Here is a 68,288-nt window from a genome sequence, read left to right as displayed (position 1 = left end):
GCAATTTCTAGCCTAGACGATATGCACGCTCATAACAGCAAACCATTTTATATACTACTACATGAAGTTGCTTTAACTTAGCATTCTAAAGCATCACCTGAGGCAAGGTGAAAAAAAATGGGATACGATTGATTGAGAGCAATGAGATAGGGCAGCAGAGTTTCAACTAATTTATTTTCTAAACTACTACTAAATTTATATATTTATAGATATGCCCACAAAAAGAGGGTGCAGTGCAAGTACACTATCACAGAGCACAAATAGCTATCACACAGCACCATATAATTGTAGCCATTCATTTTAAAACAAAGAGATTGGAGGGATACTGATGCATCATCCCCCTTCTTCTGTAAGTGAAACGTCTAGTCCTCCACATGCATGCTAAGGTTTCCCTACTTCTTTCTACCACACAAACTTCTCCGAACAGTGGCATGCAGCCACACAAAGCACAATGGAATGGCAGGTGTGAACCTACGCCATTCTTGGTCTATATAATTATGCTCTTTTAGGTGATCATAAACGCAGGGTCCGGTTCGACTTACGTATGCCTTGCCACAGCTCAACGAAATTTCATGAACAATGCCCACCAAGCAACGCAGCTGGGCATGCTTCATTTCTCATGAAAGCTTGGCTTTTTGAGAAGAAACGTGGGCACGAAGTTTCGAGAGCCTGTTGGGTGCCGAGAAAACGACTGGAACGTCATGCCTTTTTGTAACCTTTTCCAAATTGTGGGCAATCTTGTGTGTGTAAGGCAGAACCAATGGCCTCTTTTTATGTACACTCATACTGCCTCCTGCATCCTTAAAGTTCTTGGAGGAGAAATTGAGACACACTGGTTAAAACCACTGAAGAGAGGCCTGCTGCAACCAGCCTTGTAATCTGTACACGAAAACTGTCGTCTATGATGTGCTCAGACAACTTGAACAATGCAAATCAGAGACATATTGTCGCTATGGGTCTTTTCACGGTTTTTTTTATGCGTAGGTTCATAAGACAGGTGGACAGGCTTAGCTGTTAAAAGAACAGTACATTTTTCAATAGCATTAGAGGTATTGTTCCAGGAAAGGTCATCAGGTATAACAACAAAGCCACCTATTCCCATAATGAAGAAATGTACAAGCACAATAAACACTTTTACATAAACACCATTATGTATTACATTAATTATTAATCACCAAGCAAATGTACAAAATGCACATCAAAGGGCCCTTAACCGCACAGAGGTTGAAATTCAGTTGTGAGGAAGTTGTGCACGAGTGTTCAACAAGCCGTGAGAATTTTCTGAAATGGTGCCATAATAACGGAGTTAGACGTGTTTAATTAATGAAGTATGGCGATCGCTCCTCTCACTTTTCTCTTCACTACCCGAATAGGTATCCTCTCCAAAAGCTGCTTTGCTTTCCCTCTCTTCGAGTGACCCTCCTGATCTCGCATGGCATGCTGGTGCACATGAGGTCTGTGTGTGGCTGGTACAGACGCGGAGAACGGGTACTGCTGGGATGGCTGGGAAGTGGCTTTCACGGGCAACACAACGAACAACAAGCAGCACAGACAGCTGCTTGCAGACTAATCGGAAGTACGCAGTGGGTTTTTGTTTGACTAATCGCTGTATGATTTGTGTTGCAGCAATATATTCAATTTCCTGACATCACATGGGAACCAGAAAGGCCTAAAAAGGAGTGATTGTTTCTTGAAATTTGTGGCACGCCGGCAGCTTGTAGCACTGCCATGTGTGGCATCGTTGAACGTGACGGCATTCTGCAGACGGTGCGCATGTTTACTTGAAAAGTTTGAAAAAATATTGAGGTGGTTTAGGGGCCCTTAAACGCATAATTCACGCCAGAGTAAAGTCATTGTGCCTGACAAGTCTTGGGTGTTTTCTGGATTTCTTTGCTGTTTTCCATTTGAAATTTTTATATTAAAGGGAGCGACAGCCTATTTTCTAGGTGCCTGTTTTCATTAGCGCTACGGAAAGCTTGCCAGCCGTTGAGTCTAATCATGTAATGGTAAAGAAGAAAGCACCGCGAAACATTCATAATTCAGAATTGTTCTATCTGTAATGAATATGAAGTCGTGTACCTATATGCTGCAAACAGTGAGCGCAAGAACAGTTCATGTTAGAGCGCAGTGGTTAAATGAGCATGTGTGCGGTTGACGCACATGCACACGACTCGACTTAGTCCACTGGCAGCCACGATGGCAGTGCCGCTTCTCACTCACCATGCAACTTCTTTCATGTCGCAGCGCAGAATTCATATTGCTTTAGCGCAGCTCAGTTTGAGCGTGAAGATGCTATGCAGTCAAGAAGGGGAAAAAAACAGATACAGACGACAGTGTCAGCGCAATATTAATTTATCATGCATCAACTCGCCCATTCAGCAGTACTAGTCTATTTCAGCGCAGAATTGAGCAGGGCTAGATATTAATACACGTATTTTAATTTTGCTAACTGGCATACATGATGGTGTCAAGACTATGTACAGCAAAATGATTGACTTCGTAGTCCATATTCCAGCTTCAAGGTTATTCTGCTAGGCTGCACAAAAAGATGGTGTTTCTTACATTTAAGCACGATTTAAAATATAAATCCTAGTCACAACATGAAAAGAATGCTGGAATCGGTCAGTATATTTCACGGCCTTTTCATTTTTCCTATGATCTAAACGCACATTCTGGCCTGTTGTCGGTCCCTTTAAGGTGAATTACAGCACAACTTTTATGTCGCAAAGGTGCACTTCACAACATAAACAGGAAAGTTCACTGATTCACTCAGCAACCATGCAGTCTGGCATTAATGCATTGTTCAAGTGGTTATATGTTGCCCATTTCTTGTGACAAGATGTATTTGGGGTGAGGCCCACCACTGGAGGCGCGAGCCCTGCAATCGCGGTAGCATGCAGAGTTGGATCACGTGATCTCGCCTCGCTCTGGCGAAGGAAAGCTGGTGGTTGGATGCGTTGTTTTCACTTTTGAACAGCGTTGTTTTGCTCTCACTTGATGTATGCGAACTTCTACAGACTACACAATCTGGAAAGTTTGAAGCAAAAGTTATCGGCGGTGTGCTGCAGCGTGCTACGTACACGATGACACCGTCGCGGCCGCTGACAATAACACTGTCACCTCTCTCTTTCTATTTGTTGTGGTTGTTAATTCAAGCCTATGGGGTTAAAATAAGCACCGACCACGATTGTTCACATGAAAGCAGAACGTTTCAATTACCACACGGGAGCCTCGTTCAATAAAAAAATGAATGTGCAAACAGACCGATTATGCATATTTTAAAATATGACGTCGTAAAGGCCGCGTCGCGATGAAAGCTCGTCCTCCCTGTGTGGAGGGAGCCTAGGCGTTTTAAATAAGGTTGTTCTCTTTCTCACGACGCACGTACGTAGATGTGGCAGAAGTCTTTGTCATTACATTTAAGAATGTGCGCCGTCGTCTGAATTGTCAGAGAGTGAAGATAAAGCCCGGAAGTTCAGTTCTTTCCCTTAATTTTTGCTAATTTAACCTATTCCGGTCTATTTCGTGGCCAGTTGCTTCTGCGTGTTCGGCCAGCACGTTCGACGAAACCTTCGTTCTTGCATCATACATGTGCCGCTCCAGTCTGCTAAAGCTGCTTTTCTCGCCAAGGTAACTTCTACCACAGTCTGCGCCACCCCCACTCCCCTCTCCTCCCCGGGTGTCTGCCCCATGTGTGTACTCAAGCACACAGGTTTCTGTCTGCCAGTGGTGTAGCCATGGAGTGGCACACCAAGTCTGTGCCCCCCCCCCCCCCACCTCTTCCCCTGAAATTTTTCCATGGCAAAAAGCGCACGAAATAACAGACAACCACATCTGCCTCCCCCCCCCCACCTCCCAACTCTATCAAGGTGGTGCCCCCTCCAGAAAAAGTTTCTGTCTATGCCCCTGCCGTCCGCGACTTCAGCTCACATGGTTCTTTGAGTCTGCAAAATGGGCTCACGGCCACTTCTCAATGTTGTTTTGATCTACAGGCGGAAACGTGGCCAGCTTCGAAAACTGATTCATCTTCTAATAGCTACCGTGAAATGTCACACAGCTTATGAATGAAGTTGGAAAGAAACTGGACACTGGCATTTTTACCGAAACATGAAATTGCCATTTAGATCACGGTACAAAAGATGTACCTCGCAGAATGTCCTTTCAAGGGCACAAAATAATACAACTGGCGCGCAGTCTGTTCGCTGCGCTTATCAAACCCGGTCGGGATTGCTTTTTCTTTTTTTATCACGATTTACCTCTTCGTAGAAGCTGTGGAACTGGCAATCATTCATTGTTTTCACTCATGTGTGGCTCAATGGGGATCAAATGCGCACCGTCTAACAACCGTACAAAATTTTCACAATAAATATTAGGATCGTGCCGCAGAGAAACTTCTCCTCGTGTGAAATTTTACCTGCATATTTACAACTCTGAATGAGGCATGCATGTGCATGTGACTCGCACGTTTGCCCGATATCATAACAGAAAGGTTGCGGCTGTAATAATCCTGTGCTGCTTCCCACAAAGCGGGGAATCCATTTGCGCTGAGCTTCGTAAGGATATGTGTGCTAAGCAAAAATGAAAATTTGCGCATGCTTGTCGTGTCAACCGCGGTACGTCTTTAGATGCAAACCTACAACGAATGAAAAAGTGTAATTGCGCACACTTCTTTCAGCAAAAATAACTCTTTGTCACAAGCACGCGTGAATACCCATTTGATGCTTCAATTCGACATGGAATGAGTCTCTACCTTTTACAAAAACAGAGAGCTCGGCCAGACGACGCCGGCAGTGAGGCATTATGAGAAGTGTAAAACTTTTCCAGAGCAGTTATTTAGCACTTTGCACAGTCAGTAAAGAAGCTACGGCAGCATTTCTATGATTTCGTTGAGTGAAGTACGACAAGAATAACAAAAAAAAAGAGACGCAAAAGGGGCTACGGGCTGCGCGCGAGAAGGCTGGCGGAGCAATCCAACCACGTACATCATAGGAATGCATCTGCATGGTGGCGCCATGGTATATCCTTGCTCCCAATACTGTACAACAAAAATGATTTCTTCCCGATATTCGTCTTTAAACATAGGACTCTATTTTCATACATTCCCTTATGAGTTTAAGAAAAAAAATCTAGAAATGAATCACTCCACTGAATAGTTCATACAATACTGTCAAACAATGCACAAGTTGTCTACCAAGTTTCCCACTTGGGGACCAGTTCACCTGTCCCATAGAGGTCCAGCAGGTATGGCTCATATCTCTCACTAGCTTCTTGAAGTTCCTGCTCATCTGCTCTTCGAACGCAATAGCAAAACCTGTGCCTGTCGAAGCACTCAACCACCAGTGTTCTCGTGAGTGTGTAGAGCACTCCTCTCGCCACAAGTAGTCGCTCAATCTCATAGAACTGTGGTCCCTCCTCTGTTCTCCGAACTAAAACACTCCCAGCATGGTACGTGCGTCGGTCGACCATTGCATTTTGTACTTCATGCACTGTCTTCGACAAAACTTCTTTGGCACATGTTGGCAGTGTGCTCCATTTAACAGGCCTGCTTCCTGAGGCTTCTAGTTCCTGGTATAGCTCAAAGTTTTTCAGATGACAGCTCTGTTTCATCTGGTGCCTTTCGGCCAGAGTATGTGTCAAGTTTCTGTAGTTCTTGATAGTTGCAGCCATTTTTTTGAAGCTTTGGTGTTTAGCCTCAAATCTCATCGACCAAAAGTTCTTGAGTGGGCCAAGCTCACGCACAAATCGAGCATAGTGAACCATATAATGCAGCTTGGGGATGAGTGCTCCAGGGCCATACCTGGCTGAAAAATCAACCAAGAAGCTTTGCACAAGCACGTCCAAGTATGCAAGGCGGGCCGATGAGATTTCAGCTGCAAAAATTATATCAATGATCTCGCGAAACTTCAACAGGAGCTCCCAATCTTCATTGCCTTCTGGGATCCTCGTTCCAAGGATGAGTGGTAAAAATCTCATCAAACACCATTTGCTGGATGCCGTTCCTGCCAATACAGCATTACTGTTCAGAAACGACATATTGATTGCAGGAGGCTTGTTTTTTGTGTCGTTCTTCCCGTACTTGAATGCCCACACCAAATCCAGATCCTGCTTGGATAGCAACCTACTAGATAAGAGCGATCTTAAAACTTGCCGAAGCACGGATTCTGCACCACCTTCCAATATGTCATGCATTAGGTCTGGAGGCAACTGCCGAGTCACATCAAAATAGGGAAGCTGGAGCAGGGGAGAGGCCTCATTGACACCATACAGACGTCTGTTGGCTGTGTTCACAGCTACAGCTGCAAGGTGCAATTCATGCCTACCTAATGTGCGTGCTTGACACATGTCTTCATGCGTTTTTTGTGCTAGCTGCTTTGAGGATATCATGCAGAATCGACAAACTCGCCCATTGCTGAAACAGCAGGAAAACCCGCCAAGGCGGTTCAGGGACAGATTGTCACCACAAAATGCAAGCACAATAACTCTGGCATTAACTTCACGCCCTTGCACACTTAATACGAGGCCCTCCTTGTGCATTGCCTTCAGGTCATCCAGCAGTGGCTGTAGTATAGGGCCTAGACCATGAGTCTTCACATATGCGTAGCGCACAAGCATGACCAGATAAATATTGTCAATCTGTGACCTATACCTGGCATGAATGTTCACCAAACTACAGTACACTGCCAGGATCTTGTGCTTTCCTCGTTTAGCTCCGAGGGGATTTACAACTTCTATTTCATCTGTGTAAAATAGAAGAATAATTGTGTGTGTGCTGCCCTCGGGAATGATAGATTGCATGTGTTCCTTGAACACCAGGCCATCTGTGTGATCTCTGTACACAGAGGTTTCATGCCTCTCAATATTTACAGGTGATTTTAAATGGGCTGCAATGTCCGGGAGCTGGCAAAGTACAGTGAGAAGCTTTGGCAATGGGACGTAATGATAGTTTGCATCCTCACCGACATAATGCTCTTCAGCTGGTACAAAAGGGAAATTTTCCTTCACATAATTGTCTCGTTTCCATTTACTCTCAATCCCATTGAACAGGTCAGGCAGAAATGAACAGCCAAGAAGATTTTGCAATTCAGGACCCATCACTGATGTCTCCATTGCATTCATAAATTCATTACCATAAGCCTTAAGCACAAGCTCGAACACCTCCTTCAGTTGGGCAAATATCTTCACAGCTGCAGCATGTGGCAAGCTGTGTTTTGTAGTGATGGAAAAAAAGAAATCCCATATGGTGGATTTAACTTTTTCCAGAAAGCGCTGAAAGTGGTCACGTGGAGCTGCAGTCTGCTGTGATTGCAAATTCCTCACAGGAGTTTTCCTATGCGAATAACCGCCGCGAAAGATTGGCAGTTCGGCGCCGTTCATTTCAGCACTGTGCATATCCGCACTGTCCATTTCGTGCCGAAGCTGTTCGCTTGACGGCAGTTCAGTGCTCCGTCGATCCCTTGGGCGCTCGAGCGACCGCTGATGGCAATTGCTGCCATTTTCTTCAAGCACGGCTGAGTGGTGACGATACAGGTGTGATCTGTAGGAGGAGAAGTTCGTGTACGTGTTGGCGCAGCCTTCGATGCCGCATATCACGCTGAAGTTCGGCTCTCCGCTGTGCTCTAACCCTATGTGCGTTATCACTCTTACCAGCTGGTAAGAGAAAAACGGGCATCTCGGACAGTACTTTGCATTCATAGTTCTAACCACAAATCACCAGAACATTGCTCGCTGGAAAGCCACACGTCCTAGGTGTTCGTAAGATTAGCAGGCGAGAACGTGAATAAGTTCATCATAGTAGACATCCGGCACATGGAAAATACGAGTCAGGAGAAACACGCCACTGAAAGCAGAATAAAGAAGCTGTCTTTTTGCTGCAGCACGGATGAAGGAACCAAACGAACGCTGTAGTCGTCGTGAACAACGCCTGGACACACGCGGGCAGTGAACACGGGTAAGGATGGGTAAGGTGGCTCAGTGTTGCCACGACACATTTAAAAAAAAAAAAAAAGTGGCTAGAACACAGAACACCTATACACTGCTAGAATATGTCTTCGAAAAATGAGTAGATCTCTTTATTCCGCTATTTGCTCTCGCTTTAGGAATGCCAAATTCAGCGCCTATAAAGGTCATTTTTATAAAACTGCACTTTTTAACAAATAGTAAAGGAAATGTCCCCGACATGAGCCGTACGTGAGCAGGATATATAAACAAGGGATACCTACAGCCTTGTACTCGCATGCAGCCGGCCAGCAACTGTTTTGGGGTTGGGAGGGGGGTGAGGCAAGCGTTACGAGTAGCTGTGGACACATATCGTAGGCAGACCAGGAATGTCCATTACACTGGCGTCTACTTCTCATTACACTGAGTAATTTATGTTATTACATTCCGAGAGTACGTCAGCACTTATAGATCGCAGACGTCAGCATTATTGAAACGAAGTGCACCTCACGGTGCGATGATGCGGATATCATACGTACGTAACGCTAATGTAATGTTTCTTGCATTGCTATAAAAACAGAGTGAACACTGGAACCACAATTGACGTTAACGCGACATGGCGCCTGTAACATAGACGTACCCTAGGAGTACACAAATAATGTTTATTGAATTTTTATGAAATTAGATAACTAGCACTACAACCACACAGAACTGATGTTGCCCCAGCACTACACCTGCATCGTGTCTTTTTCCAGAGCATTTTCAAGACATGGCGTACGTGGCTCTGTGACAGGGTGCAATTCCTGCTGGGACCCTGACATTTACTTTTTATATTCATCGGGTAAACGCTGTCGATGTCAGTTTACGATGTCTGTCCTTGCCGTATCCGGGGTAGATATAAACTATCACCTGTGGCGCGCACAAGTTTGACCACGTACGTACGGGACAGCATTTTCACGCTCTCATGTTCTCTCTTATCCTTTCATACCAATTTTGCTCCATACCAAGTTAAACAGGCGTTACTACGTTATTGTGCACCGCGTAAAATACCGTGTTATTGCGCTTGTGTCCGTCTAGTCATTGACTCCAAGTGTTCGTCATAAGCGGTGCGCAATAACGTAACAACTAGTAAATAGCTACCAACTCGCCCAAGCAAGTACATCCTTAAACAGCTTGGGGCCGCGAGAACATTCAGACGTACGATCGATCGATAGATAGAAACGTTTTGAAGTGCCTGCAGTTGGCAAAGAAATGTTTCGCATTTAGGAAGATGAGCTCCATTAAGCTTTCGTGAACGAAATTGGAAGACAGGTGTCGTGAAGAAGAATAGTGTGCCGAATAATGTGAAGAAGAATAATGCACCACATGCGCAGTTCAGTTTCAGATGCGGCTACACCAAACAACACACTAAAAGCACTTGTGTTGATCCTCGTGTTATGTTTATTCGGCTTAGCACTGACTGCTGCATGTTAAATCTGTGATGTGGTGGAAGTCATATATGTGTCATGTGCGCAAGGTCAAAATCACAGGCCATAGCAAATAGCGTCCATTGGATAATGTCGTCCTGTATCTTTGCAAATAACAGCTTTAATAACCAGTTAGAAAGCATATAGGTCTTCCTAGCTGAAGTTCCTGATCTCTCTGTGGACTCAGGTGCAATATTTTAGGCTTCAGAGCCAGCGGCTAGCTGAAGCTTTCAGAGAGGACAAGGAGCTAGGCAGCGATAAGATAAATATCTCGATCAGCAAGACCAGACTGCTCAAATCACTACAGTGATAGAGCGTGCCTTGCTTTGTCGCCGAGGAGAAATTGGCTCATACAACATGCTACTCGATGGGGTTAGTGGCACGCATTTCTTTTATTCCAGAGACGATACTTGCCCGAGAGCCAGATTTGTTGTTTGTGGTTCCGTGGATTTTGGGTGTGGTGTGCGTTCATATCGCTGTCTCATTACTTCCCGATATTTGCTCATAACGTAGAGCAGCTTCCTGTAATAATTACTGTATGAAGGTGTATGACTCGTCAATCAAAAGTAGCGCTTAGCTTGAGAATTTTACCATGAAAGAAATTTCTTGTTTGACTGGTAGTAACACATTAATGTCTTAATTAATACTTAGTAAAAAAAGTGGAAGTTCCTTTCATTTTTGTAAAAAAAAAAGACCGAACAGCAGTACACTGAATCGGCGGAAATTTCAAAAAATCAGTAGATCTATTAGTGAATTGTGGCCCCTAGAATATACTGCCAGGGACCATAATTCAATCAGCAGTCGTATTAGCACTACTGCTACGGCTTCTGATTTGTATTTAATACTGTGGTACAGCGTGCCCATGATCATGCCAAATTCAATGTGTGCAGGCGCCATAGCAAAACGCGTTACGAGAAGGTTGGTCAAATAGCACGGTTGTCAAATAGTAACACTTCAAGGCACCTTAGACAGCATTATGGTTGGAACGGTTGGAATAAGAAACTGTCTGTTTATTTTTAAACTAAAACATACTTTAAAAAAATTATGGCCGTGTGACGTCGCTGTCACTGTAAAGTACCAGACCTTAACTTCACTATTTAAAGGAAAAAAAAAAGATAACTCTAGTTTGTGGTTCACTAAGTATTCCGGCTAGGTGGCGTCAGCCACCGCCCGATCTAAAGGGTACAGCCATATCAATCCATCCATCCATCGGCCGCCGCTGCGCCATCAACATCAACTGCAACGAGGAGGCACGTGCGTAGCGGGGCCATGAATTTTTGAGCGAGTGCATGTGCCGCGGCTGGCTTAAAAACGATTCTTTGTCTTGCGCCGCTGTCGCCCCATGCAATCGAAGTGCCTCGTTACATACGGCGACAGAAATGTCGCCGTCGCTTTCGACGAGCCGTGGACGGGGCGGGATTTAATTGAACACTTGAAAGGGTTGGACATGTTCTCAGAAGTTGACGCCTCTGCCATAGGCTTGACGGTGAGTCCTTCCTTTCTATATATTTCTACAGTCGTCGTGCTGCAGTGGTTGCCACAGCGTTTGTCATCGATTACTGTAGCTTTGTGTTGCATCTTTTTGCTTCGTCCATTCTATAGAAAAACCCGACAGCGCTAAGTTACATGTTATTGCTAAATTTCGCCCAATTTAAGCCTCGATGACAATCATTGCTGCACCGAATTTACCCCTCACTTCTTTAATCGTAGAAAACGTGGAAGGTATTTTTGTTGAGTAGGGAATCCTACTTCGAGATCGCGCTAGGTGTCGATTCCAGTAGTGTTCGGCATCTAGCGAGGCTGCACGTGTATGTGTAGCCGACGCTGGCAGTAGTCAAATTTATTTAGTGTGTTTATTAAATACAGTTAAATGTTGCGCTTTTCACTTGCTGTGGCGGGAATTCGGGACATGTAAATAGCACGAATGCTTGTGGCAACAGCAGGTCTTTGTTGGCCAACATTGCAACCATGACACTTCCAAATTTTTTATCCGTGTGTTATGTAGTGCCCTTCTGAGTTCTGGCATTCTTATTTTTCCAGCGTTTCGACGAAGACTTCGACGTTTTTGTCGACATTACAGAAGTGGACGTGATCGAAAATAAATCGAGAATAAAAGTCCGACTGACCAGCCAAGTCCGGTGAGTAGTTTTGCATCTTTAGCAATACACTTACAAGCTGCTTGTTGCACACTGCTTTGAGAAAAACGGTGGCTAAAGTTTTCATTTAAAACAGACCTCTCAATTGGATAAGCCTCTTAGCTTGGTAGTTGTAACAAAAAAAGGGTGAGGTGGTTTTTCATAACAGCTTGACAAAATGCAGTTTCTGTGTTGCTATTACAGGATAGCAGATGTTCTGGAAGAGTCTGCACAGCCGTCACAGCCAGCACGGACCGGTGCATACTGCCTCCCAGATGTACCACCAGACATTGCCTGGATGGTAAAATGCCACCAGCCAGGGCAGTACTTCGTAGGTCGCTCTCGAGTACTACAGTGGCTTCACCATGACTTGTACTTATACGACATGTGAGTAATATTTACGTAGATACTGTGCAATATCCTGTTTGAAAGTGCTTTGAAACTTTTCTTCACATTCATCTTTTACCCGCTCTCGTGGGTTAAAAAAAAAGGGGGGGGGGACATCCATGGTGAATAAACAAAAAAAATTGCAGAAAAAGCACTCAAATGCTAGAAAAAATATCTGACATGTCATAGTGCCATCTGTGCAGCTGAAGGAAGCTTCAATGAAGCATGACCCCTTGGTGACAAACCATGGAGTAGTCACAATGCCCACTTGTTTCCTCCCGTGATTAAATATATATTGTTTTTGTTTACATCATTGTGGTCACTATCTTCAAGGTACCAGCTGGTTGGAATGCTGCATAAAGTCTCGCTCAAATGCAAGGAGTAGAAAACAGTGGCATCAAAGTAGTGCCAGTGCCCCCTCCATATCTGTACTGACATTCTTTAATGAGCTAAAAGATCATGGTTTCAGCCTGCTTGTGGTAGCCAGCACAGAAAACTGTGATGACTCTTGAAAACTTTGTATAAGACCCAACAACAGGTATACGAACAATATAGATGCTTCTATGATGCCTTTCAATGCCTGTTGCATTGTTGGTACAGTCGACTCTTGTTAATACGAAGTTCCCGAGAACCGCAAAAAACTTCGAATTAAACGAACTTCCAATTAGGCAGAAATCACAAAAACATGGCATCTTTATTAGGTTCAAAGCCGGCAGTTCTTTACGAAAAGTAGTCGGTCATCTTCGTCTGCTTCTGTTTGCCGAATCTAGCAGTGGAAAGCAGGTTTTGGAAGGCGTAGATGTGCCCAAGTGCTTCTTTAGCGTTGTTCTCCCAAGTGAAAAACCGCTGCGCGAGAGCGAGGCCCGCAGCTACATCGGCAGCCTTCGGTTGTGGCTTGCTTTCAATGTCATCTTCGTCGTCGCTTTGATGAACGCTTTCGTGGGGCCGAACAATCTGCACAATCTCGCTGTCCGTCAGTGCACCGCACGTTTTGACTGTGCTGTCCACGGCGACATAATCTTCAAAGCAGGGGTCACCGAGGACGACGTCAAAGCTGCTGTCACCGAGAGCGGCGTCAACAATGCTGTCGTCAAGCTCGCTTCGCATTTCCACCGGCGGACAAGAAGCCTCTCCCGAAGAATTTGCCACGAAACCACAGGCCCTGAAGCAGTTGGCGATGGTCTCATTCTTCACGCAGCCCCACGCTCGCGCTAGCATGTGGATGGCACTAATTAAACTCGCCTCGTATTGCGAGGACTTATCCATGCACAGAATCATGCGCTCGATGAGATGCTTCCTGTACAGGACATTCACATTTTTGATTATGCCCTGGTCCATGGGCTGCAACACAGATGTCATGTTTGCGGGCAAGTACGCAAGATGGATGGCACTCAAGGCTGGTACGTCCATGTGGGCACTGCATTGGTCGACAAGGAACAACACCTTGCAGTTCGATGATGCGAACTTCCGATCCAGTTTCCTTATCCAGTCCCTGAAAATGTCGGACGTCATCCACGTCTTTCTGTTAGAAGCATAGTCGACAGGAAGGGTCCTGACGCCTTTAAAGCACCTAGGCTTAGCGGCCTTCCCGATCACAAGAAGGCGACATCGTTCAGTGCCAGTCATGTTTGCGGCAATCATAACAGACACCCTTTCCTTACTACGTTTATCGCCAGCACAGTCGTCGTCTTTAAACGTCAGTCTTGTCTGGTAGCAACCGATAAAAAAGCACAGTCTCGTCTGCGATAAAGATGTCTTCCGGCTGATACTCCTCAAGGTACCCGCGAAGATTCTCTGCTTTCCATGCTGCAAATGTTTCCTGGTCGACTGACGCCTTCTCTCCACACACGCTCTTGAAAATCGGGTCATGGCGCTGTTTGAAGCGCGTCAGTCATCCGTCCGATGCAGCGAAGTCGTTGATGTCCAACATTAACGCAAGAGATGAGGCTTTCGCTGGAATGACCTCACCACTGAGAGGAAGTTTGTTGTTGCGTGCCTCTCTGATCCAAATCAGCAGCGCCTTCTCCAAATCCGGGTAGGCGCCGGTGCGCATTCGCTTCCGTGACATTTTAAACTTGTAATTTGCAAAAGCATCCATTATTGATTGCTTGTTTTTTATAAAATTCGAGAGCATGTTAGGCTTAATGCCGTACTTCCGTGCAATGTCTTGCTTGGCAAGGCCTCCCTGCTCTACTTCTTTCAGGACTTCTTTCATCGCCAGATCAAGTGTTCGGTACGAGCCGCGTTTTGCCATTATTCAACGTCGTGGCCAGCCGAACACGAGGAAATAACTTGCGACGCGCAGCTGACACAGTCAACGAAACACAAGCAGAGACGAGAGAACAAGACTGACAGTGAAAGGGATAGCTCGACGTTCGACACGCCGGTGCTGACTGAACAATCTTGCCGCTTCATGCACTGTGGCCCTGCGCACAACGACGATGTCCACAACAGTGCGCTGCGGACAGCTACGATGGTGACGACAGCAGTGCGGTAGTTGTTCTGGCACTTGAAAAATTGCGCATTTTATTGAAACTAACGGTTGCCTCGAGGCTCTAGATTAAAAAATAACTTCTATTTAACCAATCTTGTGGGCTTTCAACTTCGAATTATTGAGCATTTTTTTCTATGGTGTTGCATACAAAACTGACGGGAACACCTCTTGACTTCTAATTAACCGAAAATTCCAATTAAGCGACTTCGAATTATCGGGAGTCAACTGTACATACACTGGATTTCTACTTATCTGAAAATGCCCCGCCATGGTGGTCTAGTGGCTAAGGTACTCGGCTGCTGACCCGCAGGTCGCAGGATGGAATTCCGGCTGCGGCGGCTGCATTTTCGATGGAAGCGAAAATGCAGGAGGCTCGTGTACTCAGATTTCGGTGCACGTTAAGAACCCCAGGTGGTCGAAATTTCGGGAACCCTTTACTACAGCGTATCTCATAATCATATGGTGATTTTGGGACGTTAAACGTCAGATATCAATCAATTACTTATCCAAAAATGCCTTTCTGATGTTTTGTTCTAGCCATACTTTCTGCAGTTATTACCCACAAAGAAACTTGGCTAAAGGCAACCTATTTTCTAGAAATGCAATGCCATTGCAATTGTAACTGTTGCGATTTTTATTCTTTGCATATCAAAGGGGCTCTTGCCCTCATACTCTTCTTTATCGATCTCTCGATAAAGCTTTGGTCTGCTAGTGAGTAACTTACATTCTTGCTTTTGTAAATATTTTTTCCTGCTAGGTACCCTGGGAAATTGTACACAGAGGCAGCACGGGCTTTGATCACCAGATTTCCTAACTTGGCTGATGTAGCGGGGACTGGCTATGTGAGTTCACATATTATTGCAGAATTGATTGCACTGAAAAGCTTGTCTAATAAATGCCTGCTTTTAAGGACCAACAGTGAAGCGAAATCAGTCATTGACAATAAAAAGATAGCTTCTGCAAGAATTTCAGAATTGAACATGGCTCCTCCTGTTCTATAAGCCATTATTCTAAATTGGGACAGGCAGTTACACATGATTAGCCGATGCAACATTCAATAGTGAAATGCTGCTCGCCCTCAAGGTCCCTGTGTGATGATAAATCTGCAGGCTTAACTTTGCTTCTGATTGGAATCATTGCATTTTCATTAAAAAAGTAAAAATTAAAAAATAGCAACGGCACTTTATTACATGAATACGTATTCATGATGTGAGGAAAGGTAATGTTAGAAAGCTGCACTGCCTTCACACCATCAAGTGAGTCTACCAAGAAGTCAGAATCCACTACGTTTTCGGTCATTAAATACCTCCATGAAACTAAGGGAGAGCTTCATATGTGACGATGCATTATCACTAAGAGCATTGTTCGCAGTCCAAAAATGCTTGTGCGCTGCAAGACAGCATGTAAAGTGCATGTGCTGCACCATTCTTTTTTTCTAGTTAGCTGAGTCGTGGTGCAGCAGGTGATGTTGAACATGTGTTGTGAGCCTGCAGGTCATTCCGTTTACAAAGGGAACAACCAAGCAGTGTCATTCGGTTTAGTGAGTAATGAGGAGCAGTGTAAGGAACGCCAACATGCCAAACAACATGGCTGTGGTGATTTCGCTTAGGTGTTGTGAGCTTTGTCTTGTTTTTCTTCCATCTTAATCTTTAAAAGGTGGTGTCCCTTCAACAAAAAAGTTGAGGTGCATGGAACAGCTTAGTTTTCCTCTTTTGGTCGCTAAATGAAGGTGCTCTATAGCAGCTATCTTGCATCAGTGCTTCGTTTTTGATCTCCTGATATGGTGCCGTTCATGTCTTCACAGAAGAGAGAACACCTGCTATAGGGAAAAAAGTCCCGCAATATGCTAAAACAATAATTTGTGCTTGCTTATGGGTGATGGGGTGCAACAGCCCATATGTGTGCCTGTGGCACCACAAGGGCTTAGTGTGTATGCACTGTGTTTTTCAGTGAGCACTAAAAAGTAGAACATATTCAAACTGTGCTCACCGCACCACAGTGGCTGCTTTTCATTTAGTGGTGAAGTGCAGAAAGAAAAAAGGAACATCCCAGTACTAAGAACAACTTCTTGCTGGGCGAGTTGGTGCATGTCTGTGGTTTGTAATGTTGCACATACAATCGAACAAACACAGGAAGTAAAAAAGCGTAAACGGAAAGAGCGCAAACTATCAACTGGCTTTATTCCTTTGGTTGCTGTAAATATATGCACATTTAGCACATGTCCCAAAAAAATTTGAAAGAAGGTTTGTTTACATAGACGTATGTATATGTAAGGCATATCGACATGAGGCGTGTATTGGCCCATAATCGCAATGGCAACGTATTGCTGCGTCTCTTGCAGCACACATAGAGGAACTCTGAGTGCTGAAGAGAAAAAGGTAAGCCGTAAACTTTGCCCCTTGTTTTTTTTTTTTTTTTCCCCAAGCTGATGGTTTTTTTAGCATGAGCTCCGGCTACTGCTCTCGAAAATACGTGTTTGCATTCTCCTTTCTATGCAAGTAAGACGTGCAATAGCATTTGTATTCGTGTTCCCATAAATTGTTGCATGCCAAAGCAAGGCAGTTTTTGCAATGTTTCCGCTAGCAGCTGTTTACCAAGTTAAGGCGACTCATACACTTATGCAGAAGCCACCTTCATGCAACGAACTTTATCACAGCTAATTGTGTGTGCCTACGTTTCATTGCATGTGCTGAGCACATCGCATGCTTGAAAAATGTACGCAGTCATGCGCAAGTCATCCCACTAACCGATGGCATGCACTTGCTTCTAATTGAGCATGTGCCGTTACCCAAACATAATAAACAAAACACATCAACGAAATATAGGCACACGCAATTAGCTGTGATGAAGTTAATTGCATAAAGGTGACTTCAGCGTGTAACATAAGCTTCTCCGTCACTTGGTAAATGGTTGCTAGCGAGAACATTACAAAAACTGCCTTACCTTGGCACGCAACAATTTTCGGGAACACGAATGCAAATGCTATGGCTCGTCTTACTTGCATAGAAAGGAGAATGCAAACACGTATTTTCGAGAGCAGTAGCCGGAGCTCATGCTAAAAAAACCATCAGCTTGGGGAAAAAAAAAAAAAAAACAAGGGGCAAAGTTTACGGCTTACCTTTTTCTCTTCAGCACTCAGAGTTCCTCTATGTGTGCTGCAAGAGACGCAGCAATACGTTGCCATTGCGATTATGGGCCAATACACGCCTCTCGTCGATACGTCTACGTAAACACACGTGAGCCTGTGTGTACTGCGCCATGTGGAGCCTCTAACATAGCTGCTATGCACACAACGGCGGACAGATGGCAGCGATTTTGCATAAGGCCTATACTCGCACATAGTACTTCAAAGCACCAGCATTTGCACGCCAGCTCAATATTTATTGATCAGAGGTGTGAGCTATCGAAAAGTCAACAGGCAGTGGGGATTCCTAGAAATTTTCGATAAAAATATTTCACGTGAGTCATCTCTTTCAATAAAAATATTCTCACCGAGTTGCGATCGCTAATATTTCATATTTCAAGGAACGAGATCGAAAGGTGTCAAGTAAGGCACAGAGCACACGAGATATTAGTGGTAAACAGCATTGACACAAAGTTCAAGGAAGTCAATTGCATGCAAATGGACTCACTGGCTCACTGAGACTGATAAACAGCGCTAGTCTGAGTTTTGGTGTCTCTGAGTCCGAGCGAGTCCCAAGGGCAAAATATATTTCATGAGTGAGCGTATGTGAGCTCTTCATCTTTGCCGACCTATGTGTGTGCCATTTCACATGCTAGATGGTGTTAGTTGCATCCGGCGGCTTGTCGTTCTCTTAGCTCTTTCAAACTGAAGGTGCAACTAGCTGACAATAAGCACACTACTTATGTGTTGTGAACTGCAGCAATCAATGGACTGTGGTATGAATAATTGGCCACCAGAAAGCTATTGCAAAAAAAAAAATAACTGCACTTCAAAATTGTTGTCACAGCCCTTTTAAGGGACGTGGCAATGAAAATTATCTTTATTTATGAGGCCAAAGGGATGAAATTCGGCATGCAGATGTCATTTGTTGTGCTGATATCATAACTGGAATCGGTTTTGAGCTATCTAATGTACCTCTTGAGTTACAACACTTGATAGACTCTCATTGTCATCCCAATATTAATTAGCTAATTAGACATAAGCTTGTCAAAATTTTTGCATAAGGATATTCACAAGGCTTCATTTTGTGCCATAATGCTATTGGTTTATTTTTAATATTTAAATAAGCACACAAATTTTTTTAATGTCCCAGACATATTGTCTTACCAACAACTTTTATAAAAAGCCAATTAGAAAAGTCCGTATGATGTGTACACAAATATGGACAGCTTTACCGCACTCACCCATGTTTGAGAATCTAAGTGCAAAAAACGGAATGGCTATAGCTTAATTTGTTGTGAAATGGCATAGGGATGACTGACAGCAACTGCTCAAAAAATTGAAAGCTGAGAAAATGGAGCCCAAAGATTTTGGAGCTAGAAGTTGATAGAATGGAACTCTGAAGGAAACTGGCTTTATTTTTCATTGGAGAAATGCATCTTTGTGGCTATCTAGAGCTCCAATTTGTCCTCTTTATGATGCCAATATGGTGGCACTGTGCCAAGGGAGAGCTTCAAATTTGCATCTTGCTATGCCCAATTTTCACATAGCTTTTTTTGACGACATCCCACTAGTGAAATGCTTGTTTCTCAACTTTTACTGCTTATTTGGGTCTAAAATCACACTATGATGTGACACATGGTCTCAGGATTGCAGAAAAGAATAATTGAAAAACTGAACATTTTGACCAAATTACGATTCCCATTGCCACGTCTCCCCTTAAATATGCTCTAACACAATAATCATGTTCTGGCATAAGCTATTTGAAAATATTTTGTGCACTAGAATCCGATTTCAGAGCAGACATAGTGTTGGAAGTTATAATTATGCGCCTAAAATACCCCCGAGACCAAATTTTGAAACTCAGGTGCATGTGTGCGATAGTCCTGCATGCGTGAGCACTTCTTAGTGATTATTAGCGAGAAATGTTGCCGTTAAAATATTTTAATTTAATTTCAAAGTAAGCAAGAGTGCGCATCTGAGTTTGCATCAACTCGCAACATCACCACTAATATGACAGAGACAGAGCTCCATGTGATGTTTCGAAAGAAAAGCGAGTATTGTCAACATCACAAGATGTCATGCAGTGCCCGCGTGCACAATACACCAACTGAAATCTGGCAAGGACTATTTTTTGTCACCTCCCCACGCTGTCTTGTCACGCTGCTCTCAATGTGGTAGTTGTTGCTTCGGCCAGGATTGCTCTTTTTATTTTTCTGGGGGGAAGGGGGCACATATTTAGCACTGGCATCGTTTCATTGTTTATCACACATGGGGCCCAGTTTTTATAACTGAGAACAACACCATGGCTTAAATGCACATTATCTCGCACTCTCTCTTTCTCGGACACTGGTTGCTTGTTGGTATTTAGGGGAGCATTTTGAACTGACATAAAATTGTTCTAATTCAGTGATGCTAGCATTATTTATACAATGCATTTGAGCATTAATGATTCAATTTTGGGATGTCCAGACACAAAGCTACAAACTGCAGAAATGAAGGAAAGAAGTGTAAACTTAAGGGCTCATTTTTTTTGTAAACAGATTATTCCAAGAACTAACAGACAACAACGCCAAGGAAAGTATAGGGAATGCTATCAGAAGTAACTGTAATGTAAATGTTAATAAAAGTGAACGAAAAAATAACTTGCCACCGGCACGGATCGAAGAGTGTTCCACACTCATTGTAGTGGCAATGGGCAACACTGACTGACCCTCCCACGTTTAAATACACATATAGTATACCCATAAGGTGGATGGGGGGATGACCACCACTGTGGCTCAGTGGTAGAGCATCGGACGCATTATTCAAAGGCCTTTGGGCCGGTACCTGCCAGTGGCAAGGTATCTTTTCGTCCACTTTTCTTTTGTCACATTTACATTACAATTACTTTTAATACCATCATCTATACTTTTCTTGGCATCATCACCATCTATTCTCATTATTAATCACTTAAACTGCAGTAATGAAGTTACAAGCAGAACATTCAGTGTAGTTTCCCTTTAAGCTCAATAAGTACCCTTGTGGGGTCAGAAAAAATAAAAACAAAAGCAGAACAGAAGTGCCGGGGAGGTAAATTTCTTTTTTCATATTTTCTGTTATAAGTTATTGATTAGAGCAATGTTTATTTTCAAAAGAAAAGGGATGAATCAATAACAACTTTCCGAAATACTTTTATTATGTGATCTCACTCAACCAAACTGTGATGACAGCTGCTGCAGTGGCACTCATTCCTTGTACTTGTTGCCAGTCATACTTTTGTGTGTGAGGCGATCCATGATCACATGATTGCAGTTACCTATTTAAATAACATATTTAGTAACTCTCTCGTGCTTTACAGGATTCATGGCGAGAAGCTCTAAGATTTAAAGCCAAATATGAAAGGAAGAAAATGAAGGCATTAACAAAGGAGAACACAGAAAGAATTCCGCGGAAGAAGAAGCCTACAGAGGACGAGTGCACTGCTCCTCGGCGCACTGAGAGGCCTAGTGTACGTATTTCAAATTTTGCACAGCCCTGCAGACATCAGGTTTGTCTTTGCCATCTGGCCAACAAAATTTATCTGTGCTTTCAGGCAGCTGTCTTGGCTGACGCAGAAGATGCCGAGACCATTGCTGGTCACGTTTTGGCAATGACGAAAGAAGTTGCAAAGGCCAGGCCCGACATGGCCTATATTGAGGACTGTATGAGCAGAACTTTGCCAAGCAGAAGGGAGTGGGTGTCCCAAGACAGCCCATCTGTTGATGACATCATTAAGAAGTACCCTGCTCTTTTAATCGGCTCCATCGTAAGTTTTTCAGTGTGCATTCATGAATCGAAAGTGGCTAAAAAGTGCCCAGGGAAATAGCATGCTCTGCTGTTTCGGCCACATCCATCCATTCTTGAGATGTTTGTTTTGCAATTATTTGTTGTACAGTTGTTCTAAGTATTTTATTAGTTCATCAAGCTTTTCAAAATTTTTATTCTGCAGTTTATTTGATATAAACTATTGAAATGTTATTTACTGACTGTTTGAATTGTTCACTTTATGCTAACATGATGCATATGTACAATGGCTTGAACAAGAATGCAGTAAAACCCTAATGTACATTTTTGATTAAAGTGTAAAAAGTACACCTAAGATGTGAAAAAACAGGAAAAATGAAAATAATTTAGCATTGCTGAGCTGTATGGTTTATTTCATTGCTTACACTTATTGCTTTTACTGTTGCGTGGTTCTGTCCAACACACAACCCGAGAGTCTGCTTGTTTAGGGAATATCAGGGAAGCTCGAAACACAGAAATCGCTTGTTGTGACGTCAAGATGGGGCAGAAAGGGGATACAACATCCTTTCTACTACTGATAGCATGAAGCGAGTGAAAGCAGTGTTTGAGTAATATTTCAGTTCATCAAAGAAGCAATGGAGAGTGCCTCTGAACTTGACGCAATATAGAAGTCGCACAAAGAGAATATAAAAGACGAAGCAACAACTGCAAACCTTTGGCAGATAGCAGAGCAACTCTTGGATTTGTAATCTAGAGTTGCCAGTTCTGCTTATAACAGGAGGATTCGGGCTTCTTTTTCTGCCGATTTGTTTGGAGAATTTTTCAGTCGCCTGTCGCGTTTTAGTTTGGGGTAATTTGCATTTCCAGCAAATATAGTTATTTTAGTTGTCACGTTCCAGAATCCACATTTGTCATTTACTAATAACATTTTTGTTGACTGAAACGTGAATGCATAGGCGTTTACAGGGTTCCCCATAAAGGGGGCCAAAGGTTCGTTGCAGTGGCCCTCAACCCTACTAAGTCTACGTATGGGGAAGATTTTTTGCTCCCCCTTCCCTTAGGTGACTAGGTGAGCTAGGCTGGCCCCTGTGACCCGCTTTCCATGTGCAGGCCTATGGTTATGTGTTCAAACATATGTTGAGGGAAACTCAAGTAAACGTCAAATATATGTCGGGGGAAAATTATAAATAACGTTCATCATGCCATGGCAACATAATGGAAACCATGCTAAGAAGTATCTATGTGCTTTTGTTGATAGTCTTGTATATTGATTCAAGAAATCGTGGAATCACTAGGATTATGCCAAATAGGCCAATTTAGTGCTTCAGCACTAATTTGTGAATGCAAGATGAACTTACTGGTACATTAGTGACAGTAAAAGGGTCAAATAAAACTTGCAACATTGCCTGGTGCATTTACTCATGACAATCAGTCAGTTGTTCGAGTGCCTGGTGTAATACCGTAGAAAGTCTAGTGCTACGGCAGCCAAAGTGATCACTACTTCACGATACCTTTGCGAGATTGTCGCCTTATTTGCCAATGTTTGGTAGCTACAACATATCACTGTTGGCATTGTTTTGTGTCATTGTGGTTTGTAGGAGATGGCCGAATGCCCTGCAATAGTGACTTTGAAAGCAGTTGTCTAAAAAAATGGCTCCTGTGCCAGCTCATCTTAAAGCTATTCTCTAGTACATGCATTGCCACACTCAGCCACAATCTAGTTGACAAATGGAAATTCAAATTAAACTGTGGAAGGTTAGAGTGGCATCATCCACAGAAACATGGTAAATTTATGCTATTTTATTGGCATTATGTGATTCATTTTGAGGCTGTAAAAGAACAACTAAAGTGCATGCAGCACACCCATTCAGGGGAAAGCGAATGTGTGCCAAAATTGGCAAGGTGCATGCTTTGATAATTTATGTTAATTTGGCTTGCTGTACAGAGCAGCATAAAGTATTTTTGAAGGTTTTGCAGTAAGTCTGCAGTTGTCCTTGCTTATATTAAAATTTTATAGTATACTTGTTTTATGACACAACTGGTGGTGCGTCACTGATGTACATCCCTTTGTCTCTGCACTTTTGGCTATAGTCACTCATATTACATCATAGCGACAAGCTACTAACATCTAGATTTTCAATAGCTATATTGACCAAGCGGCAGGAATGAGTAATCTGTTTGCTAAACAGCTTATTTCGTCACTTGCTGCTTCAATGCATCGAATTCCTTGGCAGGACTTACGAAGATTATGTCCTGCTATGTACTTTACTTGTGAAACTGGCAGATAGTAACCTCCGCATTTTATTTCAAAATTGCCCTTTTGTGCTTGGTAGGAGTAGGTCGAACCTTTTTATAAAAGACACTGATTTAAAATAGAAATTGGTATAAGAGACAGCAGTGTGTCTACATTGAAATAGGTGTTGATAAGAAAATGCATAAGTGATACCCATGCTTATAAGAAACACCGCATAAAAAGACAAGAGTTGCTCCTCAGTACAAATTTCTTATAAAGGGGTTCAACTGTATTTGAAAGTGGCTTTGTTTGCCTTTTTGAAAAATTAACAAAAAGCTGGTATTAAGAAGACCGGCAGAAAGAAAGAAAATTTAGACAGTAACAAGGTTAGTTGAGCACACTAATAACAAATGTCTGGTATGTTCCAAGGAACCATAAATATACTCAGCTCAAATGCATTCGCTAGCAGTTTATCTCACATCCATAGCACCATGGTGCTGTGGATGGCACTGCAAATCCAAAACTTAGAAAGTATGTCCCATTTCAGAAAACTGTTGCAAGGTATGAAAATGATGCTTCAAAGCCTTTTTCATAACCTGGTGCACAGTCTCATTTCCTAATATTTTTTAACTGCACACGTATCTGAGCACTTCTGCAACTCCTTAAAAGGGAAAGATATTATGCATTTGTAGCACGAAGCTCAACCGAAATCCTCGTGTATCTTTTAGGATGAAAGCTTTGTTCTGTCCATGGAAATGTTGAGGAATCCATGAAAGTTTTTTTGTAGCTTGGTGCTACAAATGTGTGGTTGTCCATTTTTGTTTTTGTAACAGTAACCGTCTTGCCACATTGCAAGAGCCCATAAAACTGATTAACATCATCTTCAGCATTTTTATTCATATTACTGTAATCGTGAACCTGACTACACGTTTTGCAGTGCTGTGACCTTGTGCAATGTTGTACCGCAGATGCAAGTAAGTCTATAGGGTTTACCGTCATTAAAATGCCTTATGAAAATTTTATAGGTGCAGCTGGAATTCAGGTTGCTTACCAAAGTGCCCATAATGGAGAAACTGGAAGAATTCTTGGGGCCTGCTTCAGGAAAAATAGTAAAAATAGCCAGACAGAAACGTCACATGCAAAAGTTTCTGGAAGACCTCGATGCTGTTCTTGTCGATGCCTCTGAAGATGCATCCGAGGGTAATTTCAAACATTTCTACGCTAACATTACCACCTTTCTTTGTATCTAGCTTCCAGTAGCGCCATTCTTCCGATTTTACGTCAAGCAAATTGGGTGCTGTAAAATTGAATGTATTAGGCAAGATTTGTTTGCACAGTTCTACATTGGTTGACTCAGAGCATGCGTTCGATTAGTCTATCACTATATGCACTTGTTTTGAAAATGCAATGTCACACTCCTAGAAACTGGCATTAAGTGCCAACGACGTGATTACAGGTAGCTATTACAGAGATAAATTTATTTCAAGAGCTCATGTACAGAAGCAATAAAAATTGCTTAAATATCTCAGCTGCTGAAGATCTTAAACTGCCTCTATTTGTGCAATACATTCACCACTGCTTGAACTTCTCAGCTAAAGCTAGGTTGAAATACAGTTCATTCTGTGCTCAAACCAATAAAATAAAATTTAAGAAAATAAGTTTTGTTCAATGATGGAACCAAAACTGAAGCACAGATGAGCACAAGCAAAAGACCAGAATGTTGGAAACAAAGATTACAGAAGAGGCAAAGTTCTGTATTTGTTGTGTGCCATGTGCGTTTAATTGCAAGCACAGCCTGCACGCCCACACAACGAAGTTGGTTGGTGGTCGATATAATGATGCTCACTTATTCTTGACGAAGTAGGGCAGTGACGCTCTTCCGTGTTTTAGTATCGCGGCTGAATGTGGGTGAATTTCATTTCTTCTCAAATATTACTAGAGGTCGGTTTTTGAAAATTTCTAAACTGCAATGGGATTTTTGCATGAATGAATTCAATACTCCCATTTCACAAAATGCCTACCTCCACTAATAAAAAAAGGTAATTTAACATTCTTACATACAGTTCAAAGTGATTTCTTTAGTCTTTTTAAAGGGGTCGTAGCAGGCAAGATGGGTGCCACTGTGTTTTCCAATACTTTTCTTGAGTTTTCAATTTATTTCTGTGCATTCTACATTTGGCAATGGCAAGGATTAAAATTCGTGCCAAAATTTTTTTCACATCTGAAAGCACGAAGATGTAAACTGCATCTTCTAAAGGTACGATAAAAATTTTGTTATATTATGTCTTGCAGTGCTATCCCCAATGGGAATTAGGTTCTGCTGCTTAAACACCATAGCAATACACAAACTAGTTGTGTAGTAATGTAGATGTAAGTAAGCACGTCTACTCCTTCTCACTTCACATTAGGTATCCAGCTGGTCTGTGGTGCACGTGACTGTGAATTTCGCTTGGCTGGGTGACCCTGCATACTTCCTAAGTTTGAGTGTAGTTACCATGACTACCCCATAAAAGATAGTCAGTCATGTACACCATTACAGCCTCTATGTTTCTAGTGAGTTGCTAAAATGGCAGTTTGAATCCAGCTTGTAGCTTTTGCATTTAAGTACTTTTTGAAACAGTGCAACTCACGGTTTTTTCAGAGGTGATGCTCACTGCTGCTATTTGTGTCCTTCCGGCAATGGTGAAGGAAAGAATGGATGCTTTCATCTGCAAATTTGTGAGTATAATTCATAGTTTGTATATTACTTTCCCTGTGAACTGCAGTTGTGAAGTTGCCATCTGTGATAAATGTTTGCTATATCTTTTGCAAGTGAATTGTTGAAAAGCCTTTCAACCAGCCATGTCCAAGACGACTTTCACGTACCATTTATGCATAGGTTACCCAGTACAGTAGAAGCCCGCCATAATGTAGCCCGCTCGGAGGCTACATCACTGTCAGCCACTCTTTGCATTGTTTTTATAGGATTCAATGAATCGGTATCTCCACTGTTTGAAATGCCATGAACTGGCACTCCAAGCTGACCAGAGTGGGCACGTTGATTTTTTATGCAGCCCGAACTGGCTTAAGGATGCATTCAGTGATGTGATGTTGTGTATCGCGAGCCATGATATGGTTTTTATTCGTGTCACCATAAGCATAGATCTTAGAACCTGTGTAATGCTATGTAAGCACGGCATCTGTGCCACCGTCGTCATCCCCAGCCTATTTTTGTGTCTTCTGCAGAATGAAGACCGCTCTAAAATTATCTCCAATTTACCCTTTCTTGAGCAAGCCGATTCAGTTTCATCCCTGTGAGCTCCCTAATTCTGTCGCTCTAGGTGATTCCCTGCCTTCTCGGCTTTTCCTCTTTTTTTTTTTGCATTCATTCTGCTTCTCTTGCCCCCAGTTGTTTGTTTTACTCTTTGTATGGCCGCACCAAGTTTATTTCTTTCAACCTGCAGTACCCGACTGTCTCACCCAATCTGGTGTTTTCTAATAGCTTAATGTTTTACCAACCATTTCCTGTTTCATGGTATGGTACATGGTCCTTAAAGGGATACTGAACAAATTTTTGGCCACCAAGATATTCAATCAAATTGGAAGTGGGGTCCTCAAAGTGATCGGGACAACCTTCATTCCAGGCAGAAACTACAGGGAAATAATGAATTTAATGCGTTTTTAACAAACTACTACCGCATCCAGCAGCCACGCCGTTCACTACAGGAGGTGATGTTTCGTGACGTCATACCCACCCGAGATGGGCACACTAACAATGCGGGCCCTCTACTCGCTCATCTCCCCCTGCGGTTCCTAGAACCGGTATGAACAGCAGCGGTTGCAAACAGTTCTCCCCGCCGAGGCCAAGTAGCTAGGCAAAGCATCAGTGCTTTTGGGAAAGAGTGAGAGAAGAGGACAGGAACTCGTGCGCCCTGCATGTTTCTCGGCGAATGTGATGGCATGGTTTCCACTCGCACACAGACGCCACGGGTTGACAATTCATGAAAAATACAGGCAACTGTTCAAAAATATGGGAAATCAACTGTTTATCAGAACAGTCACATCTTCTGATTATAATCACGAATTTTAGTCAGTTTTCCAATTTTTGTTCAGTATTTCTCTAATTTTTATTAAGTTTCCCTGTTAGGCTCTAAGCCCAGATTACTTGTTGATCTGGTGGTACGTAGAGGTTTGCATACTTTTCATTTGAGGAACAGTGGCTGATTCCCTGTCATGATTTGAGAATGCATGCTTTATGCACTTCTGCCCATTTTTAATTTTGATTAATTTTTTTTCATAAATAGGCTCCCCTTATAGGTTTACATACGCTTGTGCAGACTCCAGGGTAGGCAGCCAATAATGAACTCTTTTTTTCTTTACTATTAGCTTTGTTGATGGCATATTCCTTTTTAGGCATAATTTTGTAGTTCTTGATATATATAGTCAATCTTTTTTTTCAATTCACTGCCATGTGTTAGCTCACATAGTTCTAAAGTGTTTTTTGTGCAAGGTTTTTGCAAATTAAGGGCACCTAGGCCAGAAACTGCATGGTCTTATCGCACTCAGTTTACTTGTGGGTTGTTTCTGTTGTCATGCTAGCATGCCATGCCTGCTCAATTTTTTTATGCCTTCAATGGAATCTCTTACAATAACATTTTCATCGATAATGCAGTTCTAAATGGAGTTCTAATGCAGTTCGATAATGCAGTTCTAAAAGACAATCTAAATATGATTGTATGTGCCAGTACCCCTATATATAGCCAAACAAATTGGAGTCATGTAGCTTTGTTATATTTTGCGTAACTGATTGCCAAATTCGAAAAAAGCAGCAGAGCAAGTAAGCGTGGCACCCCACCTCTCCGTCATTATTAATTTACTGTGCTTCGAACAATTTTTTTTACAGCAAAACCAATTGCGGATCTCTTCTTTCCACTGATCAAACAACAATATAAAATTCTGAAAAAAATTTAAGAGGTCGACCAGCCATGGTTTGTTCAATCTTACGTGGAATCACACCTTTTTCTTTTTTTTTTTTCAGAACGAATTATTGGGTTGTGTGTAAACAAGACCAGTCACTAAACTGTGGATAAGCCTGTAGCCTTAGTGCGAATGCTTTATGAATTATTAAGAATGTTCCTTCTAGTTTGGAAGCATGCTTTGCAAATTAATTTCAGTTTCATTTATTTGTCAGTGTGCCGTAAAACATTACGTTTTATCTGTTCCTACATAAAGGAGCTGTTGTAATAATGAAGCAACAAGTTTTTTGTTGAAGTGTGCTTTTTTATTTTTGTAGGACCCCACAAAGACGCACTACGTGCCCACAGTCACATTCATGGGAAATGTGTTGACATCTGATGCATTTGCTGTGAGGCTGGAGGACATCGAAATTGCAGAGAAGAGCCTCTTGGCAGCAATTTCCACCCAGATGGCACTATACTGGGCTACCAATATAGTTTTTGATAAAAAAGCTCAACGAACGTTTGACGTTCTATCCCGCGCTCTTAAAGTGAAGAGTGGCCTACGGCCAACACCACTAGTCAGCGTAACACTGACCACCCTGAGCCATTAATGAATAAAGTTTTTTGAACGAATAGATGTGGATTTCTTATCTCTCCTGGAGCCTCTGTGCCAGACATGGCGCAACCTAATGAAAATCATGTTCTTGAAAACTTTTTTTCATTTGCCGCTGGGAGAGCTTGACGGCTGGTTTCTTAAAGAGCACTCGCACAAGTAATGAACTACATTGAGAGACATCGATCATGAGCAACTGCATGCGACTCTGATGAGGAACGTTGTGAAAGAGTAACCATCGCTCTCATTGGCGTGGAATATCCATTCTTCCCTGCGGGACTAATGGGAAAGAGTAACAATTGCTCCAATTAAGAGCACTCAGAGAGAGCAAGTGTTACTCCTGTGAGAGTATTCACAGAGCATATTACTCCTTGTAAAGAATAACCATCGCTCCCCGGGGAGTATTGATAAAGACTATCTGTTACTCCATCAGGGGCATACGGAAGGACTAAGCGTCACTCCCATAGGAGCATTGACAGAGAGTATCCATTGCTCCTTCTAAAGAGTAACCATCACTCCCCTGGGAGTATTGAAAAGGACTATCTGTTCCTCCATTGGAAAGAGTGTCACTCCCATAGGAGCATTGACCAAGAGCATCCGTTCCTCCTTGAGGAGTTTAGGAAGGGAGCAATGGATGCTCTCATGCGGTGTAATTGCAAAGAGAACTGTTGCTCCCCTGAGAGTATTAAAGAAGACTATCTGTTCCTCCTTTCAGGAGTATTGGGAAAGAGTAACCGTCACTCCTGTGGGAGTATCAAATAAGACTATCCGTTACACCTTTGAGGAGTATTGAGCAAGAGTAACCATTGCTCCCATGGGAGTAGTGACAGAGCATCAGTTGCTCCAGTCAGTTACTCTCTGAAAGAGCAACTGAAATTGGGGAGTAACGGTTCCTCCCGTCGCAGTTACTCCCGAAATGGTGCAATGGGTGTGGCAAGTCAGTTACTCCTCTAAAGGAGTAACCTCGACCCCCCTTTTCCTCCTTTACTTTTTAGAGTGTAGTTCATTTTGTGGGAGCTAGCTTATCGCACCTGCGTCAGTGCTGCTCGCATGAGGAGGGCTGCTTTTTCATACGTGGTGTGTGTGTGTGTGTGTGTGTGTGTGTGTGTGTGTGTGTGTGTGTGTGTGTGTGTGTGTGTGTGTGTGTGTGTGTGTGTGTGTGTGTGTGTGTGCTTGGCGTTGTCAGCATTTCCTTGCCGTTCGCGGCGCGTATCTGGCTTGTGTTAGTCATGAAGCGTGTAGTCGTAGTCACAGAGCGAGATTCAATGAAGGAAGATCACTGCACATGCTGTGGGGAAGCTAAGGAAACGATGGAACATGTTCTGATTAAATGGAGTGACATCCACCCGGGTGTGCGTGTGGGTGCAAGTCTGCATGAGTCTTTGAGATTTAGGGACAACCATGGAAAGCTGAACTCGTCCGCGATAGAAGCAAGTAAGAAACTGCTAGAGTATTTGTGGCAAAACAGTAGAGATAAAGGGCAAAAATATTGGGGGAAATGAGGTCAATCTACCTGAAGAGGCAGAGAGAATGACCGTGAATTTATATTTTCTTTGTTATAATTAGATTGGTCTTATCGAAGTAGAAAAGCCAACATAAAAAGAAATTTTTCGTTTTTTTTTTTCTTGCGAGCCTGGTGGCACACATGTCGCCGCCCCGTTATAAAGGAAGCGCTCATAACATCCGTCCATCCATCTTATCGAAATGGTGCGGCCAAATCGCATGGGAAATTTCTGTGCGCGTCGGCCGTGTGGGATTCCCGCAAGTTCGCAAAACACCTTCGATGCCTTTTGAGGCCTTCCAGTATGCAGACGTTTTGGTGCAGTTTGCCGCGCTGCTTGCTTTCATCGATGTCATTGATTTTGTCGTTGTCTCATTCGACCATCCGGCGATGATTTAAACGCCACAGTTTGAAACATTGTGCACGTTGAAACCTCTGTATGATGTTTGCAAGATTTTTTGTTTCACAGTACCCGGTAAAAAACAAGAACACGTTCCTTCAGTTACCTGAGTGCCTACTGTCTAAACAGGAAATAGTAATGGCGTGGAACTGTCGGGGGAGGAGTGTTGGACTGTCCATATTTCGCATTATTTCTTATTGTTTTTATTCTACTACTACTACTACTACTACAACTTGAGTTGATGCGCGGGAAGAGTACGGGCGTTTTGCCTAATAATTTTCTCGTTATTTCTTGGTTAGGGTAATCAACTGCTTTTAGATTAATTTGCTGATTGTGTAGTAAGATCTGTGGCAGCTGATATGCGTATTTAAAGGCAATTACCACTCCGACTTTCACCCCACATTTCTCTATGATTGAAATAGATCGTTTCTCTCTCTCTCTTTCTCTCTATCTGTCTTCAAGAAGTATACTGACTGGTTTTCGGTTGTTTTTCGCATGTGCTTGTGTTGCACAGTTAAGCTTTACTGTCATGTAACGACTTTCTGTTCATAATCATCACTTTATTTACTTTTTTTTTTTTGTTTTTGTCACGCGTGGCTAGCAACATACTACGATGTTTTCCCAATCGGTCTCAGTATACAACCGCGTTACGTGTCTCCCAAAGCTAAGTGCCTTCTTCTTTTGTATGGCGGGTCAAATCCAAATGGAAAACTCGCGTTGCAAACCAATAGAGGGGACATGGGACTGTACCTCCGGGTGGGTGTGAACACGGAACTCCCACTATCGTATTTCCACTGATTTCGATGCTGCGCCACTCTGTCGCAATATCCCTGCGTGAAGTGTTCGTTGCCTGCGGCGTTTTACCGTGTATTGCTGTGACCGTGTGATAATTGCCTCCGCTGGGTATTACCAAGCGCAGCATTCAAGTGTGAGTTCATCGTGTAGGACCTTAGGTAAGTATGTCGCATCGCATAACGATATATAGATTGGCCTTTTACTTCGTGAACTTGTCCCGCGCAGTTTTCACGTCAACTACGTCGAATTTGGCCTCGTTCCAGATGATTGACTGGGCAGTTCCGCCGCATAACATGGCCACATGGCGGATACATCGCCTTCCGAGATTTTTGCATTCAGGTGCGAATTGGTTGCCCTCAGATGAAGACAAGGTGTCCAGTAGCAATGTTCCCCAAGAGATGTGATGGACAAACGAGTACGAGGCCTGCGGTCACTTCGCAAGCGCATCGAATCTTCTTAAACGCTCATTCAGCTTATACTTTGCAAAATCATAACGCTGTCGCAGTTAGAGTAGATTGTGTTGTAATAATGAACTGCAGCGCCTTCTGAAGCACTCAAGAAAGCGTGTGTGGGCTTATTGGATCCACCCAAAATAAGACCATGGGGTACACTTGTCATGAGACGTGTGATAAATTTGCGCATCCTCCGCTTACAACTCAGGAGTACGAGAAACCACGCTGTTGATGCCGTTCATAGAGCGGTTCGTTATTTGTATCAGAAGGCATTTCGCATTCTTTTGCGTTTTTTTTTTGACACTGCAACAAAAGCTCGGGTTTCTGCGTGAACGCTACGAAGCGCTATGTCACCGCTCAGCAGCGGCACGCTGGAAGCGACTCGAGGGGGCGGCGCGTTCGGGGCACTGGTCCGTCGCCGCACTACCGCTTTTCGCGCGTCCATGGCTGCTGCTCCACGCCCCAGTGACTGCGGCGCGGCGAGGGCTTAATTGGGTGACCTCACGGCTCGTCCATCCGTGGAACGCTTCCCATGCCGCCGCTCCCGCCGGGAAGCGCGTGAGTGGGCGTTACAGTGGATGACGATGCTCGCGGCGGGGTCCCCCAAACCGGCAGAGTGAAAGCACCGAGCTTGCTTGGTTGGAAGCCGCCTGGAGTCCGGGCCTTCCCGCCCGTGCGTGCCTGCATAGAAACCGCGCGGCACCGCGCTTCATGAACTCAGCGTCACTGGAACGCTCTTCCTTCTCATCGCAGCCAAGAATGCGTGCTGTGTGCCCTCAGGTTCACTTTTGTTTTTTTTTTTTTTTTTTCGCTTTCCCGATTACTTACCCCGCCCTAGTGCGCGTGCTAGCGTCGGTCGGAATTGAGGGGGGAGGGGGGCGGGAAGGTGCACGCGGCTCGCTCTCCATGTTGTGCCGCCGCTCCTTCCTCCACGGTCGGCCGCTGCCGCGAGGAAGAAGCCGCCGAGGGTGAAACGCGTTCCGCTTCGCGCTCCGTTGCTCTCCCGACGTGGTGCGTGTGTGTGCTTGGCTTGCTTGTGCGGCGGCGGCGGCATGCTTGCTGCCGCCGGCTCGGATGGACAAGCACGCTGCCGGATCTGGCTGTGACACACACCTCCCGCTCGTCCTTCGCTTGCCGCCCCCGCTTCGGTCTTCTGCTTTCTTGCTCTTGTCTATGTTCTTTTTTTTTTTTTTCGTGTGCGTTCTGTTGCGCACGGAAGCTTAACTTGTTTGTCGACTTTTTTTTTAGTTATTTTACCACCGATATACGTACTTTTCTGCTTCGCGTCTCTTCTCGTGCGAAGCGTGTGTCGCGGTTTGTTTTCGGCGAGTTTGCCTTCTCCTCTAGACTGCCAATGCATCGCGTGACAGGGTAGCTGGCCCGCGCGCGCTGCGCGTGTGCCGCAGAGCGTTTCGACGGCATCTGCAGCGGCACGCTTGGCGTGCCTGGTATTACACCGACCGAGGCAATGGAGAAAAAAAAAGAGGGGTGGGGGGGTGCGAGCCACACGCTTATACTGACATTGCTACGCTCGGCATTTGAACATCCTTCTCATGTTTGGTTCTCTCTTCGCTGCGCTTCACAGGGTCTTGTGGCATTGCAAAAGTCTCGGGCCTGTGCTGCTGCTGCTGCAGGGTCGGCGAATTCGGGAATGCCGCAGGCTTTCTCTTTTTTTCCCTTTTTTCTTTCTCTCGTATGTACTTGGTCATGTCTCGCGCTCTTAGTTGTAAAGAGCGTCTTTCTGGGCCGCTTCCACCCAAGTTCTTAAGCGGAATATTACAGGTATTGGTTGGTATTGCTCACTGAATTCAGTTACTCCGTCTACCACGAACGCTGGCTAATATTAAGGTCATAATTATGACCTCTTATTCACAAGATATGACCTAGTTATTGCTAGTTTTGGCTCCCGAATAATGCTCGGCATTTATGGCTAAATGACGGCATATGCCGGTGAACTGTTGGTTAGTGTAGATTGTTAAAGAAATTGTTCTTGTACGGCGTCATCTTCATTTTGTTGACATTTGCATTATTAGGTTGTATAACCTTCTTTCCATCTCGTGTACTTGAGTGGCTGGGAATGGCCCTAGAGGAGTGTCTCTCAGCTGCTCGTTTGATCTGAGCCGTGAGTTAATCCTCTTCTAGTGAAGTGCCGCGCCGTTATCTCGCGAAAAACAGCGATATCTATCGGTCATATTTTAGACAGGAACGTCCAGTTTGTTTCTTTTGTTCTCCACACGCGAGAAAGAATCGCCAGCGTTACGCACTTAATACAGTCGTAAATGGTTATAGCAAACCAATAAGCGCGAGTTTTTCCATGCCAGTGGTTCAACACATACGTGACTTCGATTTAGCGCAGAGATAACGCTCTTTCTCGGGCGGTACGCTAATTAACGCGCTCTATGTTACGACACCCCACCTTCTTCCTTTCTTTCAGTGCTTGCAACGTTTACTCGTTAGCTTAATTGTCGCAGCTTTGCGGAGTTAACCACCCGAGCCATTAGACAGGTGTATAGGGAGTGGCACGCAGCCGTTATTTGGTCGTGTTTTTTTTTTTTCGACCCCAGCCTATGGGTGACTGTGCTGTTCTTTTTTCCCCTGGGAGTTCTAGAAACGGTAGACGCGGTCACCGACCGGCCTCAAGTGTACTCTCGGCTTGCTTATTAACTCTGAGGCTAATTGCGGCAGCAGCCGTGCCCCTTATTATCTCTGTTTGCGCGGCTCTTTTTTGCCGTCGGGGTCCCTTGGTTTGATTTACAGCTATTTATCTCGTTGTCTACTCTCAGTGGCTGAAGTGAGGTTACAGAAGAGGGAAGTAATGGTGAAAACTGGGAGAGGTGGCCAAACGAACAAGCACTGAAAAATAAGCGAATCAATTCACAACGGAGACGCACAGAATGGGTCAGCTTTTCTGTCATGCGTCGCCCTAAACGGAGAACAAGGCGTGCCCTCGAATCGAGCCAAGCCGAGCTGGGCCGCGGCGCCACGGTGGCGTTAGGCGTGGCCCTCTTCTGTTCTTGTCTCTGCGGCATCGTCCGAATCAGGCGTACATACTGAGTGCGTGGCGTGGAGCGTCGTTGTTAGTGGAACAGCATGCATGAATGCATACGAGATACATATTTACGCCCTGGACAAGGCCTCCCACGATGGCGTCTTTATGGGCGGCAAAGCAGGTGTATACGTGTCCCCGAGCGTGTCCCGTTTTCGTTGTGTACTTTTATTTCGCAGCTTTATCCCGCCTGTGTTGTATCTAGGCCAATTCAACCGGGGAATCCGAGAAAGAAGTAAAGAAATACACGTCGCGGATGTAATTAAATGAGTGTTCTTGCTCCTCGGGGCGTGACATACATAACGACAAAGTCGAAATCGTTTTCTCTTGTGATTCAGCCGCACCCTTCTTCCCCATACTTGTCGCCCGGGCGGTTTTCACCTCCGTCCGTCACACGCAGGGCGTGGTGGAAGGTGCGCGCTTGCAAGTGGCGTGACTCGACTATTACTCGAACGGGTCCTAGGTTGCAGTTTTTTTTTTTCTTTGAACATCTATGTTCGTCGCACTGCCAATATCTGTCCACTCTCTTCTTTAAAGCACTTTTTATTCTTCGTTTTCTTGTCGCGTTTACAGATTATTGACGTCAGCGGAGCTGTGGCATTGTATCTTTCTTTTTCTTTCGAGCCGTTTGGCCCACTTATCTCTAAATCCCCCATCGGTATTCGAGAATCTTGGTACGATCGCTGTCAAATGGACGTGCAACGTTGGGAAAAATCAATGAAAGAAAGAGATAGAGAGGTGAAAAGCGAGGAAATTGAGTGTAAAAACCCGATTCCCAATTCGCAACAGTTCGAGACATCTCTACTAAGTGATCGCGACAACCTACATAATGCGAATCGCTCGTACATGTCGGAGGTGCCCTTTTTTGAAAGTACGCCATAATGTCGTGCTTATCGCAACCCATCGCGTTCTTGCTTTTTTTCTCTGTCTCTCTTTTTTACGACTTCTGTGAACGACTGAGAGGGGAAAAAAAAGAAGAAAAGATAGGCGATCGCGTAAACGAACCGTGTCTTTGTCGCAAAATGAAGACGCGATATATCTTTTTTTTTTCCTTCTCCTCCTCCTAGATTCGCCAAAACCCGCCAGTTATCATGCGGACTACCTATTGCTGATTTCGGGTCACGTCGCGTACAACGAACGTGAGGCGCGTGGTACACTGATGTTATTGCTGCTGTACAAGCTATAGCACCCCGAGACAGGCTTAGCTAATCAGTCTTTCTTTCTTTTTTTCTTTCTTTCTTTCGCTGAACGGCAGCGCCATTGCTTCTATACCAAAACGATGTTCGTGTTTCTCTTTAAGGCTGTTCTCCATTTTTCCCCCCTTTCGTTTCCCCGTCCCTTTTATTACTCCCAGGCCACGTGGTTTGCCTGCCTAATTGCTGTTTATCTCGCGAGTGGCGCGTATCCGTTAATCCCTTAAGCCCCGCACTTCCACTCGACCCACGTCGTAATCCCGTTTAAATAGATTCTCCCGCTGGGCTCGGCCCCGTCCCCTTCTTTCCTCGTCATCCCACTCGACGCCAACGTTCTTGTGTGTATTTCTTGTTTCTGTGATTTACTTTTGTTTCATTTCTGGAGATCTCACCAGAATGCTAACAGGCGGCTGAGTGATACGCCCGGCGGTGTCGAAAGATGAAAAGCTTTTACGTATATAGTACAAGATTAAAAAGGAGTGGTGTGGGGGGGGGGGGGGGGATAAAGAAAGTGCTAAGCACACAATTATTCCTCTTTAAAAACGTGCCTGTATATGTCTGCTGCTCTTATATACATCTTCTTTAATACTTTAAGCGCACATCGTTCATGCATGCCCAAGATAAACGCATGCGCCGATGCCTTAAAGCGTACTGTATTTCCTTAAGGCTTTTTTTCCCCTGTGTTCTTTCTATTACCTGTTTGCCGAACAGATTTGCGAATCGCGCATCCACTCGTGCGCACATGTATCAAATTAAAGAGGTGGAGGCTGAGGGGTTCATGAAGGAAAGAGGGAGGGGGTAGTGTGGAAAAAGAAGTAACAGCTAGCCTGTGTCGCCCTCCGTTCATTGTGTGCCCCCCCTCCCCTTTTTTTAGTCGTTATTTTTTCTTATCGCTTCATTTTCGTTAGTCTTATCGACCTGATCATGTTCGGATCGTCAGCTATGAGACTCGGCGGTGCGCGTGAAGATGTGCGGGAGGGAAATCGAAGAGCGGTGTGCGCGCGTTACAAAAGAAGAGGTAAATAGATAAAACACTGTCGAAAAAAAAAGCGTTATAAAGATTGAATGGGTTGATGTCGAGAAGAAGAAAATAAAACGGAAAGGAGGGGGGGAAGGGGTAGTGGCGACGACCGAGGGTTGGGAGGGGCGGGGGTGAAGGAAGTCGGCGAAAAGATTTCCCCGTAAGGAGTTTTAATCCGATAAGTCGGTCGTCGATAATCCAATATACCCCGGTGCAGCCTTTGCTTCGGTATTCCCCCACTTAGGGCTGCGCAGCCTTTCTGCCTCCAGCTTTTTCTCTTTTTTTTTCTCCCGACCACCTCACGGGTTTCGATCCTCCTTTCCTTCTTTCTTTTTTTACCCCGCTCAGTTTTTGCTTATATTTCCTTTTTATTCGGCGTCGTTCGCGCGCGCGCGCTCGGAATGTATAAGCGCCGATTGCATACCCGCTCCTCTCGTTACCCCTGTTCGCTGCGGCGCTCCCTGCATGTTCTCGTGAGCTGGGCCCAGTCGTCGCTTCGTCTCTCCTCCGCGTGTGCGGTAATTTTATTTTGAGGAGCATGCGCGCGCGTGTGCCTTGGTGCAAGCGGGCGAGTGCGTGGCCGCGCGCTTATTGCCGCTGATGCGTTTGCTTCTTATCCCAACCGCGTGTACCGCTGTATTTGGATGCCGCGCTTTGGTTCGTTTGTTACTCCGTAGTCTAACCTCGCTCGCGCCTTCCGTGGCGTGACCTGCCTTACCCGTATCGCTGGAGCTTTTCGTTCGACGGCGAAGGGAAGGAGGAAAGGAAACGCAGCGTTCAGGAAGGGGCCATCTCGCCTTCTCCGTCCGCCACAGCTCGTTACAGCGTATCGAACGTAATAAAAAGGGAGCGTTCCGAACGGGATGTGCCGTGCGGTGGGAGCGGCGTTCGCTGAGCCGGAGAGACATGCGCCGGTGCCCAGAGGGAGCAGGGAGGGAGGGACGCTGCAAGGTTGATGCAGCAGCAGTAGCAGCCGGGCTGGGAGCAATAATAAAGCAAAGCTTCGTTGCGAAGAACGTGCTCTTCGAGGAGGATGAAAGAGAAGCACTCGGGTCGTGAGACGAAGGGTGCGGGGAGTTCGTTAACAAGGCACGCTCGCTGTCGGTAGGGGGCGCCGCGATTAGATTAGGGGCCCCCAAGGTGCCGCTGTAGGGTAGGGGCTTCGTGGCAGGTAGCGCACACGTCCGTTCCTCTCCGGTCGGCTGGCCTGCCTTCCTCCCTTCCTTGTGCCGCGCTCCCCGCGCGGGCCACAGATCTTGTTCGATCTCTTTACTTGGGAGCCGTGGTCCTCTTTTAGCTATAACAGGTCTTAGCTTTTCTCTCGTTCTTTTTACGCTTGCCTATAATCTGACGGGGAAACAGTAGTGCCGTGTATTTCGAGAGAGAAGGGGCCTCTGTTTCGTGACAGCTGTGGTTGTCGATGGGGGCCCGCTCATGCTTTCGATCGTGGACGGTGAAGGTAATGTGATCAGCATTAACGCGTGCTCTTGGGTTTCTGTTGCCACTGCTAACCACAGGTGTGACACGACGCTAGATGTGTGGTGGTATTAGCAGCTTTCTTGACGGGTGACGTTTTACGTGAACGACCGTTCCATACACTGGGCTCGCTCAAGCATGTTCTTGTGTCTTCAAGATTGTGAAGGCCCCTACCAGCGTCTGTTCTCTTCTTGGAATTTGCGGCTAAGCGTTCCAAAGGCCTAATCAGATGCCCCAAAGTGCTTCGAATACTCATATGGAACTTCTGTTATACCATAATCTTGTTATCTAACAGTATGCCTACTTCGCGCTGAGAAAATAGTTCCTTCTCGTGGCATCGAACTACTGTCGACGCTCGCTGTCGCGCGAAAAACGTGGCGCTGGTCTGAAAAGGTAGAGACGTGAAGCACCGTCCTCATGCCCCTCACTGCCAGGCTGTTATATACAGAAGGGACCAAGTGAACGGTGGCTGCTGCCGAACCCGGTCTCCGCGGGGCGACGTGCCCCGTGTCGCCGGCGTGTGCCGCGTGGCGAGAAAAAGAAGATGCGCTGCGAGTCGCGGGGAGGGCGCTCACTGAAAGAAAGCGGCCCCGACCCCGAAGGTTTATCCGGTTTCCCGGGCACGTCCTGTAGGCCTCCCACCCCTTGGCTCGCCTGGCGTGCGCGTGCCTTGCTTGTAATGACCGTGCCTTTTGCCGACGACTGACTCGCTGCTGCGCAGATAGTTATCGGCACCTCTCGCCGAGCGCGCCGCCCCTCCGACCTCGCTCGATCCAGCCGCCGCTATTCTTGCTGCTGCTGGTGCTGCCGCCCTTGCTGTGTGATGGCTGGGCCGGGTTCGCACGTGTAACGTACGTTCCTCTTTAAAACGAATTTCTTGGAGGCAACGGCGACCTGTCTTCGTTTGGGAGCGAGGTGTTTGCATGCCTGCTGCGCCTCGTTTGTCTTACACCACTGTCAAAAACTCAAAGGAAGGGTGTTGAATTTGCGCCTTTTGTGGCAGCAGCACTAAAGTCTGCGATAGGAGTTTTTTTTTATCTTATACCAATGTTACGTGATGCATTGCTGATCGCTCTTAGGAGTGACAATGATGAGATTGGCTCCTTTCTGCAGCTTGAGTAAAGACGCCTATCATAATTAAAAAAGAAAGATGAGCTGGGTCAAACGCGATTGCGATTAAAAGAGACCGTTTGACACCGGTGCAAGGCATGGGAACTTGAGGACATGTATACAACGGCGTACGTGTATTAACGATGTACGGAAATACCGTAGCGTACATATGTACGCTGGGCAACGTCATTTTCCTGTATTAGTGAAATACTCCAGAACAAGGCCCGCATTAATCATTCGGGGGACGGGTGGTCTTTCGCACCCGTATTTTCTTCCTCTTCTGACGCGTCAGGTAAATAATTCATTACGTACGTTGAACGGCTGGAAACGTGGGAACCCTTTGAACGGGGACATTAGTTATTCCGCCAGCCTTCGACTCGGCTGCTCTTGTGACATCTTTATGGTGCTGTTGTTAGTCCTAAGTAGTCTTGCGCTCCACCTTCCCCCTCTTTCCTTGGCTTGTTTCCTCTTCGGCCTAAAGATCGGACGGGCCTTGAACGGGACTGCATTTTTTTCCTCCATGCGTTTTGCGCCGCTGTTAACTGCTGCGCGTCGCCCTTCCATCTAAATCAGCCATTGTGCTTACAAATGGCCGCATAATTGACGTCCCGCGCGCAACCGGCAACTATATCGCGCGCGTTGAATTAATCAGTCCGTGTTTGAAGACGTTCCCCAGCGGCACGCCACGGTGCAGCGGTCATTGGCGTTGCGTAAATGCCCACCGCCCGCGAACCCACTCGCGTGTGCGTGCGCTGGAAGGGACCATGGTTTGACGAGGCCATTTTGCGGCTTGTGTTTTCGACTAACCTAGGGGTCGTGCGAGTTAGCGAGCGGTCAAGTAACGCGCCGTGAATACCGAAATTACCGGCTGCGAATGTGCGCAATATCTCTGGAAGATACGTTTAGCGAGCTTACTCCCCTCAGCAGCCCGTCTTTCTATATCTTGCATAGGACGTTAGACGCGCCGCATGCAAAGAAGGTGGGGAGTTCGCGCTTATTGCGTCAGTGCGGCAGAAGAGCCCCGTGGTGTACAGGTATACACGAAACCACGCGCACGCTATTCAAATGGCGCACGCGTATACTTGTGCGTGCCCTTCGACTGTTTCTTTTACTTTTTTTCCCCCTGTCGAATCCTCGAGCATCCGTTGCTGCATGGAGTGTCGACCTGCGTTGGCATTGCTCCCACGTTCGTTGCCCGTCTGTATAGCGCGTACTTCGCCTTTCGAGATCTTCCTTTTACGCGCCTTTTCGCGTATTCAGCGCGCTCTTCCATTTCCAAGCCTGCTGGTGTATTTCGCTCACGCCCGATAAACCCAGCCCTTTGACGCCCGCTCGCAAGAGCGGATAAGCCGCCCGCCCCGCAAAACCTGCACCAGCAAGCATTCATTGGCATTCGTGGCGTCGGTGTATAGACACCGCAGCTATACCACCCCCCAACCTTTTTAAGCGACGATCCGTGATAGCATCTCTCCGTCGTCTTGTAAACTTCTCGACGCGGAACACGCTATCTCGTCTTGGGGATTATGGCGTATACCGAGTGTGAATAGTCCGTAGATTGCGCATCTCGAGGATGGATGCTCGCGGGTGTGCACTGCGATTGAATATAAGGAAAAATAAATACACGAACCTTTTACGTGGATGTTTCTTTCTTGTTGCAATCGGGGCACGCGCAACACAGCCGGATGCGCACTCTGTGCGCGCTCTCTTATCTTGCGAAAGACATAGTTATGTCGCTCGTCAATCACCACCCTCCTCGGAACCCGCCCGGGAGAGAGTGTTGACGGCTACGCGACAGATATACAGCAAGAGGAAACTGGCTCACCCTTTTTTCGAGAGCCGCTTCGCTGTTTGCAAAGACCGAGGTCTGGCTCTTCAACGCCTTTCAAGTGCCTCGTTTTTTTTTTTGTATTTATCCCAAACAAAGCAGGATGAAGCGATCGTCTGCCTCCTCATCGGCCTTTTGAGCACACGAGTAGCGCAAAGGATTGGTTTCCATGCGACGTTTGCGATAAGCAGAAGCGTGACGCCCAGTAATGCCTGCATGTCTCTGCTTGCGTCTGTATGCCACGAGTATTGTGGAGCAACAGGTCAGCACTGTGCTCGATCGAGCTATAGGTGTTCCGTAATTGGGCTTGGTAGCAGTATGGCCATCCATTCATACCTCAGTAAGCAGCAGCTTGCTCTTCGTCCGGATTTGGATGATTGTTTCGGCTTTAAAGCACATTCGCTCAGTGCTGTGTGCACATACAGATGCAGTGAAGAGAATCGCTGTGGGCCTTTGGGTGAACTGTGCTTATGAGGGTACGTTTTATTCGTGGATTTGATTCCCGTGACGTTAGGCTTTGAACGTTGTCATTTTCTGTCTGAAACTGTGGACTCGTTACGCATGAATATAGCTGTGTACGGATGCACTCCACGTTTCATGGTCCTAAATGGTCCGCCGACGTGGAGCAGTGTTAATGCTCGGCTGCCTAGCCGAAAGTTGCGGGTTCGATGCCGGCCGCGGCGGTCGCATTTTGATGGAGGCGAAATGAAATGGTAGAGGCCCGTGTGTTGTGCGCTGCCAGCGCACGTCGAAGAACCCCGGGTGGTCGAAATTCCCGGAGCCCTCCACTATGGCGTCTCTCATAACCATAGCGTGGTTTTTTTGGGACGCAAAACCCCAGATATGATTATCATTTCATGACCCTGTGAGCTCGACGCCACTCAAGTGTGAAAACTTCAGATGGCGGCGCCCATAAAACGGAAATAAAGGTTTATTCCGTCCCTACGCTCGGATGTGTCGAGCGCTCCGGAGTACATGGTTGTCTGGCCATGCGAGTTCCTTTAATCACTGAACTACCTTGCTCTCTTTCTTTTCCCCCACCGCATCACCGTTTCTTCTGCGGAGAACCCATTTAAGCCGGGATCGACGTGTTACATGCGTGCACCACGCAGCACCGCTGCTTGATCTGATCGACGAGCACATCGGAGTAGGGCGCACTGCTTGCGCATAAAAACCGGTCGATGATGACCGCCAGAGCACTTAACACCCGGCTATTTTAGTGGCCATTAGAGGTTATCCTGTCGTGGCGAGGCGTGCGGGCAAAATAGCGCTGCTATATATTTTTTATTTCCCCTGCCCGCCTTTCTCCGTCTCGTCGCCTCCACTGCCTGTGTTCCCCGACGGAGATGCCCTGCGGTGTGTGCGGTTAGGTCGATCGACGCGCCGTCCTAACCTCTCACATACCGCCCCCCCCCCCTCCCCTCTTTCCTACGGGCTTCCTTCCTTCTTTCGATGGTGGGGGTCGTATACACTGCGCATCACTAAAGCGGTGCAGCTCTGTCGAAGCCAAAACCTGGCTTCGACTTATGAGCCTAGCCTGATTCGCCGCACTTGTCCGAGAGCGAATACATAAATACGCACGTTTGTTTACGACCGACCGCTCTGACGACGGACGCAGCAGCCCAATAGGCTGTGAGTTGTTGTCCACTTCTTGCGCTTGGTAGTCGTGTTTCATGTACAGTGCGTTGCTGCATGCATTTATACTGACGGCGAAAACTAAGTGCGCCTACCGGTACCCCGTGGCGCGCCGTGCCGATCCTTGCATACGCGCGTATTATTGTGGGCGGACGCGTGCGAATATTTACGGCCGTGCTCGTCCAGTGCGGTGGTGTAGTACATACGCGCCCTGAAACTGTGTCTGTATGTGCAAACGCAATCGCCTGCTGCGGACGCCGGCTGGACCGCCGCCGTCGTTAGTCCGAGGATAATAATGGTCGCGGTCGCGACGGCGATAATTGCCCTCGTAATTGGCCCCCAAGGTGGGAACCACCTCTCGGCCTCTACGTATACGTTCTTGTGGATAACCTTCTCTTCCCCCGCTCAGTCTCCTGTGGCGCTTCTTTTTTTACTACTTCACGGTGCGTGGAAAGAGCCCGAGGGGCTGAAGTAGAGCTCGAAATGTGGCGATTCTTTGCCGTAAGTTCGATCGGCATGTCTTGCCGCTGTGCAGATACGGGTTGCCTCCGTTTGAGTCATACATGGTCTGGGTTTCGTGGCGGCTTTGTCTCTTGCGTCCATGAACTGAAGCTGCGGTTGTAGTGTTTGCGTATGATTACAAGTTATCCGTAGGTTTTAGCAACGAAAATCGTGCCGCGTTCTCAGTGAGGAAGTTGGAGGTAAACATAGCGTGCGTTGGCATAATTTCCACCCGCGGAAAGGGAAATACTACTACTGCTACTACTACTGCGGCTACTACTATCTACGACTACTTACTACACAATACAACAACTTAAAAAATGTGCTACCTCTGCAGCAACGAAATGACGTAACAACATAATGTGGCCTGGAACTGTTCCGCATGCCCGCGGAGAATCCGAAGATTGCATGAGATGTTGCAAAGGTCGCAGAGAAGACACACACTATGAAGCGGAACCGTCCTTTTTTTGTCGTCTTGTTTTTACTTTTGCGCGCTTTGATTTCTCGTTTCCCTTCGCAAAAGAACCCGGATGGTGGTACTACCACCTAATTGGGGCCAATTTGCTCTCATCACTTTGTCAAAGGACGGAAACGCCAGCCATCGCATGGCGGCGGCAGGCGTTAATGAGTGCCGTGCTGTATAGCCTTGGGGCATAGTGCGAGGAGCGACTGTTGTACGCGAGCAAGCGGCAGCCGAGGCTCCTCCGGGGCTCTTCGTTCACGGCTCGCTGAAGCCGCGGCGCCGCCAGCCGGGCAAGCCTGCGCGCGCTTGTTGTCTCGCCTCGCTGACCTGCTTGTTGTGCTCGCGCGCTTATGTATGTACCACACGCGCGCACGTGAGATAACGTTCGGGGAGGCTTTTCGCTGCCGTTCGTCGCGCTCCATTTGGCGTCGAAGAGCGACGAGCAATTACCAGCGCCGCTGCCCCTTCTCGACGCCATATGGCATATGCGTGTACGCTATACGTATATGTAATATACTCGACTCGTGAGTTCGCGCTGCTGAAGTATACTCCATGCACTGTCGGCACCGTTCCAAGATTGCTCTATCGCTCTTCGCGTCCATGATTTACAACTTTCTTTCCCTATTATGCACGCATGCCGGCCGAGTCCTGTCGATTTCTCGCAGTGACTTGCATCTCCAAGGACGACGTGTGTGATTAGGCGATCGTGCGTGTTTAGATTACTTGTATTGATCCGCGCGATCGTTTGGGAGCGCGTATTGCCTTCACTTTACCTCATCGCGCCCCTGCCGCTATGGAGAGACCTGAAGTCGATGTTTGCCTTTCCTGCAGCGGTGGTCATCTACTATAGTAGATGACGTCTGCAAGCTCGCAGTCGGGTCGTATTGCATCGTTGAACACACAGAGGGGATGTGCAGTTTTCTTTTCGGTGCAAATACGTTATTGATTTCGTTTTCTCTCTCCTTCACCCCGCGTGGGCCGAAAAAGATTGATCGCGTTGCAGAGCGTGGCGTTGTCGCTGCGGGGGCTGCTGTTCTTCGATGTATGGCTCGTTTGGCTCTTTTTTTTTTTTTTTGCCTTAACCGTATACATTGTGGGTATGTCGTATCTCTCGCACGAATCGAACGTGAACGCACTCTCGACACAGATCGCAAAGGCTCGCAGTCAGACTATGTATAATGAATTGTACCTGCTGTGTTCCGTTCACAGGTGCGGGGTTGAAAGTGCGATGGCCTGCGCATGTGCGTCAGAATCACGTGTTGCGGCAGCGTGACATTCACATCCTCGTTCAGCCTGCCTCATTATGCAGTCGCCATGGGTCGCATCATCCTGTATTGTCTCTCGTTCAGTCTTCTCTGCTGCTGTGGCTAAACATTGCTACATGGAGTTAAACCTTCTGGAAAGCGTTTTATGGTGGCGTGCTTGTTTGTTTGCTTGCGGGACTTGGACGTGGTGGGTTGCCGCGGCGAACGCAGCGCGCTCCTCCTTAGCGGTGCTTCACGTTGGTTCAATAACCATAAACTGTTCATTTCAGCACGGGCTTTCGTAAAGCATTTCTGGAAGACGTATATGACGCAGATGGAGGTATGACTGAACTGCGTTGAACTTTGCCCGACAGCTGAATAGCAAAGGTTCAAACATCTGCGCTACGTTCATTCCATTCTTCAATAGGCAGGAGCCATTTCTTTGTGTACGAGAGTTTTCAACGTGTAGAGCAGGACTGTTTGTCTTGTCATCGTACGCTGCGGCCCGCATCACTTGATGTTATTTTACGCGGACCACACGTGCGATGGTCATTGCGGGATCGTTTAACCAGGCTCCTATAGACGTTTTGTTTGCGAGTGGATATACTTAGACGGCATGCAGCGTGGGCAATGATCCAAACAGTCGGGAACACTTTCAAGCCGTAATCAACAGAAAATGCCTCAACGGATACGTGGTGTTAGGCATTCGGCCGTCATTTTTTATTGCCGCCGGTTTTATGGCCCCGGCGTCGTCGCCCCGTGCATCTGCACATCACGCGCTCGGAACCCCTTGCTTTTTTGGAAGGCGTTTGTTTGTTGGCCTTTGGCATTCGTGCCGTTACGTATAGAGACTCGAAAGTTTAAACCTCCCTAAACAGAGCCCAACGAGAGGGCCGTAAACTCGACGCTGGTGAGGCCCGGTGCGTCGCGGCATCTGGAACGTGTTTATATTCCGCGCATGCGTCATTTTTTTTTTCGTCTGCGTTGTTTGTGGGTCCAAGAAGGAGAGGCTGCGCCGCTTGGCGACGGGGCGCTCCGCGGTAGAAAAACAAATTTAAAATGAAAACGAACGACTTCTCTGTCGCCGCGCGTGTCCAATGGAAAGTGCGCCGGATGCGACGCGCGTGTGTGTCTGTGAACCAGAGAGCACTCTCTATATATACACAGAAGGGAAGCAAGGAATACATGGACAAGGAAACCTAGTTTGCGTTTTATGATCGGCGAGGAGGGTGAGGTACAGCGAGTGAAGCGGCCCGTCGCCGTCTTCCTCAACATTTCGAGCTGTGCGGGATCATAAAGCTGCTCTATTGCCTCTCTCCGGGCGGGCCCCGTTTGCTGTCTATTTACGATTGGCGTAGCTCGTAAACGCTAGAAACGACCTCGTTTGCCTCAGCCGCCGCTTTGCTCGCGCGCGACGCCAGCAAAGCGGCGGCTGAGGCAAACGAAAAGAAGCCTGTCTGAGCGTGGTGAATCGGGAGGTAGGGGAAAGGGAGGGGGGTGGAAACATGACGAGGCCCATTACTTTATTAGAAGCTGTTGGCTGCTCGTTTCCGTTTATTAAACTCGGGCTTTTTTCTTTATCGCTTCTCGTGAGGTCTCGTCGCGTTTATAACTTGAGCCTCCGCGTGCTCCTTCTACGTGAAATCTCCTCTCCAGCCGCAGTGTCGTATTCCATTCCTTTTGCGGTTGTTTTCTCGCGGTCTTTAGCTACGTGTATGTCGCCGTCCTTCCTTTGGTCTTTATTTTTTCTTTTTTTTAGTTGTGGCGCGTATATGGTCACTTGCCTCGGGAGATAAACTATTACGGGTGCGATAACCGCGACATAAATAAGGCGTTTGCATCGAGACGCAGGGGCGCCTTATCGTGAAACTGCTCCGACTGTATTGCGATGACGCTGTACGGTTCCAGTTTACGGCCGATAGGTTCCCCGTTTTATCGACTGTTTACGATGTTATTGATGCGGCGGCCGAGAACTGTATACGGCCGAGAGCTTAAGTTGTCAACGTCATTTTCTCCGTATCCTTAGAACCTTATTCTTATTTTTTTTTTAGTACGCTGCAGGCGGAATAGTATATGTAATCCCCTGAATAACCAATCGTGTCCGTCTTCGTGGCAATAATGCCGGGAGATAGGCGATACGTGCCCTGCTCTCTCTCTGTGTGTGTGTGTGTGTACTTAACGCTCTCCACACATGTAAGATATACGGTTATTAAGGACTAAAGTGTTTTTACGATGGACGTTAGTGAAACAAAATGACGTCAATAATGAAACGTCGATTCTAAACTAAACGGCTAAAATTCATCGTGTGTTTTATCTTTCGTCGTTACTCCTATACGCTGGAGTTACGCGGGTTTTTCTGGTAGCTCTATTTTCACTCTGCGCAGGACAGTGCACATATTACTTGCTGCATCCACATTTATACTGTTGTTAGTCAACGTTGTTTGTGCGTGTATGCGTGCGTCCGTTTTTTGACGTATTCCCAAAATGCCCAAGCTTACTTCCCGGGCATGCTGTAAGCGTAAGACTCGAACACTGAACAAGCGTGTGAGAGCATAACTTCCGGCGAGCGTCACGTCTTAATGTCATTTTTTCTTCTGTCTTCTTCCTTCGTAATGCCATTTTCCTTCTATGTGGCATTAATGACTTTCGCCTGACACTGAAATTGGTACTTGCCCTGATATTCTATTTTCAACGTGTTTACTCATGCGTTGTTATATCCTTCTTTAATGATGTATGCCCGTATTAGCTATCGTGTATAGAAGCGTCGAGGCGGATGTTCGTAGCGTCTTCACTGTCGCGCCAATTGAGAGCTCTCGCTTCAATAAATCCTCCCAGCGGGACTCTTTCAGTCCTGCCTGTGTTGCAAGGCCGCGCTGCGGTCGTGAAATGGTGGTCGTAAATTCACATACGTGTCTTTTCTTTTTTTTTTCATCTTTTCGTTGACGTGAAGTGTCTCTCTTTAATGCTCTCGCTCACCTTAACGTCTCGGTCCTCTGCTCTCATGCCCGCGGCCCTCAACGTGAAAGGGTAGAACTGCTAGCTATAGTACATCATTTCGACCTCCTCGTCTTCGTCGTGTGCGTCCATTGGATTCATTTTGGCGCTTTAGAAGCGCGAGCGCTATTCACGCAGCGCTATTGCGTCGTGTTGCGAGACTCCCAGATGCTTGAAATACTTTAGTGCCTTTTGACTGAGCCAGACACGAAAAAGATAAAAAGGCTTGTGCGGTGGCCTACTGCGTGTACGACGGGTGAGTTATTGAGGAAGGTGTGGGGTGGAGAGAGGGAGAAATCATTTGCGGGGCCACCCCAGCTCGCTTTTACGTCTTTTTTTTTTCCTTTTTTCACTCTTCCCGCGCCTTTTTATTGCGGTGGCTTGTTCACGCCGCCGCGTGAGCATTCGGTATGGCGGGAGACGATGAATTGAAAAGAAGCTAGTCGAGGGCGCCATTAATATTTGTTCCTTCTTCGCGCAAAATGAGAAGGGGAGAAAAAAACTGGGTGAAAAGGAGACGCCGAAATGGTTGGCTGGCCCCGACCGGCTGTTGTTGGCGTAGTTGGTAGTTGCGTGCGTGCGAAGTGAGCCAGCCTGCAGCGCACGCACTTCGTGAGCGCCGCCGACTCGTCGTGCACGCGCGTCGTGAAGCACGAACCTTCTTCGCCTTCCATGCGTGCGCTTTTTATGAGAAGGCCGCGTGCGTCGCCGGCGCCTTTTTTGTACATTGTAAATCTACCGCGCGCGCTCGTCGTGGTCGGCTTTCTTCTTCGTTGCTTTTATGCGCGCTTTCTCTCGTGGGGGTTGCTGCCGCCCGCAGCTGCGGAAGTTGAACGCGTCCGGAGGGGCTGCCTTTCGCGCGAGACGGTTCTCACGTGTTTTTTTTTTGTTTTTTCCTTTCGTCGACTTTATTTCCTTCGCGTGCCCACCGCCGTCGTCTTGCTGTTCGTTGCCGTGAAAATGGGCTGCGGAAAAGAGAAGTCGTCAGTTGCTGCGAGCGCGCCGTGGCTGATGAGTGTGTCACGCGGTTACGTACGCTCCCGAGCAAATGAAGCAACGCGCTGTATACCTGCGCGCCCTCTGTGCTGCGAAGCGTAACTCCGGCTCTCTGCGTGCCACTGATAAAAACAAGAAAAAAAGAAGGGGGGGGGGAAGGGAACGAGTTTCTTTTGGCATTCAAAGTCTTCATTCGGGGTTTTCCTTGAATGAGGAAGTGTAGTCAAGGTAAACCTGAGGTATCCGTGCATCGGATAGCTTCGAAGCGCATTGCGAATAACCGCGTGGTTTCTATTCTAGTTAAGGCTGCGACCCGATTTATTGCACTGGTGGGCCCTTTTCATAACTATAAACAGTGGCTTTTTCCCGCGACTGATTTTGGCGAACCAGCATTAAGTAGTTCAGTCACTTTCGAAAAAAGGTCGGAACGAAGTTTGCTTTCTTAGCAATGCGGAGTGCCACATATCTCCGATGCGTAAGAGACGAGCTTCCCGCCGTGTCGTCTTTTCTTTAATCGTGAGTGGACGTCTCCGAAGGTAGCGAAATAGAGCTATGATGAGAAGTGCATTCAAAAAAGAAAAAAAAACAAGCAAACAAAAGCTGACCGGTTAGGCGTAGAAGCCGCGCGTCGTGTGTGTCGACTGTCGGGTATTTAAACATGTGAGTCAAATATTGTGTTTGAGCTTTTTGGCGACGGCCTGCGCTCACTGTACGTGAATCGACCGCAGATGTGTAAAAATGCAAGCTCGGATATCGACATGATCGGGCATCGTCGGTGCGACCGGCTCTGCAACGCAGCGAGACGGCTTCAGTTCTGCTGCCTGAGCTGCGAACCCCGGCGCGTTGACGAATGCGACGCGCTGACGACCTTCGAGGGCGATGATGAGTGTGCAACCCGCACGTCTCGACACCAGGGGGTGCACTCTTTGAGAGCTGAAGAGCGCGCTCTGCAGAGAGTCCGCGGGGTCCGAATTCCTTTCTGTCTCGCCTCTTCACCGGAGCAGTGCTCACTCCATCCATCCTCCACGAGTGAAAAAAAGCCTCACCCACCCCCTCTTTTTTTCCCCCTGGCGGAGTACCAGTTTGTTCTAGTGCCGTGTCGCGTGTTTCGCAATTGTCGGCAGCAGCCGTCTGTGCAATTTGTGTGTCTATGCACTCGAGCGTTCGCCACGGGAGGGAATGAACGCGAGCGTCGCGTCCCATTATGCAGCGCCGAATTCCGTTTGCCACCTCCCCACCACCCTTACTCGCTCTCCGGAGAGCCCGCCGCTTCGCAAATTGGACTCGGCGCGTGGGTATTGTCTGCTGTATCGCCGCTCGCTTGGAACAGGGTACGTCGGCCTCCTTTGTTCAGTGTGATCTTATTGATGCGCTGCTTTCGTCGCGCGAAATCACTACCTGTTATCTGTGAGCTGGAGGTGGATCCAAATTTAAATTGCTTCAGATCGCTGCGTCTACAGCGCTCGCAACTCCCCGCAGTTTGTTATATAGAAAGCAGAAAAACACGAAATGAAACGTTCTACAGACGTTAGAAACGTCTTTCTTGTCGGGTTGATCCGCTGTGTAAACCGTCTGATGCCTCCCGTCAGGTTGATGCCGCGGGAAAAAAGCATGTCACGTTTCCTTCCAGCGTAGGCTCACACGGCAGCCCGTATTCGTCACACTATTCGGTGAAACGTGCTGGGACCCTTGTTTATGCAGTTTCGGGCCGCCTCTTACGAACCCTACCCCCTCAACCCTGCTTCCGCCTTTTGTTTGCCGCACTCGAGGAAGTGTCGAGGGTGGCGGGTCGACAACGGCACAGCACCCACACTTCCCGCACCACTTGTCGTCCTCCTGGGAAAGACAACGCCTGTCGTTCCACACGTGCGGAAAGGGAAGCCAGGGTGAGTCGAGTTCCCGCCCTTCAAAAGAGAGGGGCTTCAGCTGCTGCTACTGCTACTACCCTGACTCAGAAGGGGGCTTGAGCTGCGCATGCCTTTGGTGGCGCTGCTGTTGGAAGCTGAGTACTCCACATCTCGAAGTATGTGAGACGATGTCCGGAGCTGAGTAGGAGCTCAGTTGTTGAGTGCCCCAGTGCCAGTCGTAACACCGTGATTCGGGCGTGGTAACGTCGTAGTACAAGCCTGGAGAACTAAGCCGAGTGGGTTTTCCACAATCTCACCTCCCCACACGCTACTAGCCGAGTACCCATGTCCCGAGTCTTTCCTCCCCTGAGTGCTTCACGCTCGGACATCCCACTAGCGCGAATATGCGGGGCTCCTTTTTAAATCTGAGCCCCCCAGGGACCCCTTCTGGCCGTTTGGCGAAGGTCGGCACACGATCGCCATTCGTTGAGGGCGAAGAAAAAAAACGTATATGTAAGAAGCACCTCTCGAGAGGTAAGAGACAAGGCGACTGTCGAGTGAGTGGCGGGGAGGTGGCCGAGCTCGGGTCCATTTTCTCCTCCGCTGGACGCCCACTCTGGCGCGACAATGTGCGTTGTCCTATAGCGACGAGGCCCTCTGAAACGTCGTTGGGAATCCTGCCAGCAGCGAGCTCCCAGACTTCTCGGCGTTTGTAATCCGAGTGTGGCCCAGGCACACTCGAGAGCTCTTCGCTCTGTTGCACTGGACAGCGTGTCACGCCTGTTCGAGACCCCGCTGCTTTCCTTTTGTTCTCACGTACCGACCACTCTTTCGCATTGAATCGCTTACACCACGTGACACAGTTCGCTCGCGTTGTCGCTTTTTTGGAAGCCACCTGTTTCGATTCCGTTTCTTTTACGCTCTCTTGCAGACGCACTCTTTATTGTTACATTGTCTGCAGCTCAGTCCGTCATTTCTGAAAGTATTGTTGTCGACAACTTCTGGCGTTTGTTTATTTACTTATTTCTTTCGTTCTTTCTTTCTTTCTTTTTGCACAGCCCTCTGGACGGCTTTGTCCTCGAGGCTCGAGCTTCACCTCCTAATGTATATATTTTTTTCCTTGATGCAACTTACATTGGCTACGGGAAACGAGCCAGTCCTCACGTTAATGGTCTCCGAAACTTTTTTTTTTTTTTCTGCGCTCATGTTCCTCGTCTCCTAACGGAGATTTTGATCGCGCTCGCGTACACCCACGCGTTTCCGAACGACCGTTTTCACGCCTTTTGGAGCTTCGCGTATGCGGTGGCTGAGTGATTCTCGTTAGTGTGCCGTTTGATTCGAAAAAGTTTTCTTCCCCCTTTTTCCTGCATATCTAAAAAAAATTTTACCGCTGCCTTTAAATATCTGCCGCGGAGAAAGCCGTGAATTCATTTCGCACCAGACTCTCCTTCGGTCCTTTTTTTTTTTTTTTTGTCTTCAATGTATCTGTATACTTTTATTTTTTTAGTCCGCCTCTTTATTTTTACTTCAAGGGTTTCCACTCGGCTTAAACAGGGGAAGGGAAAAAAAGGGAATGACGCGGAGAAAGCTGCTTAGAAACGCAAATGAACCGAGATGGAATGAGTTTCTTTCTTTCTTTGAACGTTACTTCGAGCTTCGAAATCGATGCACAAAACATCGCGAAAATGAGAATGCAGAAGGGGGGGGGGGAGACGATTCAGGAAACGGGGAGGAGAGTATGATTGTCTCGCGATAAGAGGGGGAGGAAAGGAGATTGAAAGCGGGAAGATTCCCTCTACCATCGCCCACGTTCTTCGAACGACCGCGAAACGATAAATCTTGGCTGGAAAAAAAGTAAAAAGAAAATGACGATAGAGGAATAAGTAAAAGAAGAAGTCCGACTCTTTAGTGACGTCAGTAATGAACCGCTACCGGTGGAAGCGGATGGCAAGGACGCGCTGATGATGGTCTTCCGCCCATTTCCGCGAGGAAGCGATTTTTCTTCGCAGTGGGGGTGGTGCCTTCTCTCTCTCTTTCTAAGCTAGGACAGACAGGGCCAGCCACCGTCACATCGGAAGCGGCCGTTCCAACCTTCCTGAATGCGTGTGCTGTGTGCTTCGCTGCGCTACGTGGGGGAAAGGTGGAAGACTTCCCTTGTGTGTAGCTGTGCGAAAAGAAGCAGAGAGGAAATGGTTCAGTCGATGTAGATCGGCGCACCCCACCACTCCGCTCTCGGGCTGCAGTGCACGGTTATAGAATAGAAGCAAGTACGCGAGGGACTTACGCATGCCGCTCACGGACGTGAAAGAAGCCGGCATCTCTTCACGGGGAGCGTGGGTCGGTGCTGTGTGTGCGGCAGTGTGTTCCCAGCTTGTGCGGTGCGCGAACTTGTATACGCTTTGCGTGAACGCGTGGGAGCTCTCGAAGTGCGCCATTTCGAATTCGGCGCGGAAGCTGCGTCAACGAGGCGCCCATTGTCGCGAACGCCGGTGGTGCCCCGTTGCGTGAGTGCTGTTTTAACAGCGGGCCCGCTTCTAGTTTCTTCCTTTCTTTTTTCTTTCTTTCTTTTGTAGAACGCTGCGAATCTTCCTGGTTGCGTTCCGCTTCGAGTGATCTCCGCGTCCTGTTGACAAAACAAAACAACAAAACACGCTGCTGGCCTCCTGCGCTCACCTTATAGCAAAATAAATAAGAAGGCGGAGTTTGACCCGGCGGAGAAATTGATTGCTTTCGCCCCGTCGCTGTTTGCCTGGCGCTCCTCTCGGCAGGGAACCTCCCTTTCTGGCCGTGTGTAGGAGTCTGTAAACGGATCCCGGACTTTTTTCTCTGTTGTGTCTTATATAGCCTGGAGGGTGGAGATGTCACGCTCGGTGTTTTCTCACAGGCTTGTTTGAGCGTCAGCGTGACGGCCGCTGTCTCTGCAGCGACGGTGTTTGTGCGCGGTTGGTTCACGAGCATTCTTTCGGTCTCTGTTTTCGATTTTGAAGTTCCTATTGTTGCGCTGTCAGTGTGCGGCAAATTGTCTCTCATCCGTACTTGGCATGTGCGCGAATACTATACACATGCACGTACATTGTTGTCCTTTATGAAAGGGAACACGTGAGCGCGTGGCCTGCGCTCTGGGGCGGATGTCTACAGGACCATCACCGACCGACAGACAAAGACGATGGCTTTTGGCGTCATCTGTTGGCAAACAAAACAATGAGTCGTGGCCTCTGCACAAGCGCTGTAAGATACTGTAGGTAGCCGTTGTAAAGAACAGGTCGCGTGATCGCGTGTTCCTTTTCATAAATAACGACAGGGTACATGTGCTAAACGATGTGCTAAAGCTATACACTAACGTTGTAATCGCGGACACATTTGATTCCTTTTAAAAAAAAGACGGGGCTTGCAAACACGTGTCGGCAATATCTGTCTCTTATTAGGATGAATACGTACCAACTACGTCAGCATTCTGTTGTTCTAAGAGCCTATTCGTTATTCATGTGTTGTCATTATGTTAATTATCATCGCACTGAGTGGCTCGTTGCATCAATAATGACGACGTCCGAAACAAGGATGATTGGCTAAATGCACGCAAAAACGAATTAATATCTGCAAGTTATGTCCACCGTTCTCTCTCTTGCGCGCGTGCTCTGACTCTCAATAGCGTTCAGTAGTATTTCTCCTGCTTTCCAACACTAGATTTGTAATCGCGGTCTTGGCCGTTAGCATCATTACATGCGAAGGCGCTGTGAGATACACAGCTGTAGAACGTACAGGTAGTCGCGGTCGCTGTAAGTGGCTTGCGAAACCGTGTACTATATCCCACTCGCTACATCGCGCGCCTATCTCGCATCCATCGCGGTGGGTGATGGAAGGGGGCGTGCGTTACGCCTGCGAGGCGTCTGAAAGCGAATGCACGCCACTCTTTATCTCCTGAAAAATCTCTTCCCTCAGGTTCGCGTTACACGCATCACGTTCCTTTTTCTTTCTTAGTACTACTTGCGTCACTTTTTTTTTCTTTTCTCTCTGTCGCGTGCTCCTGCCCCGTGTCTGTTGCGCGTCCCAGAAAGATGTTGATGCGTTCGGCCTCCATTTTCTGGGTCATCGGTCAACACTTGGGCGCCCCTGTTCTCCGCGTCACTTATCGCCTGTTTGCGCAGGCAAACGACACACGCCGACTGTGCGGACGTGCTTCGATTATTCCCCGCGGCTGCTGCTACATGGCTGCTCGATAAGATGGCCCTTACGAGACCCCCTCCTGCCTGTCTGAAGGACGGCGCGTGCCGGGAGGCACGCTATAGGCCTGTTTGCATATCGCAGCAGGAGACTGTAGAGATGTCTTTCTTTTTGCTATTTGTCATCTTCACAATTCGCGGCTATACGAAATGGTGGTGCCGAAAGGGGGGCGAATGAAATAGAGGGCACACTTGACGCTTCGATAGATTGATTGAATGATAAGTCTGGACGTCGGAAAGCTACGGGTGAGCTTTGAGATTCGGTGTGTGTGTCTTAATGTAGGTGGTGGTGATGAAAGGCGGGTTCTGAGCACCAGTGGCGTAGCCAGGTAGGGCTACGTCCCCACGCTCTCCCCCCGAATTTTGAAGCATTTCTGTGTGTATAAATGCGCGCTCATAAAGACGCGGATCAATATAAATGAAGTTGCTTGAACGTCCCCGAAAAGTTTCTCGGTATACATACGTTAGCGGTTGGTATGTCTTATAAGGCTCGCCTCATATACCACCATGCCAGATTAGGAAAGTAACCAGTGAGGCTGGGTGGGAAAGGCAGAGAGGCTTCTAGGCTGAGTCCGGTTGACTACTTTGAATTGAAAGAATTAACCATATAGTTTTCAGACACCCACGTACGAAGAAGCGTTCGTCGTCCAGGTTTTCTCAAGCGATGTGGTTATTCAGGCGACGGAAACAGTTGGTGGAACGATTGGCCAGAAATTTTGTAAACGGACTCGTGGAGAAAAAAAATGTATGGCTGGCGACGAGTGTGGCTGGATGCGGGGTCAACGATCCGTAGCTTGGGAAAAGGCGACGCGCTGCTCGCGGCGTCCCTGAGACTTGAGACTCGAGCCCGCGACCCGTTTGTCTCTTTTCTTCACGCTTTATCCGTCGGCATTAACTGGAGCGTTACCAGTCGTAATATTTTAAAGTATTGTGGTCTCCGGCGTGTAATAAGTAAATAAGAACTCTTTTCTTACGTCCTTTGTTTACCCCACTGTTCTGCCGCGCTTGGTATACATATAAGCAGCTTTTTTTTTTCTTCTGTCTGTTTATCTCTCTTTCTCTCTCTCGCAAGTTGCTGAACTCTTTTCTGTATTATTTCCCTCTTTCCGTGCGCAGACATGACTGCTTCGTTCGACTGGGTTCCGCTGTCCGCATGCAATTCCGCTCCCTCTCGTCTTCGTCTGGCGTTATCGATCGCCGCTTCTTTCCCTCTGTTAGCGGGAAGTGCGCACTTAGGTAACTCAATAAAGCGTGTCGGGGCGCGCCATTGGAGCAAGTGGCGTGGAAACGAAGTCGTTTTTGTTTACGCTTCCCGCGCACGCTGTATTATGGTTCGCTCGATCGTTTTCCGCCCTCCTGTATGGAACTCGTTCGTTCTTTCTTTTTTCCTTCATTCTTTTTTGCTGTACCGCCCTCGTGGCGTCTGTTTATACAGATGTATATACCACGCGTGCACGCACGGTAGCGTTAATGCGTGACGCGATATAGCACAGCTTGTTAGGTTTCGCTCATGCGCTTCGCTTGACGCGGCGGCCTTCGCGTGTAAGCGCGAATTGCGCCATTCCCCCGTCTGTTTTGGGGTTGGTTGTGGCGCTCTCTCGCGTACACTTTGTTCGGCTAGTCGAGCGTTAGCTCTTAAATATTGTCTACGTGTCCTGGGGTTGGCTCATATCTTTGGTGAGTATTCGCTAGTACGAGTCAGCGTTTTTTTTTGTTTTTTTTTTTCGGAGCAAAATGGCGTGGCGCAACCAGGGCTAAAAGCAGCTGCGAACCGTGTCGCCTCGGTGATTAAGGCTCTTTTGATACGTTTGATTGGGTCTGTGTGACTAACTATAAGCGTAAGCATCTTCCTGGGATTTGCTTCTTGCATCGCTGATTCCCTTTCATTTCGTCTCCGCACTGCCTTATACCCAGCCCGCAAAGCCACGGGCAATACCGTTTTTTTTTTTTTTTTTTTGGACTCCCGGCAGGGCCTCCCGTTGCCCTCAAGGTATTTGTTTTATTGTTTTTTAGTTGTTTGGTGGCCTTGAATGCACACAGTTGCAGCGCGGCTGTTGGGAAAAAGAGCAGACCATGTGGCACGAACAGGTGTATTGCTGAGGCACACTTGACAGAAAATGCAACGTCTTTAGGGGCTGCTAATAAAGGCACTTTTAGTATTCGCGCAGTATACGCACGCTACGCTCCTTGCATGTGTGAACGAGAGAGGGAGAGCGGGGCATCCGTGTAATATATATACATGACTGACTGCGTGGCACGCGGCCCACGACGACGTGCAGTTCACGACCTGCCATCACGAAGCAGCAGAGCAGGCGCACCGTCTCCGGAGACTCGCGCATGCTCACGCCAGGGCCGGCCGGTCCGCGAGAGTTGCCCCGGCGATTATTGCCCCGGCTTGCTCGCTGTTGCCGCTGCCAGCTAGTCCTAGCTTGACTTCGCCGGCTGTCGGCGTGGGGCGCGTGGAACCGATAATAAGGCGGGGGGAGGCGGTGGACGAGAACGACCCCTGTGCGCACGGCGGGCCAAGGCTGATGCGTCGGTGATTAATAAGCGGAACGGCGGCGAGATACCCATCGCTGCAGCCCTCCCCTCGTCCCTCGTGTTTGTTGCCAGGTATCTTCTTTCTCTTGTGTTTTTTTGTTTGTTTGTGTCTCTGTTTCTGTGTTTCGTGTGGTGTGAACGCGAAAAAACAAAGGCGCGAAACTGCGCGGTGTTAAGCTTTGCGTTCATCTCGTTGTACCGTCGCTTTTACGCGGATGGCCTGCAGCATCCGTCTGTACCGCGTCGTGTAAGCGGCCACGAGAGAGGGTGAGGCGAGAGTTGTTTAGGGCTGCTCGTTTTGCAGACACGCTTGGCTGGCTCTTTACGTGGTCTCTCCGCTTTCTCTCTCTCTCTCTCTTCCAACGTTTCCCGAGTGTCTCGTTTTATTACTCGCGCCCTGTGTTTCTTTTGTGTCCATCCCTCTCTCTTGTTTCTTTTTTTTTTCTCGCGCTCTTCTCTGGCGCCCGTCCCGCCGCCGCTCTTCGCCTCGTTTCGACGAGGAAATAATGACAGAGCGCCCATTAAATTACGGGGCTGTAATTACGGCCGGGCCCTGGCAGAACAAGGATGGAGGCCCGGCCCCTCCTTCTCATCGCCCCTCCTCCCGGGAACTCAAGCGGAAGACACGGGAAGGAAAAAGGTTTGGGGGGGGGGGGGGGGGGGGGGACTCTGCGATGGACAGGGGCGTCGTGAAAGAAGAGGTAGCGGCGAAAAGAAAGCCCCCTAGTGCTGCGTGTGGCACGGGCCTCGTGGAAGACTGCGAAGAACGCTCTCTTTCCACGACGCGCTTCAAAGAAACGAAAATGATAAGATGGCGCCGGCACGCAAAGTGGTAGGGCAGCCTGTAACCAACCCTCGCTCACCCTCTCTCACTTGGAAAATGGCGTTGAAGGAGAGGAACACGTACGTGATGCGTGTACCTACTTACACAACAAAAGCATCGCGGCCCGAACGAAAGTGGCGGTACCTGGTGTCGGTTTTGGGCGTCGACGGTCACGCTCTCTAAATACGGCCTCGACAACTGACACTCTGCTGACCCCGTCCTCCCCCCCGCCTTTTTGATCGTTACCTGCTTGCATTTATTTATCCTCCTCTACGCTCGACGCGCAGACCAGCGTTCGTGCGTGGGCTCGTTTACTTTTTCAGCCTGGGTGGAGCGCGGCTGCGTACGCGAGGTCTCCGTCCCTTTCTACGTGCTTATTATTGATGCGAACAAGCGCCCCCTCGGAGCCGCCGGGCGAGAAAGAAGTAACTGCGCCTAATGTTAATAATTTTCGTCTCTGTAGCGAGCGAGGGGCGCGCCTCCCCGCGGCGGGAGACCGCTTCGCTCCGAAGCAGCGGACGATCATGATGGCGGCGGCCAGCGTTGTCCGCTGCCGCTGAATGTCTTTAGCGTTGGCCGGCCATACATCTTTCTTTTCACTGCACTTTTCGGTCTTTGCCCGCTTGCGGCTTTTCATTCTCTCTCTCGCTTCGTCGGGTGGGTGGGGCGCTTATTACTATCTCTTTTCTCATCCTTCGGTGGCGGTCTTGCTTGTTTTGTTGAGGCCGATGCCATTTCTCTTACCGCTTTTCCTTTTCCCGTCTAACGGTGTCATTCTTTCGCTGGTTCTCTTTATCTCCCGTTCTTTTACGCGTGATCGGTCCCATTGTGTCGTCCCCTGGCGGAACGGGGAAGAGAGATGAGGCGGGAAGCCAGGCTTGGCCTGGCAGCAGCGCCAATAAGCAAGCAGAAAAGAGGAAAAAGCTGAGGTTGGGATGATTAGAGTGTGTGTGTGCGGGGTGGGGGGGAAGGGGGGGGGGTATACGCACGCGGCATAGAAGTGGGGTGTACGCAGCGGGGATGGAGTAATGCGAGTACCCGGGGCCGGCTGTTGAAGAGGAGAGCAGCTCAGTGCGCATGAGTGGCTGGCTTCCCCCCGGGCGGTCTCGATGGGACAGGCATGCGTGCGCGATCCTGATGACAGCCGCTTGTAATGGCGCGTGCACGCGCGCTGCCATCGGTCGGTCGGTGCGTGCGTCCGTTTTTCGCACCCACTTTCGAGGGTCCCTGCATGTGACGTTTCTCTTTATTACCCTTGCAGTAGTTGTTTTTTTTTTCCGGTTTTTGCGTTTGCCCTTGCTCGCTCGCGAGGAGCGCGGTATTTGTCGGGTGTTCACTTTTTATCTAGCCGAAGGCTACTTTCCTGCGTGCCGCCTGCTTCTTTAGTAACTTCCTTCCCCGGCCGTCCTTTCCCTCTTCCTATTATTATTCAGTCACTCGAATCGCGGCATCGCTTGTCGATTATTTTTAATGACAGTAATCACTGCCCGCGTCGAGGCAAAACAGAAGCGTCAAGGTGAACTCGTTTCGCCTGGCTGCCGCCAATTACGATTGCCGCCGTCAGGGCGGTCCAGAGGATGGATGCAGTGTAGCGGAGCTTTGGTTTGTCCGTGTAATGATGATGATGATGATGGGGTGAGCCTGCGGCGTGTATTTATGCTGTACGTGAACCATCGCGTGTGTGTGTGTGTGTTCATAGAAAAAGTAATTACGGGTTTCCCGCACCATCTGTCTTGGTCGCGAGGCGTTATTTTCTCCGCTGGGGCCATTTTGTTTACACCTCATTTTGATTGATGCGTTCCCTCTCTCTGAAAACACGTGCATGCTGTTCTAACGTCTGCAGGGCGTCCTTTTTGAAGTTTGGCCGACGCTTCGCGTTGTATGTTTTCCTTATAATGATGGCTATCGGCGCTCATTGAGGGTGTTTGTACTGATTAGTGGTTTTTCGGTTCGTGGTTCACCGCACCAGTAAGCTGTGGTTAAGATTTAATTAAGCGTTTGCTACTGCGAAACCTAAATGCGTGGCCTTGCGCGCTACATTAGTGATCTAGTTACTGTTGGTGTCTGACCGTGACCTCACCTGATCTCTGTCGTTGCTTGAGTTCGCACCTATGCCCACAGTTTTAGTACACTGCGTTGACCGGGGTAAAATTGCGTTTCAGTAAAGACGTCGCATCCTATATGTTTTTTTTTTTTTTGCGGGTTATGGTATCAGGATTGAAGCACGGTCAGTACGCAGGAATAAGTTACTCGAGGACAGATCCAGGAAGGTTGGCTGCATGACGAACGAAAACTGAAAGCACGCGTAGAAGAATTTGTCGCTTTGCGGCCAATGTACGTCAGGCAAAGTGTTACGGCGTGCTGCTCTGTCGGTCATAGTTGTGTCGAATCGAACGTGTTGATGACGGCACCAAATGGGAGACCAATTCAACAGAGGCCCCATTCGATGAGTTACTTCATTGGGTTAACGAACGTCGCAACAGTGTTTTTGAACTGTACATATATGCCACTGGCCACTACAGCGTTACCCGGCGCCCGCGTCTTAAATTTGGGCATAACACATACACATAATGCAAATAACTATAATGCTACCCTGTTCTTTTCTCATTCGCAGTGCGCACTCGGACCACAACCTGAAGGTCTAATGAGAACTGACTTGCGTATATATGTTCGTGTCTCTCCGTATTGTAAATATACGCGTGCCTGTGGTGTGTACATACATGAACGCATTCCGGAAAAACTGAATTAGCGCTTGCGTGATGCACCGCAAACAATACACATCGTCGCTGATCAATCTCCCCACATCGAGATTCTTATCTTTCTTTACGGGTCGCTTTTATAAGCTTTGGAGCTCGCATCGCGGCAGCGTCACTTTTCCATTAGGCTGCTCTCTCGGTTGTGACGCGACGCGGCTATGTAAGCGAGCAGCAGCAGCAGCGGGGTCGGGTCGACCGTGTATATACGCGTACACGTGCACCTTCACGGACCGAATCGCGCTAAAAGCACCGCGCCCTCCCCTCGCCATTCGAGCATGCAGAACACAGCGTGCACTTTCCGCGGTCGAGCGCGTGCCGCCGCTGCGTTGTTGTGTCGCTGCGTCTGGTTCATTAAATATGCGCGTCGCCGCCATGCGTGCACACACGCCATATAACGGCGGCGGAGTGCCTCGTCTCGCCTGACTGGGCTCGATCGGGTGTGACAGGAAGCGTGTTTTTTGCTGCCTACAAACAACGAGCGTGCTTTGCCGCCGAAGCCGCCACCGAAGGTCGGAATCGTGAGTCGCTCATGCGAGCCGCCTATACTCGGAATATTCGCGGCCGCGCGCTGTTTGTACCGTGTGCGTGTTTCGCCGTCTGAGCCCGTTCTTTTGGCGTATGCGTGTCGTACGAGGATCCAGCACTGAAAGTTACGCCCATCCCCCTTTGGACTTGGTCGTCCCTATACGCGGTGTTACCTGTTGTATCTCGAGTGGCCGTCTTTCACGTTTGTACGTTGTAGTTACACCATCAGTAAAAGTGTCCTGTTGTACACAACAGGATCGGAAGTGTGTGTCCCTTGCAACGAGCTTTGATACGCCGTCGGATACACTGTGATTCTTGATACGAGTCGCACATCATTTGCGTCGGGGGGAGCGGGTGTTTTCGAGGCCAAATGTTTATATTGGCTGCTGCACGCGTATATCGTATATGCTATCTCATTCCTCTTCCTCACCTTTGTCTTCCCTCATTCCTTCGCAAGTGAACGGTATAGCGAACCGGATATTTGTTATCCGGCTAACGTGCCTGCGCCCTTTCGGTTGCATTTCCCTCTCTCTCGCTCTAGAGCCTACGTTGATTGAAAAAGAAAAAAAAAGAGCTGACAAAAAAAAAGTTCCCTTCGAACGCATAGCACCGGCTGAAAAACGTTGCACCTCGCGGCGCAGTACAGCGATAAGTGCCTAAACAATTGCGAGCACTGAACGACGTGAGATTACCGTGCACGTCGCTTGAGTAATGCTTTGCTGTAGCGGAGCGCCCGTATCGCAGATTGTACATTTTTATTCTTTTATTTTTTCCATGGCTATTACTCGCATATTCGTGTAGGCGTAAAAAAAGCTCGTGCGTCATATCTTATCGGAACCTGTATATACTCCCAGCACTTGACGCTGTTGCGTTTCGCTCTCAGCGAGCTTTCGCAAGTACGCCTCGGGCTTTATAGTATTGCGCGTCTCTTTCTCCCTTTGCCTCCTCTCTATTCTTATCTCCCGTGTTAGCCCTATTACCACGCTCGCTCACGCAACTAACTGGTCGTACGTCGAGCAAGTTACATGAAAACTCCATTAAGTATACGATCGGCTTCTTTTGGTCTTGGTTAAGTTTCGTAACGTTCTTAATAGTTTCAGTTCCCTACTTCTGGCCATTCCTTCTGTTTTCTGGCACTGCTTCTACGCGTCCCATCTTTTATCTCTCTGGCACCACGAAGAGTCAGTTCGGTTCCATTCCGCTCATCTTTGCGGGCGGCTCCACGTTCTGGCTTCGTGCCGGGTGGGCTTCTTTATTTTTTTTTTCACGCAATACAGCTCGTTTTGGCCGCTCTCGCCGTGTTTATTCTTTTTCTTTATTTTTGGCACTTTTTGTTTTCGTTTGCTGACTAAGCGGTGGTCTTTCGCTGGCGTGCGCGGCAGCCGCCAAACTTCAACGAACGCAATGACAAAATAAAGCGAGGGCACAACAAAAGCGCGCGAATGGAAGCTTCAACTGCTAATGACGTCGGCTCCACGCCAAGACCATTTTTCTCCTCCTTTCCCTGCAGCCTGTCGAGCTGCGAACTTATAAATATCTCGTATTACAAGCGCGACGATGAAAGGCGGTGCGCTGTGCAGGCGTCAAAAGGCGTGAGGCTCGGGTGTAAGATAATAACAAAAGAAGGAGTGAAGTTGCGGCCAGACAGAAACGAAGCGGCTAGTAGCGGAAATTGTGTGCGCTTTATACTTAAAACGGGGGGAAAAAATCGCTCACCGTCGTTGTTTTCTTTCTTTCTTTCTTTCTTACTTTCTTTATTTCCTTCCTTCCTTCTTTCTTTTTTCTTTTTAGTTCTTTTGATTTTGACAGCGAGCCAGACGGGAGGCAGAATCTTTTTTAGTGGTGTTTGAGCTCGAACAAAAGAAAAAAATTATTTAAGAGAAAAGCTATGACCGCGTGCTGTGGAGAGTTTATTACCCCCCCATTCTCCAATTACGACACTGAGCTTTAACTGTGTGACTTTCTTGTTTGTGCTGCTGTTGGGTTATTCCGGTCCCGGGGAAACAGTCGTCTCGGTGTGTCGGCTCTTTTTTTAATCGCACGGTTCTGTCTAGCGTTTCTTGTATTTAACGAGCCTGGCTTTCCGCGTACATTCTGTCGACTTGGTCCTGCTTTGTATAGTCTATTTTCGTGCGCAACATATGCGTCAGTAGTGATGTTCTCGCTCTTTCATTTCTTGGTTTTGTTTTTGCTCAAGCTGGCTTCTGTGTCGTTTTAATTGGGTCGACTTTAACGGTGCCTCGCTTTTGCTGACGCGGATTTGTGTTTCTCTTTGAATAGCTGCTCGAAGATTAGTCGGCATTGAGCAACTGAGGATTGCGGGACAGCAACAATGATTGTGGCGAAGTGATATTGAAGGTTGATTGTGATCTCATAACCAGTGAACCGCCTCGCATGAGCTCACTCTGGGCGCATGCGAATATTATCTGCCTTTTAAATTGCTCTGATATCTCTCGCGTTCATCTTAGTGCGTCACAAACCCCGTCCGAAACTCGAACCCTTCATCTCCTGCACCACCATTTTGGTGTCTGCTGAACTAGATTGAGTGTTACGTTGGCAGCAGTAATTTTTTATCGTTATTTTTCATGTATCCTGAACAAAAGAACTTCGTGTTTACATCTATAAAACCGTATTCGCATCGTGCCTTTTTGACAGACGCTCAACAAGATTAGCTACGCTTGCGAAACGCATATTTACTCGTGTAATGTCAGGTAGACGACTGCCGTCACGACGTCGTTCACGATTAGTTTCGTTTATAGCGAACGCACTCAGTGCCGTCTATAAAATATAGATTAAAAGTGGGGATGGGTGATGACGTGTGCGTCAGAAGGGCGAGGGACCCTGCTAGCAGCAGCAGCAGCTCTCCCGCAGTGCTTCGAGTAATGACAATAAAAGCTGCCTATACCTTACCACTCTATATATATATATATATATATATATATATATATATATATATATATATATATATATATATATATATATATATATATATATATATATATATATATATAAGGGAAAGTTTTCCCGTGTTTTTACACAATAATAATGAGATCTAACAGACAGTAATGCCAAGGAATGTACAGGGTAAGTTATTAGAACCAATGGAATGTAAATAAGAAGAAAGAAAAGTGGGTGAAAAAAAACCAGCCGTGAGCAGGAATCGAACCTACGACCTTCAAATCAAGCAGATCAAGCACCGTCGTTCATTTTTTGCACCATCTTTTTTCTTCCCTTTCGGTTTGCCATCGTCGGAGGGGATCCTGCCCCGCGAGAGCAAGGTGGACGGAAATGCCGGGAGAGGTGCCGCCGCACGCCTTGGGTATAAACGATTGCGCGGCACGAATAGGTGCAGGGAATCACATTCCTACGCGAAAAGGGGGGAGTGAAGAGAGAGAGTGAGGAAAATGAAAAAAAAAAAAAAGAACGAGGCGGTGCCGTTGCAAACTTTGCAAAACGCGATTACACTTTGTGTGGGTGTTAGCTGAGCACGCCAGCTAAGTTACACACTAAAGCAAGCACATAGAAACATGAGAATAAGAATTGTGGGGAAGTGTGTACGTCTGTTAGTTGTGACGATTGGTTTCAGAACGAGAGGAGGCGACGAAACAAACAAGAACAGTCCCAACTGCGGAAGCAACCGTCTGGCGGCGCGTGTTCCGGGGCAACGGAGCGCGCACGCTCGCGAAAGAACGAGAGAATGGTGCGGTTTTGTTTGCACCGCTCGGTGGTGGCTTCCTCCGCTCGTTTTTCACTCGCGGCTGTCTCGGAAGGCCGGCGAAATAAGGCAACAAAAAAAGGTATACGCGATCGTGCTTGTGAGGAAAGCGTTTGCACGCGCCTATTTGCATTCTCCTCCCCGTGGCTACGCAGGCCCCATACCGACCGACACACGTTGTCTGTCGCACTACTACGCCCTGCCGTTCATTTTGTATACCTTTCTCGCGTAGTTATAGTTCGCCTCGGTTACAGACGAGGTTTGAACCATTGCTAGGCCAAAACTTGTACCTAACCCTCGCGACTCACGCGTCTAGACCGGTGACTCTTATCCTTGCGTTTGCCGTCGCCGTAAATTCGTCTCGGTGTCAGTTCTGCGTTAAAATGGAACCAGAAGCGACGCCGCATACCGTGTCGTTTTGAGTGTTGCATTAGAAAAAAAAAAACTTGACTCGCCATGATGTCGGATGCGGCACGATCGTTGCGACTTTGGCGAGTCCCCTTGTTCTGCGGAGTGTGTATACGAATGTAAATGTATTACGTATGTTATACATACAAAGGTCGCGTCTGCGAACGTCGCACATGCATTCGTGTTGCTTGCATACATCTGCTCTTCTGTTGCCATTCCTCTCGAACGACGAACAAGGCGTCAGGTGCGCGTTCTGAATGCGCGCGTTATGCCCTCTATACGGCTGTAAAACGTTTCACGTGCATACATCCCGCAAGGAGTGCTTTATATGTCATACCACGTGCGTATGCGTGGGGATGTAAAACGAGTTGCGTGGCGAAGAAGAAACGTCGCTGACGTTTGATTACGGCGCGTGTTTCCTTTGTACGTAAACGACGTGCACGTTGCGTGCCTCGCGTGTCACAGCGTGCGGCGCGCAATTGCCGTCAGACTTTTCCTTCACAAAGACGCGCCGCGTTTTCGAGCACGACACATGCGAGCAACGCTCGCATACGAACTTCTTGTTTCTGGGAAGCGCGAAAATCGTTATTCTTCGTGCCTCGTCGTGTATGCGTGTACAGTCGTAGCTCTCGTTATATCGGGCATTTCGCCGCTTACCCCCCATTGTGTGTGCACGACGGCCGCACATGCATGACCCGATAAATCTTGCCAACATTTCGCTGAAAGGCACGAAGGCTGTATGTGTATATGCGATGGCTTGTTTCTCGAGAACTAACGGGCGCGCGTATATATACGTCGCGTATCGTTTCTGCGAAGCCATGCCGCCCCGCATTTTATTGTTTGTCACGCTGCGGCTTTCGGGGAACGCCTCTCTCTGTCTGTGTGTGTGGCTGCTGAAAGTGCGTGTTGCATCTCCGGCAGTACTCGCTGGCCTCTTGCATTGGCGCCTATACCGCGAGCGCTTTTATATATAAGGCAACTATGATGGATATGCAGATTTTAAAGTGCATTGGTTAGGCCTTATCGCTGGAACTGTGGGCTCGAGCTCTTGTAAGGAGGCCTCAATGCGAGTAGAATTCGAAGAATAACGAGGTACACAAACGTGCTTGCAGCTTGGTTACGAGCGAGCATTCGCAATGTTTTGATGCTTGGTAATCATCGCGTGCGCGGTCTTTGTTTGTTTCTTACCATTGTTCTTTCCCTCTTTTCGTGCTGTTGTACTGGGTACATTAACATAGAGGTACCTGTGGTTAAGCTTCCCGCCTTTCTTTGCATGTTCTTCCCCTCTAACGAAAATTTACATGCGCTGTTGTTGTCGGTAATGTTACTTTATGCGATGCCCGCCAAAGAGCCCAAGTTCCTGTATGTGCTACAGCTGAAGTGTGTATCTTGGCTCTGAAGCCGCTCGTGTGGAGATCTTCGTGTTCCACGGATTCTTCCAAGACGTCTAGATAGCCCGATCGGTGCTCGCCTGCGCAAGAATCCCATCTGCGCGTGCGGACGAGCTCGGATGGCTCTTTTAGCGTTGTACGCTAAATGGGCTATTTAAAACGCTCGCTGGATTGGCTATACTGTTTTAGCGTAGTGGAACTCTGCAAGAATAACGAGCGCTCGTGTCTGTATACGCGCTCGGGAACTGCTGCAAGCGAGCCGACGGCCGTAAAAAAGAGAGAGCATAATGAACGAAGCGGCATGCCGACTGGTCGTCGTAT

At 47.4% G+C, this 68,288-nt stretch overlaps 1 protein-coding gene across 2 annotated transcripts; it reads left to right on the top strand.

Moving 5' to 3' along the window:
- The first annotated feature begins 9,929 nt into the window (after window positions 1–9,929).
- LOC142803736 (uncharacterized) lies at window positions 9,930–29,109 on the top strand. Of its 2 annotated transcripts, XM_075889583.1 has the most exons (9): window positions 9,933–10,887; window positions 11,442–11,539; window positions 11,741–11,923; window positions 15,175–15,259; window positions 20,882–21,031; window positions 21,116–21,328; window positions 24,565–24,739; window positions 26,181–26,257; window positions 28,812–29,109. In XM_075889583.1, exons 1-9 carry the CDS (start codon window positions 10,744–10,746, stop codon window positions 29,085–29,087), a joined length of 1,401 nt encoding a protein of 466 aa, XP_075745698.1. In that variant the 5' UTR covers window positions 9,933–10,743; the 3' UTR covers window positions 29,088–29,109. The 2 variants fall into 2 exon arrangements, with proteins under 2 accessions (XP_075745697.1, XP_075745698.1); XM_075889582.1 differs by having other exon boundaries at window positions 9,930–10,887; window positions 20,882–21,328.
- Window positions 29,110–68,288: the final 39,179 nt, after the last annotated feature.

This window comes from Rhipicephalus microplus, chromosome 3 (genome assembly GCF_043290135.1).
Source record: "Rhipicephalus microplus isolate Deutch F79 chromosome 3, USDA_Rmic, whole genome shotgun sequence".
NCBI lineage: Eukaryota > Metazoa > Arthropoda > Arachnida > Ixodida > Ixodidae > Rhipicephalus > Rhipicephalus microplus.
The sequence above is the reverse complement of the archived record's forward strand: the minus strand, read 5'-3'. Positions and strand labels throughout refer to the sequence as shown.

Excerpts from the sequence above, each read along its gene's own strand:
- LOC142803736 (XM_075889582.1), top strand. The coding sequence starts at position 10,744 with ATGCAATCGAAGTGCCTCGTTACATACGGCGACAGAAATGTCGCCGTC. Across the intron at positions 10,888-11,441 it reads CCTCTGCCATAGGCTTGACG|CGTTTCGACGAAGACTTCGA; the intron begins GTGAGTCCTTCC and ends TTATTTTTCCAG. Across the intron at positions 24,740-26,180 it reads CTCTGAAGATGCATCCGAGG|AGGTGATGCTCACTGCTGCT; the intron begins GTAATTTCAAAC and ends CGGTTTTTTCAG.